The sequence below is a fragment of the Zootoca vivipara genome, chromosome 2 (assembly GCF_963506605.1).
Source record: "Zootoca vivipara chromosome 2, rZooViv1.1, whole genome shotgun sequence".
Lineage (NCBI taxonomy): Eukaryota > Metazoa > Chordata > Lepidosauria > Squamata > Lacertidae > Zootoca > Zootoca vivipara.
Genome location: NC_083277.1, coordinates 45,505,108 through 45,577,196, shown reverse-complemented (window position 1 = coordinate 45,577,196; position 72,089 = coordinate 45,505,108). Strand labels below are relative to the sequence as shown.

The 72,089-nt window shown below is 43.4% G+C and overlaps 1 protein-coding gene across 2 annotated transcripts; it reads left to right on the top strand.

The window, feature by feature from the left end:
• Nucleotides 1–45,565: 45,565 nt before the first annotated feature.
• NINJ1 (ninjurin 1) lies at nucleotides 45,566–70,978 on the top strand. Of its 2 annotated transcripts, none has more exons than XM_035106312.2 (4): nucleotides 45,566–46,028; nucleotides 58,842–59,073; nucleotides 65,565–65,723; nucleotides 69,291–70,978. In XM_035106312.2, the coding sequence occupies exons 1-3, from the start codon at nucleotides 45,954–45,956 to the stop codon at nucleotides 65,708–65,710; spliced, it is 453 nt and encodes a 150-aa protein (XP_034962203.2). In that variant the 5' UTR covers nucleotides 45,566–45,953; the 3' UTR covers nucleotides 65,711–65,723; nucleotides 69,291–70,978. The 2 variants fall into 2 exon arrangements, with proteins under 2 accessions (XP_034962203.2, XP_060127437.1); XM_060271454.1 differs by lacking the exon at nucleotides 45,566–46,028 and adding an exon at nucleotides 46,045–50,322.
• Nucleotides 70,979–72,089: the final 1,111 nt, after the last annotated feature.

The following is a 72,089-nucleotide window of genomic DNA, read 5'->3' as shown; positions in this document are numbered from 1 at the left end:
TTAGGAAAGTGATGGGGAAATGCATTGGAAAGTGTAGAATGAACAAATGCTTAAATGTTGTGGTATATTTATTTATATGCTATGTTTTGCTTTTGGATATGCTTATAATTTCTGTTAAGTTTTGTAATTTTTCTTTATCGGTTTTCTTTTTGTGTTATGATTTTGTAATGCTTTTAAAATTTTGAAATAAAGATCTTTTTAACTTAAAAAGAAAAAAAGAAAGAAATACATAAACACCCCACCAACAAATCCAGATGAATATTCATTGTCATATAATCTTCCTGGTCACATATCAGAAGGAAGGTTCAGAAAAGAATGGATTTAATCTAAGCTCTGCATTGGCTTTGGGACAACAAAATCAGGATGAATGTGCAATATATTGGCTGTCTGGAGAAGCCCTATACCACTCTGTGCATTCTAGCCATAGAAAAGTCAGAGGTTTTTACTCTTGCCACGCACACATCCTCCCCTTTTAGATTGACTTTCCCACCATGATTCCTTATTTATAGCTCTGCTTTGGAGCTTTGATAGGGTTTAACAGTATTGGAGGGTTGTGGTGGCACATGCAATAACTTAGCTGGATACAATCTAGTATATTATTATCGTTGTGGTTATTATTAATGATAGAACTTACATATTATTATTATTATTTATTTTATTTCTTACCTACCCTTCACCCTAAGGTCCCAGGGCAGGTTACAACAATTTACAATCCTAAAACAATTTAGAACACATTACAATCATAGAAATAGGACAGGTCCTGAAAACATGTATTTGATGTGTCAAAGGCCAGGGCTTTTCATGTTCTTTCTTCGTTAAGCTTCCCTTTTCAAGTGGTTTTAAAGACACACAAAAAGAACACACAAAGTGTAGCCATAACCTAAAGATATGCCTCCTGTGTTGTTTGGCAGCTGAATAATATCCATCATGTGGCAATCTGGGAGAGGGCTTGTAGCAGTGCCCTGTCCTTGAAATGCCCTTCCCTCCAACAAACCAGTCGGTAAACCTTTGCTAAGCTAGCCAAAGAAACATCTTTAAACCCAGACTTGTGGTTGAGGCCTGCATTTGATTTGTTTTCTCTGGCCAGTTTTTCTATGCACTGTTGTCTGAACTGTGAATAAGTTCTGTTCGTTTTAATGGACCTTGCTTGCCCTGTTATCGTTTACTTGATGGAGAACAGGTGATAAATCCTTTTTTAATAAATAAGAGGAAACAAATAGCTTGAGCACGGTGCAGAAGTTCACATAGTCCTTTGATCAGCCACTAATACTGTAATGAGAGGGATAATTTAGAAGTTCGCACTAAAGGTATTTGCTACTGGCAAAATGGCATTTGCTGAGGTGGAATGAAGTGGTTCTTTTAAAACACATGATTGCAGTAGGCGAGATGTATTCTCCTTTTTATGGACTATTAAAGTCACTGGCCTATGACACTGAGGGCCTGAGAATTAGGAAACCCTTTGAAAACCAGCATTCCATTCAGTCAAAGTCACCTGACCGTTGAAGAGAGCCACTGTGTGGGACACGGTGACCAGACTGCCGGCCTTGAATGTGAGCGAGCCCAGGCTGAAACCACTGCTTCTCACAGGCACAAACCTCAGTGGGTGGCCTTTGGCTAGAGCAGCCTCCTGCGTTAATTGGGAAGGCAAAATGAGGGAACTCTGTGTACACCAGAGGAGGAAGGGGGGATATAAATGCGATAGATAAAAGAGAAGCCCTCATTCCGCATATAGCTAAAGGCTGCAGTCTAAAAGATCTTATGCACACCATCTGCTACTCCACCAAACACCTCTGTTTAGAGCAGCTGCCTCCCTCAGAACCACCCAAAAGAGGCTCCCTTCTATTTGGACCCATTTCAATAATTTGGATTCATTTCAATAATAAATACACGTCTGTGGCGGCTGCACTAGGCGGCTGCACTAGGGCACTAGGAGAAGGGGACAACAGAGGACGAGATGGTTGGACAGTGTTCTCGAAGCTACGAACATGAGTTTGACCAAACTGCGGGAGACAGTGGAAGACAGGAGTGCCTGGCGTGCTATGGTCCATGGGGTCATGAAGAGTCGGACACGACTAAATGACTAAACAACAACAAGTGGCGGCTGCAAGAGAGATTTTGGGTTGTATATTGCAAAAAAAAATATCGTTCTTTTAAGCATCTGAACTAATAAAAGAACCTCCAGCCCACAATGTGTTTAAAAAAGCAGCTTGGAGATAAAGTGTGAGAGTTGCAAAAAGCCATCTTCGCTTTAAGTTTGGGGGAGTGAAAAACAACAACAACCATTGGGTGTTTGTTCCTGTGAGGCAGATGCGGGGGAAACTTTCAGAAAAAAACAACTCCCATTACTTATGCAGATGGAACATACATGGCTTGCAGCCAACCAAACCAGCTCTGGTAAAAACATAATTCTATATTTAGCTTCAGTTGTAAAGAATTAGATCGGGGATCAAAAGAAATAGCAGTTAAATTTGGTCCCTATTCCTTCCTTCTCAGGCATATGATCTGTGCTTTCCATCATTGGTTACATGGGAATGGGGCATCGTGGGTGACTTTTGAGGCCAAAATGGATACCTCTGGGCTTGCCCCCTCAAATATTTTATGGGGTGTGAGTGTGAAGACCCCTCAGCGCCTACGAGTTGGCTCCTATGTCTGAGCCCTATTTCCCAGGAACCTTTTCCTGCAACCCAGCAATAAACAAGAGAAATAAGCTTTGGATGTTTTGCTTCCCAAACCCAGTGGACACAGAACTTATAAAACCTTGTAAAACATTCCTCCACACATCTCAAGGGATAGCATTAATGACCATGCAGTCAGTACATGGGTAAAGTTTTTAGTGAGAAATCCCAGAAAATTGCCTTTGGAAACCCAAGAAGCGAAATGTCAAAACATAAAGAATTTTATTAGGGGAAAGAAAAGGCAACCATTCCTTTCACACACTTGGGTTTGCAAATAAAATCAGTCTAGCCTAGCTTGCTACATTGTTAGCTGCTTGAGTAGAATCTTGGGTTCCAGAGCATGTGCAGAGTACCTTGCAGAAGAGAGATGCAGAAAGAAAAAGAACATCTTTGGGTCCCTTGTCAGTGTTTGTTTGTTTGTTTGTTTAACAATAGCTAAGGTTGTATCCAGTTCTGCCATACTGCTCATGCAATGGACTTCCCACATGCTCAGCTGCCTCTGCCACTAGTGGAGAAGCAGTGCCAGTGTCCTGTGAGATCTCGCAGAAATCTCACGAGATCTCACCAGAACCCGCTGCTGCCACCGCTTTGCAGATGCTGCCACACAACCCAGGTAAGGTAGGCTTCACAGGGGGCGGGGCAGGGTAGTGGCATTTCCCCATTTTGCCTCAGGTGGCAAAACAGGACACACACACACCCCAACAGATTGTAGCACATCAGGCCTCCTGGATTTTCCCTTCCCCACTGTTTCTCGTTCTCACAAAATACAAGAGCCATGAAGGGAGAGTGGTTTGTGGAATGAGAATTGAGTGAGAAATCCTACCAGCAGTTTCCCCTGGGATGTTAAATGCATGTGAAATATGTGAAATAATTCTGCATACTTTTAAGAATATAACAGAAGACAACGGTACACTGTGTGTATGTGTGTGTGTGTGTGTGTGTGTGTGTGTGAGAGAGAGAGAGAGAGAGAGAGAGAGAGAGAGAGAGAGAGAGAGAGAGAGAGAGAGAGAGAGATTTTGGAGTGGCAAAATGTTGATTGAAGACAAGGCTATGCCCCCCGCCACTCACTTTTTGATTGTCTCCAGTAGGCACAGCCTTTCCCAATCTACATTGGCTGTTTCATTACATGTCCTTAGATGTAATGTATAATACAGACCTTAGGTCTGGTTAAAAAAAAAAAAGCAAAGCTTGCCCCCATTTTCCTTCTCTGAAGCAAAAAACCTGAAATGTTCCTTTTGCTGCCTCAGGGCTGCCATCGCTTCCATCAGCAGCAACATTTGCCAAGTATTGTGTCACAAGCGAATTAAGCTGTGCTAAAGGTTATTGATTTTAAACCGGTTGTCTTTTAAAAAAAAATTAAAAGAAGGACGATGGCAGCGTGTTGGTTTTTAATAAGGCTTCCCCCTTCCCCTTCGCTGCTCAAACCAACGAGGCAAAATTAGTTAAATAAATGGCGAGATGAATTGTTGTCTAGTTCCATTTCATTCCTTGCTATTTAATGAATTATTAATCTTAATAACAGGGGATGCAAAGGACGGTTGGCAGCTTCGCTGGAAGGTGCCGCAGTTCTCAGCTATCCCTAGTCTAATAATTAAATGGTAGCTTCTGGCACTAACTCGTACTTGAAGTAGAAAGTCCCAAGTTCAAAATGTAGCAGTTTTTAAAAAGCAGCGGGTGGGTGGGTGGGTGATGCGCAAAATTGACGGCTTTCATTCAGACTGGTGATTTTCATTCACAGGTATGAGCACGTGAAAATACTCAAGCACACAACCACATAGTCCTGATTCTGGAATTGTAAGTGGGTTTTTAAAACCTCCCATAGGTTACCACTTGTGCTTAAGGCTCATGGATTTCAACTGGATCACAATTAGGGCTCGGCAATGTACTGATCCATCACCCAGGACCGGTTTGAGGGCCAGAGCACAATGGCTCCTTCACTTGATGGTATATTGAGAGTGGGGTTTGCCTGAGCCTGATTCCCTCTGCTGCCAGTGCCCAGTGTGTGGAGGGAAGAACAAGCTGCATTGGAGATATTAGTGGAAGTGAGGGAGATAAAATAGAGGTTGTAGATAATACAATGGTGTGAAATAAGTATTGATAGAAGTTAAGGACAATTTAATTAAGAAGTAAGACCTAGATAGAATATAAAAGGATAAGATATAAAAGATTAAAGAATTAAGGTATAGATAAAGTAACAATTAGTATATATCAGGCATCCCCAAACTGCGGCCCTCCAGATGTTTTGGCCTACAACTCCCATGATCCCTAGCTAACAGGACCAGTGGTTGGGGAAGATGGGAATTGTAGTCCAAAACATCTGGAGGGCCGAAGTTTGGAGATGCCTGGTATATATAAAAGATTTAGAGTTTACTACGGAGGATATGTAAAGAATCGCAGAAGGAGGTGGAATGAGGAAGTCAATAGATTGGAAATAAGGGTTATAGTTAGAATTTTTGTTTTTGCATTTTTGTATCTTTTTTGTATTCTTTTTGTATTCTTGTTTTTTCTTTTTTATGTTTTGTAATTTTCTTTGTGTGTTTTGTATTTTTGTATGTTTTGTTGTTTGAGAAAATCTTTAATAAATACATTTTTTAAAAAACAACAAGCTGCATTTGCCCCGGCCCTGCGAGGCACCAGGTTCAAATTGCCCCCAGTCCCACTGAAGGAGCTATAGTTCGCTATGGGTGCTGAGAGGTGTCAGAAGACCCCTATTCCCTTCCCCCGGTTACAATTTCCAGAGTGGTTTAACAGCCAGTCCCTCTTCACGTGAAACTCTGGGAACTGTAGGTCTGTGAGGAGAATAAGGGTCTCCTAACAAGTCTCAGGACCCATAGCAAACTACAGCTCCCATAATTATTTGGTGGAAGCCAGGACTGTTTAAAGTGGCACCAGGACTGAGGAGAAGCAGGTGGTTCAAAGCTCCATCCATTCACTGCAAAGCTCACAGGGCATGTGACCTTGGATTAATCACTCAAGATTGTTACAAGGCTAGGAAGCGGTGGGTGGAGGACCTTGTGTGCTGCCTTCAGCTCTTCAGAAGAAAGTGGGCAGTAAATAAACAATGAGATTCCTCACCCCACCCCTGACTTTGGGTTGATGCAGTATTTGCCTTTTTACCATGCTGTATTTCCTTGTGCTGTCTTGTCTAAATACTGTACAGCCTAGCTGTCATATGAACCATGTCTGGTATATGAACCGTGATGACGGGGGGTAGGGAGAGTGGGGGTGCATAGGAAAGAGCAAGCTTCTTTTCTCTTCTGTTTGCTGACTTGAACCGCGGCCAGATGAACGGATCTGACCAAACCCCTTCCCTCATTCTTCTTGGTTTATTCAGGAAGCAATAATTTGTCAGCAATAATTTGTCACTGGCGAAATGACATAATTGAGGACCGTGCCAGCAAATTCTCTCCGCTTGTGAAAGCTGCAGACTGTGCTCTCTGTGTTACAGCAGCTTCTCAGGGTTCAGAGCGCTAGCATAAAGGGAGAGTCCATCTTATGAACACATGAGGTTTCCATTTAAGCTCTAATGATCTAACGAAGGATTATCTGGAAGAAAATCCGATTGTCTCGAGCCCTTCAGTGTGGTAGGCGTTGAGCCAATTAATCTAGTTTATGTGTATCCTCTTATTTCTTTCCTTCACAGACTGGCTTCTTTTTTTAGTATTTGTGCAAAAGAGTGTTGGTTTTGACAACACTTGTGGTCTGAAACGCGCTCAGAGTATCGCAAATGCCGCTGCGTCACTCTGCTTGTGCATGAGATAAAATGAAATAATATAACATGAATAGGTACCGGTACTTACTAAACTAAAGCTTTGTCCTCCCTCTGTTCTCTGTGTTAATCCATGTCATGTGGGGATATATATGCAATCCTTTATTATGCTTATTCAGGGAAAAAAAGTATTGCTATGCTCAGTGGAACTTCTCCCTGGGTATGTTATATGTTATTTTTATTTATTTATCTAGGAGCTCAAGGAGGCATACATGGTCCCTCCCCCCATTTAATCCCCACAACAAGCCTGTGATCTAATAATAAGGTGGGAGGCAGTGACTGGCCCAAGGTCAACCAGTGAGCTTCATGGCCAAAGTGGAGATTTGAACCCCAATCTCTCAGGTCCTAGACTAACCCTCTAACCACACTGGCTCACACAAATGTCCATATACCAAAAACAAAACCAGCCTGAGGTTAACAGTGGTACCCCTTGGACATTCTCTGAACCTTATTGGTACCCTGCCCTTGCAATATATACTGTAGCATGCAGAGATAAGCACCAGTGTTTATTATGTGCTGTGATTATTATTTCTTGGTAGATGGTATTTAACACCAATAAAATTAGCCAAAATGTATAGAATGAGTAGTAAATCTTGCTGGAAATGTAAAGATAAAGATGGTTATTTTTATCATATGTAGTGGACATGCGAAAAAGTAAAAAGATTTTGGGAAATGATATATAATGAATTGAAAAAGATGTTTAGGTATACCTTTCCCAAAAAACCTGAAGCTTTTCTATTGGGACTGATGGGTAGAAGAAATAACAAAGGGAGATCAGAGACTATTTATGTATGCTACAACTGCGGCTAGGAGTTTATTAGCCCAAAAATGGAAACTACAAGAGACACTGACGATTGAGGAGTGGCAGACGAAAATGATTGACTATGCAGAGTTAGCAAAGTTGACCTGTGGGATCCAAAACCAGGGAGAGACCAAGTTCCAAAAGGAATGGAGTAAATTCGTGGACTATATGGAGAAGAACTGTAGAAGTTTAAAGACGCTTGCAGGACTGAAATAAATCCTACGAATTGGTTTTAACTAGATGGACTAAAAGGAACCGCGAGATAAGAGTGGGAAAGAAAACCAAATGATGGGAGGGAGGGAAGTCAAAGCTCGGCAGAGCAAAATGAACTGAGATAGGTGAATATAAGATAAAATGTAAATAAAAAAATTTTTTGTTGTTGTTTGGTTTTGTTTATCTGGAAAATTTAATAAAAATTATCTTTAAAAAAAGGATTATTATTTATTGGAAATTTATTTATTTAAAATATTTACTACCTGCTCTTCCTTGCCAAGGCAATCCTACAGACAGGTATGTTAAAATTGTGTCAAAATCCACCCTAAATATAATTCTAGACTCAGGCCTAGCCCAATGCAGTTTGCTGGCTGGCCACATTATTTTGGCACCTAAAACCAACACAACCAACCAACCAACCAAAAAACCCACAAGCACCACACCCTGGCAAGTAATTTACAATACTGTAGTAAGTAACAGACAATCTGCAGCCCTTTCATGACACCCCAGATCAGCTGCTTCACTCTTCCTAGTGGCAGACCTGAACCTGATTTCAGTTTATTTCTTTACAATTCTGGAAGAAGGATGCCAAGTTTGTAAGGCCCTGGGAAAGCTGCCATGTCCAGTCACACACATCCCAAGCTTTCCAAAGGAGAAAGAGAAAGAGTGGTATGTGTTTGTTTGTTTGTGTGTGTGTGTGTGTGTGTGTGTGTGTGCGCGCGCGTGCGTGTGCATGTGTGCCAGACAACAGGATGGATGAGCAGTGATGACTGTGTGGTCTTCTCCCAGCTTGGTGCTGTAAAGAAAAGTAAATGGGCAAGGCACTCACCAGAACCTTTCCTACAGCAGGGATGGTGAACCTGAGGCCCTTCCAAGGCTGCTGGACTCCAGCTCCCAGCATCCCTCCCCCATTGGTCATGCTCGCTGAGGCTGATGGGACCTGGGAGTCCGACAAGATCTGGAGGGCCAGAGGGTTCCCATCTACATTACCCATAATGCCTCTGGAAGCTGACTCCAAAAACCAGCAGGGCCCAAATATATTGGTTATAATGGCAGCTGCATCCACCTGGCCCCTTTATTGTTGTGTTTTTCTAAAAGGAAGTCAGCATTAGCCATGGCAGGTCAGACCCTCTAACACTTCTCCAATGAAAATAGGGTCGTCCTATTTATTATTATTATTATTATTATTATTATTATTATTATTATTATTTATACCCCACCCATCTGGCTGGGTTTCCCCAGCCACTCTGGGCGGCTTCCAACAAAATATTAAAATACAATGGTCTGTTAAACATTAAACGCTTCCATAAACAGGGCTGTCTTCTAAAATTCTGGTAGTTGTTTTTCTCTTTGACATCAGGTGGGAGGGCGTTCCACAGGGCGGGTGCCACTACCAAGAAGGCCCTCTGCCTGGTTCCCTGTAACTCGGCTTCTCACAGTGAGGGAACCGCCAGAAGGCCCTCGGCACTGGACCGCAGTGTCCGGGCAGAACGAAGGGGGTGGAGACGCTCCTTCAGGTATACTGGACTGAGGCCATTTAGGGCTTTAAAGGTCAGCACCAACACTTTGAATTGTGCTCGGAAACGTACTGGGAGCCAACGTAGGTCTTTCAAGACCGATGTTATGTGGTCTCGGCGGCTGCTCCCAGTCACCAGTCTAGCTGCCGCATTCTGGATTAGTTGTAGTTTCCGGGTCACCTTCAAAGGTAGCCCCACAGAGAGCGCATCTGAATGGGTTGCCCCAGCCACTGGGCAGCTTCCAACACTTATAAAAACATAATAAAACATTGAACATTTTTTTAAACTTCCCTATACTGTAACTTCTTCAGATGTTCCAAAGGTTGTATAGTTACTTATCTCCTTGGCTTAGGGGGTCCATACTCTTCAACATCAATCTGATTTCGATGCTGCCCATTTGGTGATATCCATGTGTAGAGTTGTCTCTTGTGTTGTTGGAAGAGAGTGTTTGTGATGACCAGCTTGTTCTCTTGACAGAACTCTATTAGCCTTTGCCCTGCTTCATTTTGAACTCCAAGGCCAAACTTGCCAGTTGTTCCTTTTATCTCTTGATTCCCTACTTTAGCATTCCAATCCCCTGTAATGAGAAGAACATCCTTCTTTGGTGTCATTTCTAGAAGTTGTTGTAGGTCTTCATAGAATTGGTCAATTTCACTTTCTTCAGCACCGGTAGTTGGTGCATAAACTTGGATTACTGTGATGTTAAAAGGTCTGCCTTGGATTCGTATCGAGATCATTCTGTCATTTTTGAGATTGCATCCCATTACAGCTTTTGCCACTCTTTTGTTGACTATGAGGGCCACTCCATTTCTGCTACAGGATTCTTGCCCACAGTAGTAGATATGATAGTCACCCGAACTGAATTCGCCCATTCCCTTCCATTTTAGTTCACTGATGCCCAGGATGTCGATATTTATTCTTGTCATCTCATTTTTGACCACATCCAGCTTACCTCCACTCATGGTTCTTACATTCCAGGTTCCTATGCAATATTTTTCTTTACAGCATCGGACTTTCCTTTCGCTTCCAGGCATATCCGCAACTGAGTGTCCTTTCGGCTTTGGCCCAGCCGCTTCATCAGCTCTGAATCTACTTGTACTTGTCCTCCGCTCTTCCTCAGTAGCATGTTGGACGCCTTCCGACCTGAGGGGCTCATCTTCCAGCGTCATAACTTTTATATGCCTGTTGTCTTTGTCCATGGAGTTTTCTTGGCAGGGATACTGGAGTGGCTTGCCAGTTCCTTCTCCAGGTGGATCACGTTTAGTCAAAACTCTCCACTATGACCTGTCCATCTTGGGTGGCCCTGCATGGCATAGCTCATAGCTTCTCTGAGTTATTCAAGCCCCTTCGCCACGACAAGGCATTGATCCATGAAGGGATCACAGTGGAAGTGAGGAACAGGTTTAAGGATTTAGATTTGGTGGACAGAGTGCCTGAAGAACTATGGATGGAGGCTCGTAACATTATACAGGAGGCAGCAACGAAAACCATCCCAAGGAAAAGGAAATGCAAGAAAGCAAAATGGCTATCCAACGAGGCCTTACAAATAGCGGAGGAGAGGAGGCAAGCAAAATGCAAGGGAGATAGGGAAAGATACAGGAAACTGAATACAGATTTCCAAAAAACAGCAAGGAGAGACAAGAGGGTCTTCTTAAATGAGCAATGCAAAGAAATAGAGGAAAACAATAGAATGGGGAAAACCAGAGATCTGTTCAAGAAAATTGGAGATATGAAAGGAACATTTCGTACAAAGATTACCATAATCAAGGACAAAAGTGGTAAGGACCTAACAGAAGCAGAAGACATCAAGAAGAGGTGGCAAGAATACACAGAGGAATTATACCAGAAAGATATGGAGGTCTCATACACCCCAGGTAGTGTGGTTGCTGACCTTGAGCCAGACATCTTGGAGAGTGAAGTCAAATGGGCCTTAGAAAGCATTGCTAATAACAAGGCCAGTGGAAGTGATGATATTCCAGCTGAACTATTTAAAATTTTAAAAGATGATGCTGTTAAGGTGCTACACCCAATATGCCAGCAAGTTTGGAAAACTCAGCAATGGCCAGAGGATTGGAGAAGATCAGTCTACATCCCAATTCCAAAGAAGGGCAGTGCCAAAGAATGCTCCAACTACCGCACAATTGCGCTCATTTCACACGCTAGCAAGGTTATGCTTAAAATTCTACAAGGCAGGCTTAGGCAGTATGTGGACCGAGAACTCCCAGAAGTGCAAGCTGGATTTCGAAAGGGCAGAGGAACCAGAGACCAAATAGCAAACATGCGCTGGATTATGGAGAAAGCTAGAGAGTTCCAGAAAAACGTCTACTTCTGCTTCATTGACTATGCAAAAGCCTTTGACTGTGTCGACCACAGCAAACTATGGCAAGTTCTTAAAGAAATGCGTGTGCCTGATCACCTCATCTGTCTCCTGAGAAATCTCTATGTGGGACAAGAAGCTACAGTTAGAACTGGATATGGAACAACTGATTGGTTCAAAATTGGGAAAGGAGTACGACAAGGTTGTATATTGTCTCCCTGCTTATTTAACTTATATGCAGAATTCATCATGCGAAAGGCTGGACTAGATGAATCCCAAGCCGGAATTAAGATTGCCGGAAGAAATATCAACAACCTCAGATATGCAGATGACACAACCTTGATGGCAGAAAGCGAGGAGGAATTAAAGAACCTTTTAATGAGGGTGAAAGAGGAGAGCGCAAAATATGGTCTGAAGCTCAACATCAAAAAAACCAAGATCATGGCCACTGGTCCCATCACCTCCTGGCAAATAGAAGGGGAAGAAATGGAGGCAGTGAGAGATTTTACTTTCTTGGGCTCCTTGATCACTGCAGATGGTGACAGCAGTCACGAAATTAAAAGACGCCTGCTTCTTGGGAGAAAAGCAATGACAAACCTAGACAGCATCTTAAAAAGCAGAGACATCACTTTGCCGACAAAGGTCCGTATAGTTAAAGCTATGGTTTTCCCAGTAGTGATGTATGGAAGTGAGAGCTGGACCATAAAGAAGGCTGATCGCCGAAGAATTGATGCTTTTGAATTATGGTGCTGGAGGAGACTCTTGAGAGTCCCATGGACTGCAAGAAGATCAAACCTATCCATTCTTAAGGAAATCAGCCCTGAGTGCTCCCTGGAAGGACAGATCGTGAAGCTGAGGCTCTAATACTTTGGCCACCTCATGAGAAGAGAAGAATCCTTGGAAAAGACCCTGATGTTGGGAAAGATTGAGGGCACTAGGAGAAGGGGACGACAGAGGACGAGATGGTTGGACAGTGTTCTCGAAGCTACGAACATGAGTTTGACCAAACTGCGGGAGGCAGTGCAAGACAGGAGTGCCTGGCGTGCTATGATCCATGGGGTCACGAAGAGTCGGACACGACTAAACGACTAAACAACACTCTTCAACATTTCTCTGATGAAAATAGGGATAGCCTAAGGAAAAGTGGACATTCTAGGATCAAATCAGAAACTGGGGCGGCTTCTGTAAATTCAGGACTGTCTTTGGAAAACAGGGAGATTTGGAGGGTCTGAGGTCTTGACATTTTCCTCTGCAATCTGGATGCTGATGGAAGACCTGTCAGAAACTCTGCAGATTGCTAAAATTCACAGAGAAAGAAAACTGGCCATTTTTCATTTCCATGTTAATATATTTCAATGCGTACAATTTTATACACTGCCCTTCAACTAACATTGAAGCTAATCTAAAAATAAAATGGCTGAGTGACAAAAAAAGAGTGGGGTGGGGGAGGAAACTGGTTTGGCTGGTTAAAAGCCAGACCGACGAGCCTTGCAACATCCCCTTTCATAGCCTTTCTCTGACAATCGACTTGGCCATGATTTCGTTCTAGTGGGGAAAGCCAGTTTTATTATTTGTTTTACAACAAATTAAAATATACACCATGGTTATACAATGAAACAGATTATGCAACAGAAAAATCAGAGAACAGCAGTAAAAAAATTAATACATCCATAAAACTGAGACCAACACAGAGATCTACAGAGCATTCTCTGAGACCAACAGCCAGCCTATAACACAGTCAGAGGATTCACAAAACCTTTGGAAACAAAGAAGCCATTGTCAGGCATCTAAACACCACCGGGGGCGGGGGGGAGACACATCTCTATTAGAGGAGTCTCAGAGTTTTGGTACCACCATTGAAAAGGCCCTGCCTGCAGTAGTCATTCATTTCACTGCTAGACAATTTAGCCAAATGCATAGCATAAAGCTGTTTCATTCCCTCCCCGCTCCCCCCAAAGAAATACAGTCACAGGAGTTGGACATTTTGAGGAGATGGATGTTGCATGTTCCCCACTGGTTACTTACCTTGTAAAATCACCACGTCAGTTTTCCACTCACCATGGTTTCCCATGCCAGACTTCTGAACTAGGCAGGGGAGCTCTCCAGACATGTCAGCAGTCCAAGAGTCTAGTGCTGAGCAAGAGAGGAGCTGTCCAGACAACTACTTGGCTAAGAGCAGGTCTATGAATGCTGTTGTGTTAGCAGCTTCCAGGAAGTAACTGAGGAAACACTGTCCCGTCCTCCCTGGTTCCTCCTCCCAAGCAAGATACTAACAGGGGGATGCCTTATATTGCCATGTGAGTGCTGACTGAGACTCATTGCTGTTGCTGTTCTTCATGATCCACTGATGGCTGTGGAGCATCCAGAGTTGGAGAATGAGCCCCGCTGGGGCGAATAAAGTCCTTCAAATTGTCAGCTTCCCTGTGTGACGTAGGGCAGTGACTTAGAGCAGGGGTAGGCAACCTAAGGGCCGGGGGCCGGATGTGGCCCAATCGCCTTGTCAATCCGGCCCGCGGACGGTCCGGGAATCGGCGTGTTTTTACATGAGTAGAATATATCCTTTTATTTAAAATGCATCTCTGGGTTATTTGTGGGGCATAGGAATTTGTTCATTTCCCCTCAGAAAATATAGTCTGGCTCACCACCACGGTGGACCGGCCAACGGCTGAAAAAGGTTGCTGATCTCTGACTTAGAGGTTACCTTTGAGTCCTTTGCTTTCCCCTGTTCCTGGTTTATGCTAGATAGTAGAAAGTTTTACATACTAGACACCAAGGCTGCAATCCTAAACTCACTGAATAGAGTGGGATGTACTTTTAAAAAAACACATAAAGGTAAAGGGACCCCTGACCATTAGATCCAGTCGTGACCGACTCTGGGGTTGCGCGCTCATCTCGCATTATTGGCCGAGGGAGCCAGCGTATAGCTTCCAGGTCATGTGGCCAGCATGACAAAGTCACTTCTGGCAAACCAGAGCAGCACATGGAAACGCTGTTTACCTTCCCACTGTAGCGGTTCCTATTTATCTACTTGCATTTTGACGTGCTTTCGAACTGCTAGGTTGGCAGGAGCTGGGACCAAGCAACGGGAGCTCACCGCGTCACAGGGATTCGAACCGCCGACCTTCTGATCAGCAAGTCCCTAGGCTCAGTGGTTTAACCACAGTGCCACCTGGGTTAAACACATACAGGGTGGCAAAATAAGGAAACCAAGGAAGTGGTTTGATTTAAAAGAATGGTACGCAGCATAAAAACATTAATTCCAGTAAAACAAGTCATTCAAAGCTTTCTGAAAATTCTGTATCAGCCTAGACAGCTGATCCTCACCCAGTAAGATGTTCCAGAGATGTGTTCAAAAGGATTCATTTGCATTGCCTGAGAACTGTTGTGTGGGATACGCGCTATATTGCCATTTGGGAGACTGTGGCTGTCTGAAGGATAATGGCTTTGCTGAGATCACATAGCTGAGATAGATGAGCAGATAACATCTAGACAAATATATCACAGTCTGTTCAAACATCCCACAGTCAAGAATGGAGGCAGGATTTCTGTTGCGGTGAATTATTCATCAGTTCCCTCTCCTAAGTCCATACCACCTGCCTAGGCACATAGGGCATAAAAAGACAACTGTGACTTGCTTCGTTAGTATTAAAATACCACCACCACAAAGCGGAAACTCTTGGTGAAGGAATATGCCCATTCTTACTTCCCATTTGCCCAGGGCATACACACAGGCTGAATTAATAATCGTGCTAAATATGTTACAGAGAAGGAATTCCCTGCCAATGCTTATGTACTGACTATTCTTCTGTATTGTATTCTTCTGTATTGTTCTGCAGTGAGTGATCACATAACCACAGCTGCACTCATATTCCTACATGTTGAAAGATTTCAAGTAGTCAGTTCATGAAGAATTGTGTTCAGTGTGGCCCTTTGCACAGCCTGTGCCATCACAAATTTCTGAATTTCTTGTTTAAACATCGTCCCCAAGGTTCCTAAACAGATGTTTTATTTCATTTTATTTCAAAAATGCAGATTGGGGGAAAGCCACCCAAAGTAAGACTGACGTGAAATGAGGGCAGCAAGCCTGCAAAATTAGACTTAAGACTCTGAATTGGATGAGAGAGGGAAATGCATATAAGTGCTAAAATGTATACAAGAATAAAATGGAACATTCATCCCACAAAAGGGCTGAACATATAATAAAGATATGGATAAAGTGGCTAAAATACAATACAATAAAATCAATTAAAATGAATAAATGTTACTGCCAAATTAATTTTGTCTTGCATTATAAGTCTGTTTGAAGAGGTATGCTGTTTGTCTGTCTTTGTTCACCCATCAGCCTGTGGTGGGGGTTAGGCTGTTAGGGGTTGGATCCATAATAAGACAATACAGGTCAGCCTTCACTCTTCACGATGTCTAATGAAGTGCATGCCATGCCTGTTCAGCTGCTTTTCATGCTTAAGGATCCAGCTATCTTGGGAGTTTAATACATTGGTACTTCGGTTTAAGTACACAATTGGTTCCAGAAGTCTGTACTTAACCTGAAGCAAACTTTCCCATTGAAAGTAATGGAAAGTGGATTAAATCCGTTCCAGACGGGTCCGCAGAGTACTTAAACTGAAAGTACTCAGACCGAGGCGTACTTAAACCGAGGTATGACTCTACTGGAAAACAGTATGAACCTCGTTGCAGCTTAGCATATTTCTGCATATATTTATCCACACATGTTCCAACAACAGAGACTGGATTTATATGCAAGTAGGAAATGAAAGATCTGTCAATTTCAGTTCTCTCCATTTCCCTGTTTTCTAAACGTAAATTCCATTATCTGCTTTACTGCAGTAATTTGTATTTTTTAACAATGTTATTTTTTTAAATAAAATTCTCATCACCTTTTAGTGCAGATTTCCCCCCTGAAAAACACATTTATGTATGCAGTTTTGACTAATGTACACATTTTTGCAAGCAATTTCACCTAATATAATGCATTTTTCTATTTAATTTTCACGAATATATATTCCTTTTTATACACACTTTCCCCAAATATATTCATTTTTAAAAAATTGGTTGGGGAACTGCCATGCAAAATTCAAATAAGTTCAAATTTTGAAGGATGTCTGCGTTTTGGTTATCATGGTTTTCAGATTGTTTTGGAAAATGTGAATTTGATAGACTGATCATTCCTCCCACCCCACCCACAGCAGCAATACAAGCTTTTTCTACTGTGAAAAAGATCCTCCTGCAATTTAAATGTTTAAAAACATCAGGAAATTTTTAGTGCTGTCATCGATCAGGGTTTTAAATACTGACAGCTGGGTGATAGATAAGCATCTTTAAAGAGGTTCTGATTACAGCTATCTAGACAAGAGATGAATAAAATACAAAGTCAGATTATTGACGGACCATCTTTTCTAGTATGACTGTGTGACTATATTGACTATTGCAGCAGGATTTTGATGGCTTAAGTAAGGCTTAACTGTTGCAGTATTGACAAATACCTCCAAGCTACAAACCTGAACCTTCATGAGGAAATGAGACCCTATCCAGAACTGGTCCTATTTCCAGAACAGAAATTCTATTGTACAGAAATGCTATTTTGAGAGGGATTTTCCTTGCTTTTTGTTGCCATTGCTAGAAAAACAGATCATGATTACCAACCTGATATCTTCTTCAATTCTTTGAACAAATAAATAAAGGGGGGGGGGAGATGCTTTTAAGAACTGCTGTCTTTTTCGCATTCCAATCCCTGTTCTCTTCCTTCTAAGAAAATTATATCATGCCTGCTTTGCCAATGCCAATATTTACTTCTAAAGGCCCAAGAAACTCAAACAGTTTATCCTGACTCTGTTTATTTGGGCAGCATACCCTTTTGCTGCATAATCCACCTCCCTGCAAATTCTTGGAATAAACAGCAGATTTTAATTTTGTCTTCAAAGCCTGCACCTCCTTCAAATCCTTGTTCAATAAAAACAATGTTCTTTGCATTCGTTTCAAAATGAAATGTTGTGTCACCTGGAGCACCTAATCAGTTCCTCTGATGTTAGACCAGGCTTCCTCAACCTCGGCCCTCCAGATGTTTTTGGCCTACAACTCCCATGATCCCTAGCTAACAGGACCAGTGGTCAGGGATGATGGGAATTGTAGTCTCAAAACATCTGGAGGGCCGAGGTCGAGGAAGCCTGGGTTAGACTTTCTGAGAATACATCATGAAAAGACAAAAGCAGCTCCCAAACTATGTAAATTTACCGTTGTTTTTTTAAAAAAACCATTGTTACTTAAAATATCCAGAAGAGAGAGAGAGAGCACACTGTTGTCAGGTATGCACATTTTTCTAGAATGTAGCTTTTCCAGATGTACGGTGACTTCCCCACAAATAATGTAATACCGACTGAAATATGTCAGGCGCAAATGCAGCATTTGTAACAAATGCATTTTGTGAATGTGTGCATTGTACTAGCTGTATGTGCTTTTTCTAGACAAGGGATGCCAACGCCAGATGGTCACAGAAGCCTTCCCTGGCTCCCGCCGAAGTGTCTTCTCTCATCTCCAAAACTAGGCTCAAAGGATGCATTCTATTTGGCCAATAGAATAGGTTGTGGTGTGAACTTGGTTGTGGGGTGCACACAACAGTTTCTCTGACTTCCAAGTGAGCGCCCAAAAGTTTGGCAACCCGTGCTCTAAAGCTGTTGTTGGCATCCATCTGTCTTGAGAGACAGTGGCGTGGGTCTCTGTGGGTGAAGTCAAACTACTGTGTTAGCAACACCGAAATGGTCTCCCTGGGGTGCAAGCCTGGGCAGTGTATATGGAGGTTCTGGGCTGCCCAGATGACAAGTCCCCACTCTCACCCTCGCTGATGTGGTCCAAAGGAAAGCAGAGGAATACATTTGGCACCAGCTTGGCAGCAGGAGTTGACAGAAGGTGGCATACAAGGCACTATTCAACTGTCTTAGGAACCGTCTTAGGGTTTACTCCTTAACCTTTTCTTCTCCTGAAGATTTTCTGCAAGGCAACGGAGGTTTAGGATCAGAGTTTTCCTTCTCCTAGATGGGCTACCGTCCCAGGTTGATGAGCCCCATCTGCCCCATAATTCCCTCTCCAGCACGTGCAGAAACCAACTTCTTGACCGCTGGACCTACTACTGCTTTCATCTGCTCATTCTGCCGTAGCCTGTCTTTGCATGCAAGGGAAGTCCCTAACTTACCAAGGGTTTGAGACCCATCAGCTACCTTCACCCGGTTTAGCCGGCCAACTAAGCCATTCCCACTGTCACATGCTGACAGCTTCGAGGAGCTGCAGGTGAGAGATGAGTGCAGGGTGGGAATCAAAAGCAGACAGACTACCCCAGAAACAGCATGATGTGTCCCCCACCAGAGGTACTACCCCTCCCCAAAGACCCCATACACCTTGATTATTCTTATAGGATTACAAATGTCCCCTGATTATTATGGAAAGAATATGGTGTCATCACCTGACTCCTATTGAAAGCAACAGGTCAACATACTGATAAGCAATTTACGTCCCATTAATTTCAATAGGAAGGGGATGCTACCAAGATTCTGTGGATTGGAGTCACACTCCCCAAAAACCTAATAGGCAATTCAAATATGTGATGGAGCTGTAGGTCTGCTTCTTTGAAAACATACATATGTGAAAATTGCACCCCTCATTAAACCTTTCTCCTCTTGGGAAGAATGCTTTTAGCCAACTGTCGCTGAATCTTTCTGCTGGTTCTAAGCAACTTAACATGAGGAGCCTGTTCATGAAATTGTCCGGAGATGATGCATAGCTGCCAAGTTATCCCTTTTTTTAAGGGATTTTCCCTTATGCTGGATAGGCTTCCTCGCGAGAAAAGGGAAAACTTGGCAGCTATGAGATGATGGCATGCCTGTCATTCCTCCTTTGGTTACATTTTTATTCCTCTTTCAATTCATCTTCAGTGATCCCAATTCAATGCGGCCCTGCAGGCCACTGCAGACATTCTTTTGTATGGAATAAAGGATTAGCCACAAAGCTCATTTCCATCTCCTCATTATCCTATTGTACTAAAGTCAGCTGATACCAGCTATGGATGGAAGTGAATATTTTTTTTTTAGTTTATTAGTAACATGTTTTGGACTACTTAGGAATGAAAAGGGAAAGAAAGCCAAAGAAGCATACAGGTCGCAGTTAAAACACACACACACAAAAGCACCTCTGTAAGCAAAATCTGAACAAGATTAAAAACCGGAAGTGGAGGCAGGAGAAAAGCAACACAAAACTTTTCAGAATAATCCTATGATTTAACCAAAAATGCATGGAATCTTTCTTTGTTTATTATTTCAAATGTGTAACCTGTTTGACCTTCCCAAAGTGGTTCATAATAATAAAATTACATTAAAATAATTAAGAGCAACACTATAATATACTACAGGCAGCAGCTGAAACAAACAGTGTAAAAAAAATGCCACATGCATTAAAAAGACCTTTAGATGTTTCCTGAATGCAGGTGTAGAGCAGAAATTCCTGGTTTTCTTTGGGATGGAGTTCCCATAGCTGGGGTTTGGTCAAATGAGCAGATTGTAATGCCAAAGAACAGGACCAGCCCTACCATTAGCCAAGGTAGTGAGGTGATTGACTTGGCTTAGCAGGTGCTGGGAGTCAGGCCCTGGGTTTTCCTTCTGAGTCTCCCAAACCTTAACTCTCTGTTGCCACTTGGCCTGTACTGAGCCTGGTAAACTGGGGCTAAAAAGTTAAGGAGGCATTTCATTCCTTTTTCATCAGAACAAAAAGTAGTTTCTGATTGAAACATAGATATTGTCAACCCAACTGAAAAATAAGGTATTGTAAATCCTGGAAATAATGGCCATTGTTGGCTGTACAATTGAGTTTCCAACAAGGAACATTGCCTAGATACTTGTTGAACCAAAATGTAACTGTTTTGCAGGAAACTACAGATCTGGAGGTACTCAGAAGTGATCAGTCTTCGTAGCTTTCCATATAATGGTATAATTGGACTAAACTTAGCTCTGAACAGAAATCATTTTTCAGACATTCTTCCTATTTCAGCTCAAACTTTTTGCTCTACTTCTGCTTCAACAAATGTCAGGGCCAGAAAAAACTAGGTCTTTTTTGCTGAAGTGCCCTGTGAGAATAGAATTGCACGGTGATGGCAAACCACTAAGCATGGGTAGGCAAGAGGCCAATACAGTGGTACCTTGGGTTAAGAACTTATTTCGTTCCGGAGGTCCGTTCTTAACCTGAAACTCTTCTTAACCTGAGGAACCTCTTTAGCTAATGGGGTCTTCCCGCTGCTGCCATGCCACCGCCATGCGATTTCTGTTCTCATCCTGAAGCAAAGTACTTAACCCGAGGTACTATTTCTGGGTTAGCAGAGTCTGTAACCTGAAGCGTCTGTAACCTGAGGTACCACTGTAGTAGGCTGCCACTAGAAAAGAATAAAATAGTTTAATAGTTTAAATCAGCAGTTTCCAAACGTTTTGGGGCCACCGTCTGCTTGGTTGCATAAACTCATCCCCAGTACCCCTTCTCTGTGAAAAGCCTTATTCAGAACAGTGGTTTGCATGTCCCACTGAGGAAAATAATAACACAATAACATTCAAAACAGAAACAATTAATTCATAGCTGCCAAGTTTTCCCTTTTCTCGCGAGGAAGCCTATTCAGCATAAGGGAAAATCCCTGAAAAAAAGGGATAACTTGGCAGCTATGAATTAATTGCACATTTATTCCAAATTCCATTAAAAGTATTTCATTTAATCAGCAGAATTGATGAATTTGATCAGTGATACTAGCTCTCTCCCCCCCCCCCCCCCCGGATAATCCTGCCATCCCCCAAAGTGTTGATTTTTTTTTGAAGTTTTAACTAATAGAAGCTTTTTTGCAATATTTTTTTCCCAAAATAATAAAACTTTCAACAACAATAACTGTGTACAAGTCTAGTTATATAATAAAATATTCACAATTGATTTTTCACTAATGTATGCAATTTTATGCATATTTTCCCTTAATACATGCACATTGTTTGGCTGGGAAAAACTGCATCACAACATTCTGAGAAGTGTGAATTAGGTAGTTTCTCATTAAATTGCAAACAAAATCAAATTTATCCTCCATCCTTAGTTACTTACCATATCTGTATTTCTTCTGAAAAGCTCACCATATATCAGATTGTATCCTTTTTATGCTAGCAGGAGCTGGACATTTCCCCCAATTTTTGAAATTCCACACTGAACATAGTACAGTCGTACCTTGGATCCCAAATGCCTTGCGAGTCGAATGTTTTGGCTTCTGAACACTGCAAGCCTGGAAGTGAGTGTTTCAGATTGCGAACGTTCTTTGGAACCCAAATGTCCGACGGGACTTCCACGGCTTCCAATTGGCTGCAGGAGGTTTCTGCAGCCAATCAGAAGCAGTGCTGCTTTGGTTTCCAAATAATAATAATAATAATAATAATAATAATAATAATAATAATAATAATTTATACCCTGCCCATTTGGCTGGATTTCCCCAGCCACTCTGGGCAGCTTCCATCGAATATTAAAAACAATACAGCATCAAACATTAAAAACTTCCCTAAACAGGGCTGCCTTCAGTTGTCTTTTAAAATAGTTGCTTATTGCCTTGACATCTGCTGGGAGGGTGTTCCACAGGGCAGGCGCCACTACCGAGAAGGCCCTCTGCCTGGTTCCCTGTAACTTGGCTTCTCACAGTGAGGGACCGCCAGAAGACCCTCAGTGCTGGACCTCAGGCTGGACGATGGGGGTGGAGACGCTCCTTCAGGTATACAGGACCGAGGTCGTTTAGGGCTTTAAAAGTCAGCACCAACACTTGTGTTGTGCTCGGAAACATACTTCCAAATGTTTTGGAAGTCGAACGGACTTCTGAAATGGATTCCTTTCGACTTCCAAGGTACGACTGTAGTCATAAAGCGGTTGTCTGCATGCTCTACAGTGGCTTCACTGCCCTAATTTAGCTATTCATGTTCCTAATCGCATGTCTTTGGGAAGGTTTTGCAACACTGTGATACCTTTTTGGGTGGGGTGGGGGGAATGGCCTTGTAGTAGTTCTGATGAGCACTTCGCCACCTAAACCTTCAATCTATACTATAAAAGAAAAACTACAATTAGAAGAGAAGGCTAAGGAGTTCCTGCTACGGAATTATGTGCAAACCATGAAATGTATATCCGAACTGATATCATGATCATTCAATGGGCACTTATTACCCCATAAAAACAAAGCAACATCAATGAAATAGCAAATGAGCAAATACTTTTAAAAATCAAGGACAACATCCAGCAAAAACTATCCATTAATCAACCAAAATCCCAATTGCCTCGCTCTATTTGGAAGCCATGCCTACACAAGGAACCCTACACATATGGGGGCAGGATCCTATCTCTCTCCCAACCTTCCATCCAATGTCTGGGTGGGGGTGGGGACAGTGGGAGGGAGATTTGACAATGGGGCTGGCAGGCTCAGCCCGGTAATTAGAACCACATGAGGAGATAATAACCAATTAAGGCTTCATGTTTCCTGGACTCTGTTCTTCCACCCCCCCACCCCCACCCCCACAAAAAGTTAAACTAAAATTCAATGTCAACATTTGCAGTATGTGTTGTTGTTTTTTAAAAAAAGCATTATATCTGCCTTTCTAATGTAAACACACACCTCCTATTTAATTCACAGGCTTTCTTCAGTTCGAATTTACAGAGTCATGCAGGAAACACACCCGTACAGTTAATTTGTGCGTTTGCCTAGCAACCAGTCTTCTTGGTGCTCAATCCTCTGAAGAATGACAGTTTCATTAACAACTAGGTTTACAGTTCCTTTAAAAGGAAAAAAAACCCCACCACTGGTGACAGTAGAGAAAATGGAGTATATGTTCACAGGGAAGGTCATATGAAGTTTATAATGCATTTTAATTGCTGCTGTGTGAACTAAATCACCATGCCGTAACTAATGACCTAATCCTCGGTGACATCACCAATTATTATTTTTAAAAAACCTGTTCCATAGTGCACTGTTTTTTATTGCTCTGCATTAGGTCAGAATGAAAGTCTACAATATCAAGTATCCGTAGAAAGTCGTATTTTAAATGATTTGCATTTAGAAATAATTAGAGGAATTCAGAGTCACGTTCCTCTGATTGTTCTATGAGCTAAAACATTTCAGCTTGCCTGTTGGGATCATACACACCCCTTCACCACCCGTGCGCTGTTCTGCGGGTTCACACATTCCCCCCAGAGTCATTTTTTTTGGGGGGGATAAGGGGAGGAATTCCTGTTGCGCAAGAAGAAGTCCATATTTGTAGCTTGAGGGGTGGCCAACTCCCAAGAGACTGCGATCTACTCACAGAGTTATAAAATGACAGTGATCTACCCCCTTTTTGGGGGGGGGTTAGGTCAAAGTTGTTGAGTTTTTTTTAGGAAGGAGGAAGGCCCATTTGGGGGGGGGTTCGGGTCAAAGTTATTGAGTTTTTTCAGGGAGGAGGTAAAATGTTGAGCTTTTTTTAGGGGGAGTCATAGTTGTTCAGCTTCTTGGGGGGGGGCAATGATCTATCAGTGATCTACAGCAGACGTCCAGTGATCTACCGGTAGATCACGATCTACCTGTTGGACATGCCTGCGGCATAGTCTTTTATTCACATGTTGAGTGTTTCCCACAGTTCCGCAGGCAATATAATTCCAGGCACTTTACTACACCCAAACATAAAACTTTTTGACACCTTCTTCCCCTTTATACGCTGCTCTAATTTTTAAAATATATTTGGGCATGGTTCTGTTTTCTGGGAGGGATAAGGAGACATTCCAACAATTGGGCAAAATTCTTGGCAAGATTAAATTGAAAACAACCAGGATTTTTTAAAAAGAAATAAATAAATCCCTGCATATGCTAAGGAACAGGCAACAAATTACAGCTTCACATATCCAACAGTGTTTTCAAAATGTCTACCTGAAAATACATATCTGTACTTTACTGAAATAAGACTGTAAAAATAGATATTATACCTTTTTGAAGCACATGACCATCATATAACAGCATGCTATTTTTCTAGCAAAGTAGTGCTTCTTTTCATCCTTCCCTCCCGCAGCCATTTACAGAGCAATCCTTCCCATTACACCAGACGGAGACATACTCTGCCACTACGCCAGCACATGCTTCTCTTAATGTAAGAGCATAAAAACATCAGGATAATGTTGCCGGATCAGGCCAGAGGCCCACCTAGCACACAGCATCCTGTTCTCATATGGCCAACCAGATGCCTATGAGAAGCAGGGCCGGCCCTACGGCCAGGCTGGGTGGTGCAGGGCGCCCGCCCGCCAGGGGGGCACTGCACAGCTGCGCCCACCCACCCACTGCGGAGCTGCACCTCCTGCAGCCGCGCTGTGCGCTGCGCCCACCAGCCTGGCTGCGCAGCTCCGCCTGCCCACTGCGCTGGGAAACGGGGCGGGGGCGCCGGAGGGATCCGTCGCACCACGGCGCCAGGGCACCAAATATACTTAAGACGGCCCTGATGAGAAGCCCACAAGCAGGAGATGATTGCAACATTTCCCTCTCAACTTGTGGTTTTGTGGAGGTAGAGCATAGCCATAGCGGCCATTTTAAAGAAATCCAAGTTGATTGCTGTCACTACATCCTGTGGGAGCGAATTCCATAGACACTGTGTGAGGAAGTTCCTACTTCCGAAAGTAGGTTTTCAGGAAGTGATGGTGGGGGATGAGTGCTCAGACCCCTGGGCTCTCACTTGTGGGGTGCCTCAGGGTGCTGTCCTCTCCCCCATGCTTTTTAACATCTACATGCAGCCGCTGGGAGAGATCATCAGGGGGTTTGGGCTGGGTGTTCATCAATATGCGGATGATACCCAGCTCTACCTCTCTTTCAAATCAGAACCAGTGAAGGCGGTGAAGGTCCTGTGTGAGTGCCTGGAGGCGGTTGGAAGTTGGATGGCGGCTAACAGATTGAGATTGAATCCTGACAAGACAGAAGTACTGTTTGTGGGGGACAGGAGGCGGGCAGGTGTGGAGGACTCCCTGGTCCTGAATGGGGTAACTGTGCCCCTGAAAGCCCAGGTGCGCAGCCTGGGAGTCATTTTGGACTCACAGCTGCCCATGGAGGCGCAGGTCAATTCTGTGTCCAGGGCATTTGGTACACAGGCTGAGACCCTATCTGCCCGTGGACTGTCTCGCCAGAGTGGTGCATGCTCTAGTTATCTCTCGCTTGGACTGCTGCAATGTGCTCTATGTGGGACTACCTTTGAAGGTGACCCAGAAACTACAACTAATCCAGAATGCGGCAGCTAGACTGGTGACTGGGAGCGGCTGCCTGAGACCACATAACACCGGTCCTGAAAGACCTACATTGGCTCCCAGTACGTTTCCGAGCACAAATCAAAGTGTTGACCTTTAAAGCCCTAAACGGCCTCGGTCGAGTATACCTGAAGGAGCGTCTCCACCCCCATCGTTCTGCCCGGGCACTGAGGTCCAGCGCCAAGGGCCTTCTGGCGGTTCCCTCGCTACGAGAAGCCAAGTTACAGGGAACCAGGCAGAGGGTCTTCTCGGTAGTGGCACCCACCCTGTGGAATGCCCTCCCACCAGAGGTCAAAGAGAACAACAATTACCAGACCTTTAGAAGGCATCTTAAGGCAGCCCTGTTTAGGGAAGCTTTTAATGTCTGATGGATTTCTGTATTTTAATATTTTGTTGGAAGCTGCCCAGAGGACGTTGCTTGGGTAAGCTCAGCTTGAAGCCAAACTATTGCTGAACAAATATAAATCCTCCACTGACACAGAGTAAAAGCATACAGCAACTTACCAAGTAATAACATTGTGTTCATGTAACCGCTTGATAACCTCATCATTGACAGCTTCCTGTCAAGTGGTGAGGAAAATCTTGCTACTCCCATGATTGCCTGGATAACTGCTGAGATTTCCCTCGCTACTTGGATGGGCAATACAGATGACCAATTTACCGAGCGGCTACATTCTCAGCATGCTAATTTGCCACACGGTAAAGCAAGAGGAAAATGGCTGACCCTCACACTGTCGTTTCAAACATTTCAACTGTCATTTTCTGCTTTCTGCGCTACCTTGATTTCATTGTGGGTCTAAAGTTGTTTTTTTCCTGGCAACATCCCCTCTCCTTAGCAGTTGAGTGACTGGTATGCCCATGTGACATGCTCCTGACCAGTGGTGGAGCTTCATGGGGGGCGGAGAGCAGGCAGGGTGGGGCTAGCGCACATCCCGGGGGTGAGGGGCGGTGCCAGCAGGGGCATGGCATGCTGCCACCAGGGGCAGGGTGCCCAGCGCAGGTGGGCAGGCAGCCGTGATGGCATCCCACTGGGATTGCGCTGCCGGGGGCAATGCACCCCCCCTGTACTCCTCTTCCTCTGCCAGTGCTCCTGACACAGGAAATCTTAAGAGCTGCCTATCATATTGTGCTGGGTCGGAATCTGTGGTTGCTGTTGGATTCTGAATCTCTTCACTCCCCATCAGGAATGATGGGAGTTGTAGTCGCAACAATATCTGGAAGGCCACAGGATTCTGTTTCAAGCCATAAGAAAGCTCTCAAAATTCACTCATGTGAATGCAACCTGGAAAGGTTATATGCCAATATTCATTATAAATTTCTTCCCTGGTTTTAACAGGCTTGATAGGACTTGGTTTTAGGCTTAGGCCCGGAATGTGCTTTTTGTTTTGTTTTTTTGTCAACAGCATTGAGTAGGGATGAAGCCAGGAAAGGGCACTGCAAAAGAAGAGGTGTAAGAAATGGTAAAAGAAAGAGAAGAGAAACAAAAAGGGTGCAGTCTCACAGAGCCATTTCCTTGGGTCGATTGTTCATTGGCATTGTAGCCTTTGCAGGAACTCCTGATAGCACATTATCTTATTGACAAGTTTCCCCTTTTCTCACGAGGAAGCCTATTCAGCATAAGGGAATTTCCCTTAAAAAAGGGAAAAACTTGACAGCTATGGTGTGAAGGCAGGGGGACAGCTCAGTGCAACTGCTGTGAAGGGGATGCTGCTGCTGCTGCTGGGGCCATATCCTGCTGCTGTCTTCACTGGCAGCAGTATAGGATGGAGTTGGAAATGGACTTGCTGTCAAAAAGCAGGTGTGCTTCTCTTTCATCTGAATATGAGAGTTAATGTCACTTCGCTTATGCTCAGCGGTCTCAAAATTATGTACATGTTGGCAGAGGCATTTGCATTCTTTGACTGAGAGAGCTTTGACTCACTTGGTGGCATTCAACTAAGTTTTGCTCCGAGTTAGATCTGTTGAAAGTAATGGGCTTCACTTGGGGCTCATCCACACTTCCGCTTGTCATGTGCCTAGAAAGCACAGGTTCAAACCGTTTTCTGTTTGTCCCACTACTTTCCCTGCGGAAAGCTGCTCATTTGCTACAATTCAGAGTTAAAGAGCGAGTTTTCCCGGGGAAAAGCAGTGAGACAAGTGCCAGTCTGGATAAGGCCCCAGTCATGTTCATTCATTTCAGTGGGTCTAACTCTAAATAAAACGTAGTTGAATGCCATCCTCTTTTAGATATAGATATCAGTGACACAAACAATGTCCTTTTTCATAGCTCATTTGAAAATACAACTATTGATGGTGCCATTATTGATGTTGTTATTAAAAACAATCAGGCTTGTGATGTGCTGTTTGGCATTTTCTTTTTACGGATCTATTGTTTAGGAACTGTGGTGATCCAAAGGCCTACAAAAGCTATCAGTATGAAAAAATGCCCTTTTTTTGCATTTTTATTTACGGGTTATTAACCTTAAAGGGAGGTACATTTGTAAGCAACAGAGGAATCTGTTTTCCTCTATTAACAAAGCACGCACACACACACACACCAAGTTGTGACAAAAACATGTCCACAGACTGCAACGGCATTGTTCACTCTCCACAGATAACACAGCTGCGGAATAAGCTTGAAAGGATTATGGACTTGTTAGCACATTGGAGACAAAAATTGATGGAACAATGGAGCAGCCAAAACAATGATAAGCAGAGGCACATTCACAGGCAGCTAGAAAGAATCAATTCACACACATGATCATATTGCCATAAAAACAGAATAATGAAGCAGAGGATTCGCTTCCCTTCCCCACTTTCCCTAATGCCAAAGGAATCTTGTTTTTGTGTACAGTGAATTAGAGTAGACTTCACTGTTCGGACTGACCGCACTTCCTCAGCAACCTGCTAGAAGGAAGAGGAGGTTTGTACATTTGAGGGGGAAGTTGTTGTTGTTAATATTACATTTATTTGTGTTAGAGCTGGAATGTTAGTCGATTCATTAGTCCAGGGGTTCCCAACAAAATTTTCTCGAGGACCCCTCATCGAGCCGCTATTGTGACAAGGACCCCCATTAATTCCTAATCCTAAAATTAAAAAGTGAGAGCCAAATTAAGAGTCTTTTTATATTTTATATTTATACGTTTTTTACAGTTACAACAGAGTCCTCCATCAGTATACAGTTAGTTTTAATTTTCAGTTCTTAATGAGATGAACCACTTTTTTACCAACGGTCCATTTTTAACTACGCGAACTGTAGCTTCCACGAAAAACGCTTTGTTTACAAACACTACTGTTTTGCAAAGAGGCAGCGCGCGCCAGGGAGGAGGGAGGGGAATGGAGAAGACAGGGTACCTGCGCAGTAGCGCACAAATGAAGCCGACGCGCACAAAGCATCTTGGGGAGGTGAGCGTTAGTAGAATGTGCACGCTGCCTCTTTGCAAAACAGTAGTGTTTGTAAAGCGCCACCTAACGGCATACAGCAGAACTACTGCCTCTATCTAATTCTAGTTTTGCGCTAGACTCTGCTCATGCAGGAAGCGGCCAAAACAAAAAAATCTGTTATCATACGAAATATATTTAATATATTTTTTATTCTAATAGCATCTTGCGGACCCCTCTGGCATAGCTCGCGGACCTCTGGGGGTCCGCGGACCACCTGTTGGGAACCACTGCATTAGTCAATTAATGAATCGGAATAATCAAGCAAAACATTTTGAGTAAAATGGTGCCCCCAACTAATGGATTCAGGACTCTTGAGTTTTTGGTTCCCCTGAAGGAGATATGGATGCAGGCTTCTCGTTTCAGCGCAGCAGAAGTCTCTTCACTAGAGCACTGGTGTCCAAGTGTATCAGATAACCTCTGCCTCAAAGCGGCTCTTTGTGCTTGTTACTACAGTCCGTCTGAAGTCAGCACACAATAGGCCCTGTGGTAAGGCTAGCTCTGTATGACGCCTTGTTTTTTGTTTTGCCTCCTTCAAGGCAGAGTTTCAGGGTTTCGTTTTGGAACTTGATCCTGTAGCACCCGTAGCACTTGTATGAGACACAAGGAAGGCACCTAGAAAATAGTCCCTTAGTCTACAGAAAATTATTGCTCGGGGGCGAGGGATGGGCAAATCTGTCAGTGTTGGTTTCTCTCGGTTTCACATTTTTCCAGTCTTAAATTTGATTCTCTGCATTTCCACAACATTTTGATTTATTTTTTTAAGTCCTCATAAAAATTCATCGCATTGTCGAATGCACTTTCCGCTAATATACACATTTCGTGCAAAGTGTTGTTTTTCCCTTATGTAAAGTGTTTTTGTATGTTATTTCCACTAATATATACATTCACATGAACATTTCACCCTGGCATTTTTGTGTGCATTACTTGGCTGGAGAATTGCATTGCAAAATTTGGAGAAATATGACTCTGGAATGATGGCTGTGTTTCAGTCAGTATACTGTTTCAGAAAGTGCAAATTCACTAAGTTCACCTCTGAGCTAGTTTTTCCACCATCCCTGTTGGGGCACAATCCACCAGCACAGGTCCCATTAAAATACATGTGCAAGAGGACCGCCATGAAGCCTTTGGGGACATAAGCTACTCTTACATTCTGTAGCGCAAGATGCAGTGCAGTAAATGGGACCTGTACAAAAAGTCAGTTCATGGAGCAAGTTTAAGGTTTTGCATGTATTTGCATGTTTATTGAAAAGTATGCACAGTCCGCTTTTCAGTTTAAATACTTTCTTGCAACCAAAGACAAATCCTTAAAATATACTGAAGGCAATAAACTATAACAATACACCAGCCTTCGCCAACCCTGCAGCTGTTGGCTGAGGCTGATGGGAGTTGCAGTCCTAAACATGTGGAAGGCATCAGCTTGGCAAAGGGTACAATACTCAAGAGGAAGAAATGCAAACAATACATGTAAGCTTTCCAGTAGCTTTTATAAAAACCTTTACAAAAACTTCTTCATATATATATATGAGAGAGAGAGAGAGAGAGAGAGAGAGAGAGAGAGAGAGAGAGAGAGAGAGAGAGAGAGATTATAAAGATAAAGTTGTTGGCGGCGGAATCCGTCTGTCTCGAGAGACAATGGAGTGCGCCTCCAAGGGCTAAGCCTGTGTTAGCAGCACTGAAGTGACCTCACTGGAGTGAAAGCAGGTGCATAGCAAGGGAGGGGCATAGGGGGTGGGCCGCCCCTAGCTTCAGTCTGGCGGCCCCTGGTCCCTGGCCCCTAGCCCACCCCTTACCTCCTCCGCCCAAGCAGGAAGCAGAGCTGCGGCAAACCGCAAACCGTGAGGTGCGTCTTGCTTGTGGTTTGCCGGCACCGCCCCCACTCGGCAGCAACCCGCTCCATATGCTTCAGCGCCAACCCGGACGGACTGCGCATCTGTGGACATGCACAGTCCATCCTGGCTGGTCCTGGCGTGTGTGTTGTGACATCCCGACGCATGCATCAGGATGCATGTGCACTGTGCAGCGACGCCCCGCCCCCAGGGGGTGCCACCCCGGGCAGCCGAGCGGCACCGTTTGCCACTGGGTGCAAGCCTGGGCAGTGGGTATGGAGGTCCTGAGCTGCCCAGATAACAAGGCCCCCCTCTTGTCCTCACTGAGATGGTCCAAAGGAAAGCAGACCAAAACGTTTGGCACCAGCTTGGCTGCAGGAGTTACCGGAAGGAGGCGAATAAGGCGCCATCCAACCATCTTAGGGACTCCACTCTGGATCTGTGTGGCATTTATCCCTTAGCCTAAGTACACAGATAAAGAGAGTAAAGAAAATAGAATTATCAGGCGTAAGACCCATACCAGCAATGTAATGAACATTATTCATGGCATTAATCGCATTGTTTGCCCTTGAGTGCAAGATTTTTCTTTCGCAAATAGAGTCCGTTCCAGATCAGGAGCTTGGGGTGAGAAGTATCATCATCATTTTTACTCAGTGTATTTCTCGACTGCCTTTCAGGATCACAGCACAATTTTCAACCTTCATATTACAACAATAAGAGCATACATAAGCTAATAACGAAACCAACTCAACAGTTAAAAACACTTGTATCAAATGCAAAGCAGAAAACAGTGTTTCAGTTTCACTGAGCAGCTCAACTCAACATGCCCCCCAGAGGCCTAAGTGAAAAGGCCATTGCAAAACTATACTAACTAAGGCAGGCATCCCCAAACTTCGGCCCTCCAGATGTTTTGGACTACAATTCCCATCTTCCCCGACCACAGGTCCTGTTAGGTAGGGATCATGGGAGTTTTAGGCCAAAACATCTGGAGGGCCACAGTTTGGGGATGCCTGAACTAAGGTATCCTATGTAGGCTGATGACTCAAGCTGTTGTGGAGAGTAAGTGGAGGATGAAAGGGATACAAGACAAGAACATAATGTGCACATTTTGCAGCTTCGTGGAATAAAAATGCCCTTTATAACTTACCAGAATTGCCCACTTAAGTTTCCATGAGATCAAAGGACCTGGCATGTGAATGGAAGAGGGGACTGTTGTAGAGGGAAGATGAAGAGTGTCTGGTGTGGTGTCTTTGTCTGAGTACTGCCCGGTCCCCTGCACAGGTAATGGTTCACTTGGCTGCAGTCCTCAGTGAGTGAGCGGCCGCTGCCAAATAAAACACCAATGTCCACATGGGAAGAAATCTATTTTCCTGCTGCAGACAGTCTTAGGTGCAGGTTTGCTCCATCTGCCCAGTGCCAGCTTTTCTCAGTCACACTGTACATCAAAGCAATCCATTAATTTTCAGGAATGCACCAGCAGTTCTGTATGGTGAAGCATTTTGGGGTCTGCAATAAGCAGGAGTTGAACTTGCTATTGCAAGTAGAAATGTTTCAACCTTTTGCCCCTCCTGCAGTCCTGGTCCAGATCAGGCCACTCTCACCTGCTGCTTGCATTGGGGAAGGGGGTTGTTCAGGTGAGGGAAGTTCCCAATGGGCACGTGTTTTTCCATGCAAACAGCAGGCATGAGGGATCAGGATCTGGAACAGGATCACAGTGGGTGCAGGGTCTAGTAGAGGTCTCGGTCCATATCAGCAGCCCTGTGCTGGCTGCTTGTAGGAAAGAAAAATATTGCATTCAAAAGCAAGCCGCATAATTAATGTGGCATGGAGTTTGGTCTTGAGTAAGGCTACATCAAAGCTAAGAGTAAGAGAAAGGCTGACAAACCTAGACAGCATCTTAAAAAGCAGAGACATCACCTGGCTGACAAAGGTCTGTATAGTTAAAGCTATGCTTTTCCCAGTATTCATGTATGGTAGTGAGAGCTGGACCATAAAGAAGGCTGATCGCCAAAGAATTGATGCTTTTGAATTATGGTGCTGGAGGAGACTCTTGAGAGTCCCATGGACTGCAAGAAGATCAAACCTATCCATTCTTAAGGAAATCAGCCCTGAGTGCTCCCTGGAAGGACAGGTCGTGAAGCTGAGGCTCCAATACTTTGGCCACCTCATGAGAAGAGAAGACTCCCTGGAAAAGACCCTGATGTTGGGAAAGATTGAGGGCACAAGGAGAAGGGGACAACAAAGGACGAGATGGTTGGATAGTGTTCTCGAAGCTACGAACATGAGTTTGACCAAACTGCGGGAGGCAGTGCAAGACAGGAGTGCCTGGCGTGCTCTGGTCCATGGGGTCACGAAGAGTCGGACACGACTAAACGACTAAACAACAACAAGGCTACATCCACACTACACATTCAAAGCACACTTATGCCTCTTTAACAATCATGGCTTCCTCCAAAGAATCCTGCAGCCAGAGGGGCAGGCTATAAATATTATTATTATTATTATTATTATTATTATTATTATTATTATTGAGCTACAGTTACCAGCACCCTTAACAAATGGCAATTCCCATTATTCTTGGGTCAGGGAAACCATGACTGTTAACCTGATTTATATCAGTGCTTTGGATGTACAGTCGTACCTTGGAAGTCAAATGGAATCCGTTCCAGAAGTCCGTTAGACTTCCAAAACATTCGGAAACCAAAGCGTGGCTTCCGATTGGCTGCAGGAAGCTCCTACAGCCAATCGGAAGCCACAGAAGCCCTGTTGGGCATTCGACTTCCAAAAATAGTTCACAAACCTACAGTCACTTCCGGGTTTGCGGAGTTCGGGAGCCAAAATGTTCAGGAACTAAGCTGCTCGAAAACCAAGGTTCGACTGTACATGATTCAGGACATTCTCTCGGGGGATGCTGTGGCATAGCTTCACCAGTTGCCCACAACTGTGTATACAGGATCTGAAAACTGCCCCAGGCTGCATCCTCAGCAGCACTGGTATGGATGCTGGACTGCCCTTCACACATGTCACATGACTCGCTGGCACCCTTAAACATACTGTCCCCTCCGTGTGGGGTTGCCAAGGTCTGAGGTTTGTGCCCTTTCATTTCCGCTGCCTCACAAAAGCTGCTTTTTAATCCACCAGTTTAATCCACTTTGCCCCCAAGTTATTTATTTTCCTAAAGCTCTCCTGAAGGAAACTGTAGAAACCTTTCTGAACGCCTAATTAAATTACTCACACCAAGTACCTTTCTATCAGCTGATTGGAAATCCTACCAAAAAATGTTAATATACTCAAAGAGCGTGCTATGCTCCCAGTTATGCTACTTTGTCACCCTCCTCTTAGGTTGATTATGCAGCTATTCAAGCCTCGTGTTAATCTCTTCTATATTACACGTTTAATCAATTTCACAAGTGGAGCTAAACAAACCGCCCTGACAAGCAGGAATCTTAACTGTAACCAATGCAAGCACAGGACCCTTAAGCCAGTTTTATGACGCATCATGGTGAGTCTTTGGCAAGCAGGAGAAACTATTTCGGCACCAAAGAAAGTTGTGACTGTATGGATGGAGGCCAGTTCTTTCCATCTTCCCATCAGTGAGAAAATGCCTCATTTTATTTTTATTGATCAGGGATAGATCCATGGGTATGAGCCTCCCCAGCCTTCAATCAAGTGGTGTATAATTTTTATGAAACAAACAAACAAACCTGATGCCCTCCAGATTTTGACTGGGGATAATGTTTTAGATCAAAATATCTGGAGGGCACCAGGTTGGCAATGGCAACCATCCACGGGTGTTTGGTTGACATTACCACTTAGTATGCATCCGGTGCATAAATTCCAAGTGTCCCGATTTTCCAGGGACAGTCCTGGAATTACAAAAAAAAAAAAAAAACACCATCCCAGCTTCTGATTTGATCCTGGAAAGTCTGCTTTTAAGGACTGAACACCAGGTGACTGAACACCAGCCCTGAGCGCTCACTGGAAGGACAATACTATGGCCACCTCATGAGAAGAGAAGACTCCCTGGAAAAGACCCTGATGTTGGGAAAGATTGAGGGCGCAAGGAGAAGAGGATGAGATGGTTGGACAGTGTTCTCGAAGCTACGAACATGAGTTTGACCAAACTGCGGGAGGCAGTGGAAGACAGGAGTGCCTGGCGTGCTATGCTCCATGGGGTCACGAAGAGTTGGACACGACTAAACGACTAAACAACAACAACCAGGTGACATCTAACAGTTATCCTAACATCTTTTCCTTTTGCTAAGAGGTGCTGTGGGGTGTGTATGCGTGCATGTATCTGATCTGGATTGGGGCCATGGTTCTGGGAGAGAAGGAGTCCCATCATTGTCTCCTGATGCAAATTCTCCCTGAAGTTGCTGTTAACTGTGGAGGGGGGAAACATGCAGGCACAGTAGGACTATTTGCATCTGACAGTCCTACTGTCATTCTCTTTCATCGGGGCTATCGTCCTATGCACCATTCATCATTTTATAAGCCTTTATCACATTACTTATTTATTTTCTAAACTGAAAAGACCCTGGTGCTTTGGCCTTTCCCCATGAAAGTAAGGGAAACGTGAGCTGCACCTAAAACATGTGCAGTGTTACACTGACACTGCATAGCATAGGGCAGTCAGGACTACGTATGTGAGGCCTATTGCAAGTGCTGTCTTCCTTGCTGCTGCAAGTTTATTCCATCAGTGCCATCACTGGTGCTGTGAAACGCTTCTGTGGCATTATTTCCGCTCGTTATGTTAATTGCACAGTAGACGAGCCAGAGGGCGCTATGTTCTTTAAGCTTTTTTGCTAGCACTGCAGAAGACCTTTAGAAAACGGGGGAGAGGAAAATAAAATGTTTTAAGAGAAATGAGAAGCATGCTTTTAACTTCCTCATTCTAGGGGGGGGGGCAGCTGCACAGTTGCAGGCTATCTAGTATTCGTCATGAAACACAAAGGCAATAGTCAGCCTAATAGTTTGTCAATAAAAATTGGCAAAGCTCAGTCTTCCAGAGACACAGAAAAGAACAGCCAGCTTTTTCGAAATGGGTTCCCACTCCTCAAACACCTCTAGAATTACATGACTTCTCTAAAAACGTGGGCGATAAACACAAAGTGCTGTTTGGGACTCCAAATATTTAAGCGCCAATTTTAAACCTAATAAATAAAGGTAAAGGGGCCCCTGACCATCAGGTCCAGTCGTGTCCGACTCTGGGGTCCGCTCTATAGGCCAAGGGAGCCGGCGTTTGTCCGCAGACAGCTTCCGGGTCATGTGGCCAGCATGACAAAGCTGCTTCTGGTGAACCAGAAACGCCGTTTACCTTCCCGCCGGAGCGGTCCCTATTTATCTACTTGCACTTTGATGTGCTTTTGAACTGCTAGGTGGGCAGGATCTGGGACCAAGCAACGGGAGCTCACCCCGTCGCAGGGATTCGAACCGCCGACCTTCTGATCAGCAAGCCCTAGACTCTGTGGTTTAACCCACAGCGCCATCTGGGTCCCTTATAAATAGGATTGACCTATTTAATAGGAAACCTTATAAATAGGATTGACTAAAACCCACAGTGAAGGAGATATCTTAGTTGCACACCCTCCAACATTTCTCTGATGGAAATACGGATGTCCCATTCCATAATGACGATTTTACTATTTATACCCCACACATCTTACTGGGTTACCCCAGCCACTCTGGACAGCTTCCAACATTTATAAAAACATAATAAAACATTAAACATATTTTTTTAAAATCCCTATACAGGATTGCCTTCAGAAGGCTCGAGGGTCGGACAACTCCATACCCTCCAACATTTCTCCAATGAAAATAGGGACATCCGACCTAAGGGAAAGTGGGACATTCCAGGATAAAACAGAAACCGGGACAGCTTCTGTAGATTAGGTATGTCCCTGGGAAATAGGAACACTTGGAGGGTCTGTGGTTGTAAGGGGCAGCTAGAATGTCACACAGGAGTGGGAAAGATTTTGAGGTCTCCAGAACTTTTCTTTAACTGAATGTGAAGCCAAACAAGTAGGCAGGGAGAGTGAAAAGCCAGGAGGCCTGAGGAGAAACCTCCACACTTTGCTGTTTTGTAAGAGTCCTAAGATGGTGGGGTGAGAAGTTGAATCCATTTCACGTTTAAGGGAAAATCAAATCTAACACTTTCTGAAATAATAGGGAAACCAAAACACTGCTGCCCTTCAAAATTCATGCTGCTCTGCATTTTTCAATGTGGTTCCCCAGCCAAGTAATGTTGACAAAAATCCATATGGGATAATAACATGTGCATTAAAATGCTTATATTAGTAAAAAAATTACATTCAAATGGGTTAAATTAGGGGAAACTGCCTTGCAAAAAAATGGATGTATTTGGCAAAAATGCATACAAGCCTTCGAAGGCATTTGCTGGTGACTTTTCATGAGGACTATTTAAAAAGCGAAAAGCGAAAACCCAAACTGATGTGAGCACCCCCAAGGCTCTGCTGCGCCCAGTGCAACCAAACCACTCCCACTCCCCTAAATCTGCCTCTGAAACTATGCAGAGATGGGCTGGCTGTCAATAGACTGCAGTTTTGGTCCAGGGTAGGGGATGAGACAAAAAGATGCCCCTGTTCCATGTCACGTAGTGGCTCACATACTCTTACATGCACCCTTTGCGCACACGTCTATGTTGCCGCCATTTGTTCCTAAGTAAAGTACTAAAGTAAAGTAAAGTACTAAGTAAAGGGACCCAGGTGGCGCTGTGGTTAAACCACTGAGCCTAGGGCTTGCTGATCAGAAGGTCGGCGGTTCGAATCCCTGTGACGGGGTGAGCTCCCATTGCCTGGTCCCTGCTCCTGCCCACCTAGCAGTTCGAAAACACGTCAAAGTGCAAGTAGATAAATAGGTACCGCTACAGCGGGAAGGTAAACGGTGTTTCCATGTGCTGCTCTGGTTCTCCAGAAGCGGCTTTGTCATGCTGGCCACATGACCTGGAAGCTGTACGCCGGCTCCCTCGGCCAATAATGCGAGATGAGCGCGCAACCCCAGAGTTGGTCACGACTGGACCTAATGGTCAGGGGTCCCTTTACCTTTACCTTTAAAGTACTGCACTTGAACACAGGGCTGAAACCATGTTGCTGCCCACAATGACATTGACAAGGACCCAGCAGGGTGGGGGTGCATTGCATCACTGTGTGGCGAGTGTTCAGGCCACCCTCAGGGACTCCCCCAAAATATATCTCACTGCACCTCGCCTGCCCCTTACAATGCTGGCTTGTAAACAAAGAGCCTGGCTCGCAGAATACTTTTGCCAGCACTGCACAAACGCCCTTGTTTGCCCCTTGTTTGCCACTGCTCTCTGACCGAGCGTTTTCCAGCCCCACCCCCCTTCCCATTTTGTTGACGTGAAGTGGCTGCTGGCAGGCAGCTGAAAGAGACCTTTTCTTTGAAACTAATGAAGGCTTGGATGAGCAGGCGCTCTTCCCCCTTCTCCTTTCAAAGTGCGACTTGAGTCCAGCTGATGAGTTCTCCCTGAAATCCTCTGTAGCATTGTCAAGTGCCGTCTTTTCACAGGCATCTCTTCATCCTTAAAAACGTGGAGCAGTCAAAAGGCTGCGGTGGACGGGTGGCTATTTATATATCGATATGCACTATCAACATGATGGCCCTCACAGAAACATGCTGCTGATTAAAAGAGAGCAGGCCCAGGGAAAAGAGACCGGCAAGGCAAGCACTAACGTTTGCAGGAATGCAAGTTCATGCAAGGACAACATTCCCGGGGGCAATGGCTGCTTTCTTGCTCGGAGAACAGGCTGCATTATATTGTCCTGTTAAATAAATCAAAAAGGCAGTGTCATGAAGATAAAACCCCTGCATGCGTCAGCTTTGCCACAGATGGGTCTTCTCTATATACAGTACCTGGACAGTTCAATCTGATGGGCTGCTTCTGGTTTATAAAACATGTAGCATGGTTCATTTGCTGCCTGCATGGCTTTTCTGTGTAGATAATGGCATCGACCCAACACAAGCTGAAAGGCTAACGTTGCTGGGTAAGCCATGGGAAAGAGAAGAAGCAGAATTGCGACCCCTGCCTGTGGGTATGTTTCATTTGTATCACCCAGAGGAGGGGAAAGAAAAGACTCAGTCCTCCTGGTTTTTGTTTTTATTTTATAACACAAATGAATGGTTATATAACGAAATATCTGGGTATTGTTGGAATGTAGGAGAGCTGATCCTTTGTCCTTTCAGAGGGCCAGCAGTTTGAAAAATAGACAGGGAAGAATCCATTTTATGAGATCAAAACATTGTCTCCAACATTTAAGCACCACACTCATCCCAGTTTGAAGCTGTAACTTTCGTTTTATGTTCTCAACACAATTTGATGCAGTGATGCTAAACAGAACACGAGAGAGAGGTTGCAGGAACTTGTCCCAGTAGAATCATAGAGTTGGAAGGAGACCACAAGGGCCATCCAGTCCAACCCCCTGCCAAGCAGGAAACACCATCAAAGCATTCTTGACATATGCCTGTCACTCTGCTTAAAAACCTCCAAAGAAGGGGACTCCACCACACTCCTTGGTAGCAAATTCCACTGCCAAACAGCTCTTACTGTCAGGAAGTTCTTCCTAATGTTCAGGTGGAATCTTCTTTCTTGTAGTTTGAATCCATTGCTCCGTGTCCGCTTCAGTAGCAAGTCATAGAAATGAATTTTGTGGATTTGTGTCCTATTTAGTGATCTGATAATTCTGTCCACACCACTTCAATTATATGAATTTTTTTCATTTACTGTTCCAACTGCAAAAAAAAGGAGGAAATAAGATCTGGCTTTACGTTTTAAGCAACAGCAGGAAACCCCAGTCAAGCCGAGAGAAAGGAAGGAAAGGTTTGTTGAGCAACATAGCTTGGCTTTTGCTACGGAGTGTCACAATGCATTTCTATGGAGGAGGAGAAAGAAAGTACTCGCAAAAATCCCAAACCAGGAAAGCACACAGAGGCATGACAGGAAATCCATTAAAGCAATTTGTATTCATACTCTTACAGCCCCAAGGATATATAAACTGAACTGCACAAGTGCAATAAATTTCAAGGAAAAGGTGAAAGCCCTGAAGGAACGGCAACTGTTACTGACATCAAGCGCTTGATTTGTAATCTCTGTTCCCATGTGAATCAAGGGCCCCCTCCAATTTCTTTGTATATCTATTGCTTTGTTTCTGTTGTGCATGAATGGGTGACATCCGTTTTTTCCGAGTGGGAGAGAGAGTACTGCATCACATCAAGTTTGTTTAAACTTGTGCACTTGCTTGGAATCGCCAACTTATGTAACAAGCTTTTATAATGGCCACCTAGGTCAACTTTCAACAATGTTCTTTTCATTTTGGGAATCTCTTTAGACACTTTCTCCAGCTGCAGACGATTACGATTTAAAGAAGATTTTTTAAAATCTGGAACTTGAGTTTTCAAAAGGAATAACTGGAGAACTATTTTTTACTACAGCACCATTTTCTTTCCACTAAATAACCTGTCCTTTCATAAGAGCTGTTTTCTTCGTCGGAACCTCTTCCTCCCCAAACCACTTTCTGTACGAGACAAGCAGGTGTGGAGAGAATAAAAATTATGGTTTTAAACAAAAGTAGATGTTTGAGTAAAGCAGGGGTGCAAGACCCACAAGTCTAAGGAGCCAACTCCTAGGCTTTGGCCCCCACAATAAAATATTTTAAGGAGCTGGGGCCCCCAAAGTTTATGGGCATTCCGATTCAAATAGAGTGTGTGCAGTGCATCATGTGAGCGATTATGGAGGGCAAGGCTTACCTGGGTCCCCACAATGTTTTATTCAAGTTGGCACCCCTGCCCCCAAGGTGTTGGGTTTTTTTTTAAGAAAACAAAGAAACCAGTTTTAACAAGGAGAGCTAGAATAGATGGGTATACGGTAGCATAGAAGAGAACACAACAGAGCCTTTCCAAACTCCCTTCTCGCTGTACTGTACTCAAATCTTGTTTAAAACTGCCCCTTTCCCCCCTCGGTGTCACCCCTGCTTGCTCTATGCAAACCTCTGCAATTCTTTAAAATCACCACTTCCCCCCTGTCAGTATCTCTCCATTCCTGCTTTCCTCAAATCTCTGCTGTTGTTTAAAAATACCATTTTCCTCTCAGTGTCACTCTACCCCTGCTCTCCTCAAACTTATGCCTCTGTTTTAAACAGTTATTTCCCCCCCCCTTTAAGTATTTGTCCCTTCTCGCTGTACTCAGATTTCTCTGTCGTCCATTCCTCAGCTGCCAAATGTGAGGGAGATAATAGATGCAAAGCCCTCAGTATTCCATGGTGCTTTGCTGCTGTTGTTTAAAGGCATCATTTTCCTTTCAGTTCTTTCCATCCCTGCTTTACTCAGATATCTTCCATTGCTTTTAACTACAATTCCTGCCCCCCTCAGGATTTCTCCTTTTTTGGTCCCATGCCATGGCCACTGCTGCTGTGCCTTCACCCTTGCTTCCCTGCCCTGCCCTGATTTCATGCAAATCCAGGATTGTGACATGACACTACATATAGTCCAATGTGGGGTGTTTCACTTTTATTATATATAGAGAAACTCCTCTACTACTTACTAGCCCATTCATAGGTTTTGTTTCATCAAGTTGAGCTTTTGATATGCTTCATGTTTCTAATTAACTGAGCGTGTATATATATATATATATCTTCGGACCCAGGTGGCGCTGTGGGTTAAACCACAGAGTCTAGGGCTTGCTGATCAGAAGGTCAGCGGTTCGAATCTCTGCATCGGGGGGAGCTCCCGTTGCTTGGTCCCAGCTCCTGCCCACCTAGCAGTTCGAAAGCACATCAAAGTGCAAGTAGATAAATAGAGACCACTCCGGCGGGAAGGTAAACGGCGTTTCCATGTGCTGCTCTGGTTCGCCAGAAGCAGCTTAGTCATGCTGGCCACATGACCCGGAAGCTGTCTGCGGACAAACGCTGGCCTCCTCGGCCAATACTGCGAGATGAGCGCCGCAACCCCAGAGTCGGACACGATTGGACCTGATGGTCAGGGGGCCCTTTACCTTTACCTTTATATATATATTCAGCATTTCAAATGCTATGTTAGGAAAAGATTTCATATGCGCTTTTTCTAATTTATCAACTTCAGTTTGTAGCACTTAACAGTCACCATACCCCCTTTAAAAGGATCAAAAAGTAATTGGATGTCCCTTGATAAATGTTTTGCTAGTATCTGAAACTACACCTTTTGATACCTCATGAGAATCATTTATAAGAATGAGTACATTATAAATGGTTTCATTCATAAGAATAACTTCTGGGTTCATTAATTAAAAATATTCAGTTTCCACTGGCAATCCCCTCCTTCTCCATATAATTCCATTGCTACAAGGTTATGATCGGCATGTCCACCTGTTTCAATACTGATCAGTAATACTGCTGGTGTAACCCAGATCAGATCAGCTCTTGAATACAAATCATGTAATATTGAGTGTAATGTACAATCTCTCTCTTCTGTGTTAAAGTATCTCCAAGAATCTATTAGCAATCAATCTTTCATGTTTATACATGCTTTTTCTTTTTCTTTTTGCAGGATCCTAGCTTGTTTATGTTTCCTTACAGACTTTCTCTGGCTCTGTGATCTGTCTATTTTAGGATTTAAAATGCCATTCATATCTCCTGCTAATAGGTTTTCATGTAATGCAAACTTTTAAATTTTAGTTTGATCATTATTCAGAGCACAAATTCTACCCAGTGATCCAGAGTTAATACTCACATGTGGACCAGAAAGATAAATGTTTGGTTTTAGCAATAGTTGTAAAGTGGAAACTATATTTAACCCTATTTTCAAGCAGCCCCGTCTCTACGTAACCAAAATCCTAGCACATTCACCTCCAAGAAAACTTGAGAAGAATCCACTTGCAAGGTGCAAAGAATAGCTGTTTATTTGTTTATGTGTGTGCTTTGGGAAATATTTGTCTGATCTTAATGATGTCAGAGTGTTAAATGTCAAGGTTGGAGACCTTCTGCTGTTACCATGTTGTAACCTAGGTAGCTGCTTAATGACAGGTTCTGAAAGGTACTCTCTTTTAGTATAGTAATAAGAGCGGAAGCAACCCCCATCGGCCACTAGGTGGTGCTGTTCTATATTCCTACTGCTTAGCTAAGGTTCTATGCCTTCTTGTTCTAGCTGGTGTGTTTCTTAGAAATGCTTCCATAAGGATCAGTGCTGTGCTACCGTAGAAGTCTGTGCTGTCAGTTTATCCGCCAGATATGTAATAAAGTGTTTTGTTCAAAGCCAGTATTACAGTATTTATAGATGTGGCCTAGGATTTAAGTGGACTCATTGTTATTGGTCTGGGAAACAACAGATTCTGGCTGGCTGGAGGTTCTGCTACATCAGGGGTGGCCAACTCTGAAGAGACTGCGATCTACTCACAGAGTTAAAAATTGGCAGTGATCTACCCCCCTTGGGGTGTTCAGGTCAAAGTTGTTAAGCTTTTTTAAGGGAGGAGGTAAGCCTCGTTTTTTAGGGGTTCAGGTCAGAGTTGTTGAGCTTTTCTGAAGCGGGAAAGCCCTGGGTTTTTTTTTGAGGGGGGGGGTGAAGGGCTAAAATGTTGAGCATTTTTTAGGGGAGCCAAAGTTGTTGAGCTTCTTTGAGGGGAGCCAGTGTTCTACCAGTGATCTACCACAGACATCCAGTGATCTACCGGTAGATCACGATCTACCTGTTGGACGTGCCTGTGCTACATGAACAAAGAACAGTAAACTCAGCTGAAGCTGAACTCCAGATATGAACCATTTACCCGAACCCTACACCATCCTAAAATGAAGGATGAGTTCCCTAAAGTTCGGCATCCCTTTATTAAATACATTTAAGCAAAGGAATGTGATTGGCAGCCGCCCTGTTCTCATGGATTCCTTTGGGAAAATATTTGTGCTTGTGAAGGAAAACTTTCTGGAACGATAATGCTACTTTGGGAATACTACCACTCCCTCCTTTCTCGCATCCTTCCTTTCTTGCTTTGATCTTTATTGTTGTTATTATGTTTTGTTTTTTGTTTTAGAAAATGAAAACAATTACAGAAAGAAAGAACAGCAAATGGAGGTTAAAAAAACATGTTGAAGATGGAGGTGTGAAATAAAGACCAGGGAAGTGAAGGTGGGCAGCTAAGTTTAGGGTCACCATTTGGCCATCATAAACTGTGTCTGGATGGAAATAGCTGAAATGTCCGCTCTTGGAGGCAGCTGTGAGACAACAATGACGATGACGGCGTGGACTTGGATGTATGGCAACCCATGTCTGTAGCGTATTTTTCAGTGGATTTGCTTAAAAATAGCTCAAAAACTTCATTATAGATTTTTGAGATTTCACAAAAAAGCGCAAAAACTTTGGAAAAATTCCCAAAGAAAGTTTTTTGTCCTGATTTTTGCCTTTGGAAATGTGGGAACCCTATTTAAGCTATTCCTTCCCGGTGTAATAATCATACTTTGTTGCTGGTGATCAGAAGGGGTAGATGTGTTAGGCTAAGAGGCTTTCTTACCAGAAAAGTGTGCAAGCAGGTTTTTAAATGCAGGTAAACTGTTAGGCCTTTCCCTTCCTGCCATTTGCCCACTCAAAATCACCTTGCACAAGCTACCTTTCTCCCTGCAAAGACAAATATATTGAGATCCCATATTTCTGGGATGCTGCCTCACATTTCTGATATGCTAAGCGAGCTGTAATCCAATAGACTCCCATCACTTCATGTGTTTAGGAAAGCACAGAAGACCTGCTGATCTCTCCCTTCTGCTGATGGTTTTCATTATTGCTTACTGTAGTTTGGTAACTTTCGGGGGTACAGGATGTTTGTGGTTTATTTTAACTAGCTTTTCGTGTTTCTGTTGTTGTGGAATTGCATTGTATTTTAATTGTACGCCACCTTGGAAGTGTTTTTTTCCTCTTTAACAATGTCATTTTAAAAGTTCAACTAACAATTAAAATAAACAAATAAATACATTTCTCCCCATGCCAAGCAAGCAAATTGTAGGTACTTTTGACTGGACAAAGGGCAAGAAGGGGTTCGGCTAAGATCATCCCACTGCTATTTCATCTGCTCCCTTATCAACCTCCGAGGCTGCTTCTCAAGTAAAATAAAAGGTGGGAGAAACTGGGTGTCAATGTGTAGCTAGGCACTACGAAGAAATATCCAGACAAAAATAACCAACATGTTAGGGTGTGTGTGTGGATTTCTTCTCGAAGATCTAGTCCAGGGGTCAGCAAACTTTTTCAGCAGGGGGCCGGTCCACCAGAATATACTTTGTTCTACTGTCAGGGTGTCTTCCATTTCGCCATGTGTGTAGGAACGTTTATAATATACTTTAGTTTAGTGCCAGAGTCGAACGTTTCCTTACACATGAATCTGTGTTATAATAAAACAAACTAGTTTACTGTCAGATTCATACAGGTTATAAAATAAACTATATGTTACATATTAGTGAGTCTTAACAACTCCTTCATAGCATCTATCAGCAGTAGCAGCCTAACTGTTCCACGGTCCTAACAAAACCGACACATAGATGACAGTTGGTCCTACATCCCACAATGAGGACTGCAGCATTGTTAAAGAGCGCGCAAAATCCACTAGGATGATTAGGGAGCCAGCTGCCGTCTCCCGCCTTTGTTGAAGGGCTTAGCCGTCCTCCTCTGGCAAGGAGGGCGGGCGCTTTCCTGGAAAATACCGAGGTATCATTCCCTGAAGTCATTCCCTGGCAAGGAGAGCCCGACACGCGCCAGGCCCAGGTTGCACCAACAGCAGCAGCAGAAGAAGAAGAAACTGCCCTTTGCAAACAGGACGGCGCCGCCCCAGCAGGCGAAAGGGAAGTACCGCGGACCGCTCACCATCTGCAGCAGCGCCCAGCCCTCGGAGGCGGGACGGGGCTCCCCCCCCCCCCGCAAGGCTGCCAGGCGGGAAGGAAACCCGGCGCTCCGCTTTCTCGCTCCCTCCCTCCTCGCGCTCTCCAAAGTGCCCGTAGCCCTCAGCGCGAGCGGAGCTCCCGGGCGTAGCAAGGCGGAGGCGACGTCCTGGATTTGCGGCTCCCATTCCCGGCTGGCCAGGAAGGAAGGCAGGCGGAGAGGGCAGCTGCAGCGGCGGCGGCGGCGACATGGGATCCCCCACAGACACCCACGAGATGAATGGGCTAACCGCGGAGAACGGCGACGCGATGCCGCTCGAGCAAGTAAGGAACGCCCCGGGGGGAAGGGAGAGTGCGCGCGCGCGCGCGGAACGGCTTTGCAGTCGCCGCGGGCTATTGAGCGCTCTTGCCGCGAGTCCGGCGTCAGCAGGAGCCGGGGAGGAGCTGGCGTTTCAGCACGCCGGCCGCCGGCCGAGGCTTCCTATTAGGACGCCGTGCACCTTAGGGGGCCTTGTTTGTTTCCAGGGCGACAAAACGGGCAAAAGTCTGGGCTCTGGGAGGCAGCTGAGCGCGGGGGGGGGGGGCTTGGACCTGTCTTACCTCGCTGAAAAGCCTTTAGGAAAGCGGTGAGGTCAGTGCCAGCCTGGCTGCTGGGATTTCCCGCAAATCTCAGCCGGCCTCCCACAAATCTCGGCCTTCGGGGAAGGGCATGGAGTAAACAGCGAGGGCGGCTTCTGGGCGACGGAGGTGGGAGGGAGCCTCTGGGCCCAGGCTGGCAATAGATTTGTGTTCCCTAGTTCTGCCTGCGCTCAAAGCTGCTTTTGCCCAGTGATGACCCAGAGGGCCTGGGGCAACCCAGCCAGATGGGTGGGTTACAAATAATTAATAATAAGAGTAAGAATTGCCCATGACTGTCACAGTGAAGAGTGTTGGAAATGAAAATAGCCCGCGAGATGAGGAGCCAGTGGATAGCTTTCTTCTACTGATCTACAAAATAATGTAAACAAGTGATCAGGTGACATGTAGACTTCAGAATGAGCAGGGAACTGCATCAGGCCCAGGAGGAATTCATGTCCTGAGGGCTTGCCAACTGGAGTTTACTAGTGTCTCCCCCATGACCCACCTAGTTACCACCTTAGAGACAAAGGAGGTGTAGAGCGGTATCTGTGGCAACAGAACCTGATTTCACTGAAAGTCTGTTTTGAAGCACTGGCCCATCTACCTAGATGTTCTTCTTAAAGCAACCCTGTGGCAAAGACTAGTTCCTAAGGTTTGATTTGGTTTGATCATCTAAGAAATGGATGTTCTGTCTTTTACTGACTTGAAAAAGAGAGCACGTCCAAATTCCTTGAAATTGCATAGATGAAAATTGTTCAAGGAAGTGCCACAGTTTGCAGTGCTCGCATTTCATAGAATCATAGAAACTTAGATTTGGAAGGGATCCCAAGGGTCATCTAGTCCAACCCCTGCAATGCAGGAATCTCAGCTAAAGCATCCATGACAGGTGGCCACCCAACCTCTGCTTAAAAACAATCAAGGAAGGAGAGTCCACCACATCTTGTGGGAGTCTGTTCCACTGCCAAACAGCTCTTACTGTCAGAAAGTTTTTCCCAAACGTTTAGTCAGAATCTCCTTTCTTGTAACTTGAAGCCACTGGTTCGAGTCCTACCCTCCAGAGCAGGAGAAAACAAGCATGCTCCCTCCTCCATGTGACAGCTCTTAAGATATTTGAAGATGTCTATCATATCTCCTCTCAGTTTCCTCTTTTCCAGGCTAAACATACCCAGCTCCTTCAAGTGCTCCTCATAAGGCTTAACTTAGGTAGTTTCCAGACCCTTGATCATCTTGGTTGCCCTCCTCTGCAAACGTTCCAGCTTGTCAACAAATTTTATTATAATGCATTGGTACTGTTTGCCCTGCCCTGCCCTGCCCATTTTGTTTTGATTTTCATACAAAAGCTTACCCTGCCTCTTGTCAGATTTCCTTAGATCCAATTTCAGTTCCCTTTTCCTTTGGATGTGAGATACTGCTGAATGGGGAGCTGGCATCCAAGACTTGCTCCTTGGAGCTGTTTGTCCTGTCTGAAAAGAGCAGGAGGTCTTTTGTGCTAGGGTGCACCAGGGCTCAGCCCTGGCATTTATTTTCAGCGCCACAGCTCAAAACAACACACAACAAAGGTGGAAAAGATTCAAAACCATAGATTCAAAGGCCAAAGCTTTGGGTTACTAGTCAGCTCCTGTTTTCATCCCCTCACCCAGTTCCTCTGGCAAGTGCAGAAGACTTGGGAGAGGGAGGTGAGGATTTCTCTCATTTGTTTTGGATGTTCTCTTGTCCAAACTTTAGAAATAAACCCCTGTTTCTCTCCCAAGTCACCTGCTTTTGCCCTAGTTTGGAAGAGATTTTTTTTTGGGGGGGGGAGAGGGGTGTTCTTGTGTTGTTAGATTGGGTAAGAATACTCCCAGGAGGGGATATGTGCTGCTGGGTTCTCCTCTTCGGAAGATTTGGTGATTTGTTGAATAGATTTGTGGACACTTGAAAATGCCTCTAAGACACAGAATGCATTTCATTTACTACTGACCAACTACTGAATTCCCCCCCCCCCCATATCGTAGATTCAAGAGAAGGGCCTTCAGTTCATAAGCGTGGTGTTTCAAGACAGTCTCCTCTTTGTCTAAGAAAATTTAAGCATAAGGCTGATATCATCAGAGTGGGAGTTCTCATCATAACCGCCTTGAAAATGGATTATTGGCTGGTGGCAAATCCTCAAATTTTTGATTGGTTTCTTAGTTCACCTTTTCTTGGGAAACATGATTGAACTTGTAGTTTATTTTGCAACTCTAAGCAACTTTGGGTGGTAGACATTTTTTTGATACGCTTTAGTCCGGTTTCTGGTTTGGCCCTTAGACTGAGATTGCTTTATTTGCCGTGGGGAATGAGCGGTGACTGGAGGCTGAGAAGTAGTAAAATATTTTTGATTTTACTGGACCTGTCAACAGCTTTTGATCTAGAAGACCATGGCATTCCACTTGAGTACCTGATCGACCTGCCAAGAATTAGGGGACTGCTTTTAAGTGGTTCCACTTCTCTGACGGGACGGTTTCTGAGATAGCCACCGGCAGACTGTTATTTTTAGTTCTCTGCAACTATCTGCACTTAAATGGTTTTATCCCAGCCATTTTTAACATCTGTATGAAACTGTTTGTAGAGAGAGCCTGAAGTTTTGGAGTGCAATGTTAGCAGCATTCTGTTGACACTCAGATCTATATTCTTCACATCCAGGAACGCCAATCTTTGAGCATAAAATGAGATTTGGTGGTCATGGAAAATTGAATGAAAGCAAATAAGCTGACACTGAATTATTGCAAAGGAGAACTAGAAGTAGTGATGGTTTGAGACTTCTAGAATCTGTGGAGATCCACTGGTGATCACTAGAGTCGTAGCCCTAGTAGTGATCAAGTACAAATCAAGAGTATCATACTGCAGGTCATATTGCCCTAGGATAGAGTAGTACCTGTTCAGCATTCCTGAACAACTTGTGAGGTCCGTGGTACTTTAGGAATCACCTGAACCCTTATATCCAACTCTGTTGCTGAGATCATTGTTGGGGAGGCTCATCTGATGTTGACAGAAGGCACCTTCTGCATTAACTTTTAAATGTCTGCTGAAAACTTTGTTATGCTGCCAGGCTTATGCAGACAATTAGGAACATTTTTTTTTTGAAATAGCTAGCTAGTAATTTGTGATTTTAATTTGTGAGGGGATTATGTGGTTTTATTTACAACAGTCTGTACAACAGTTGAAAACTGCTTTTTAAAATTAAATTGTGGCATGTAAGTATTATTTTTTATAAACAAACTAATTAAAAGGCAAGGGTCAAACTGGCAAGTGGTAGCCCACATACCTCCAAGCACCCTTTTCACACCCTCAAGCTCATTTTTCTTCCCATGTCCAACAAGAGTGTTTGGTGTGAAAGTAAAGAATGGACAGAGTGAGTTAAATAAATGAAGGAAGGAAGGAAGGTTTAGTTTTGCATCCCACCTGCTTCCCCCCCTGCCCCACCTAATACAATGTGTTCTGAAGGCCAGTGGTAATATTAGTTGGGCCAGAACATAATTAAACAATTAGACTTACTAGCTAACCATTTTTATTTTATATACATTTTCATAAGGGAGCTGCACACAGTTCAGTGGTTCTCCTTTGTATGAAAGCAATTACTAGCAGCACAGAACTGCTAGTCTGGTCGAATTTGACTTTCAGCAAATTACTCCATGCATGAAGGCATTAGAAAATGCCTGTGTGTCATAACATTAATCCTATGACTCAGATCCCTGTTTATATTCTCATCCTATCCAAATGTAGGTCCATGTGCAGGCACGAATACTTCCGCAACATAATAGTATGCCTACAAGCCACAGCAAGATTCTGCTGGATATGATTTTTTTGGAACATCTTCCAAGAGAATATTCCTGAGTAAATTAAGACCTTGATATATAGACAGGATATAAAACGTAAAGGCCATATTTTGAGAAACTGCCATTCATCTCAGGAAGTCTGACCCACAGATGGGAATGTTTTCACATGTGGATCTACTGTAATGCAAGGACACAACTGCACTGCTGTGAGTGTGAAATGCAGCAATTTCCCTGCAAACCTTTCCCTATTTCTTAGTACAAGAGCTTCAGGAGTACTGTTTCTGGAGTTTGCATAATCAGGATCCAAATGTCTGAATGCTTTTTTTAAAATGTTGTGTTTGCTTGAAATTCATTTCGAAAAAGGAGATTTTTAAATATATACTTGTAACTGAATGGCGCAAGTCCTCGCTATATTGAATCAAATGTTTGTTATAACAGGGTGGGGTTATTCATTGATAACCATTGAACTTTGCATTTGAAGGCCAGGTGCAGCCTTGGCATAAGCAAGTCTGTAGCTTACACTTTCTCCCATGAGGTCACAGGTGCAGGATTTGGGGGTGAGACTGTCTACATGTTACATCCTATATAATAAAGTCCCTGTGTCTCTGCATCCAGATTCCCTGTGTCCCTGTGTCCGCGCTACTGAGCATGTGCCCCACGGACACAGGGATTGGACGCAGAGACTGGACGCACACAGAGCCGGGGGGCGGAATGCGGTTCTCTCTCCCTCAACGGCTTTCCCTCCAAACTGCCGTTCCGCGCCTCGCCTCCCGATTAATGGCGCGAGGGGAAGAGGGGAAGGGACCGTGAGGGATTGAGACGCGAGCGCGCGTTCCCCGCCGCCGCCGGGGCGTTCGTGTCCCCACCGCCACCGTTCCCCACCGCCACCCCATCGCCGCATCCCAACCCCTCCCCCCCCGGCGTGTGGTGGGCTCAGCTCTGGGTGGGTTGGGAAAGGCGAGGAGAAGGAGGCTGCTTTCCCCCTTTTTTCTCTCCTACGCTCCCCCCCCCGACGACCAGCAGCAAGCTGGTGTCACGCACACGCGCTCTCTCTCCCCCCCCACCCCTCTGCCTACCGTTTTCCTCGCGGTGCAGGGTCATAGGCAGACAGAAGCGGGGACAGCGCATGGGGGGGGAGGAAGAGCAGCCCGGGGGGGGGGAGGAGATGTTTGACAGGGAGCAGGGAAGGAGGGGCGGGTGGCAGCCGCCCGCCGCCCGCCCCTCTTTCCCTGCTCCGTGAAGCATCTCCTCTGCTACCCCGTGCCTCCGCTGCGTTCAGCAAGAAGCCGGTGGCAGCGGAGGGATGCTGCTCATTCTTCCCCGCTAACCCTTCGCAAAAGCAGGGTCGAGCCCGGGGGAGGGCAGGAAGGAAAGAGGGCCCTGGCCGCCCCTACCTTCCCCCCTCCCCTGCCTAGGCATGGACCGCAGCAGCGGAGGAGGAGGAGGTGGAGCAGCGACAGAGGAGCAGCGCCAGTGGCAGCCCAGGAGAGTATCGGCACGTGTGGGTGGAGAAAAGAAGGGAGGGGGAGAGGGGGGAATGGGGGGGTGGATTGCATGTTCTAGCACCCGTTAATTTAACGGGCTTCAAGATACTAGTTCCTTATAAAACAGAAGCTGGAAATGATCTCCATGTGATGGAAGTCTTCATGTACTGTGTGCAATCATCCATCGTATAATTATTCTGTGCAGAGTTCCTGTCTCGGCACCAGCCATAATAATGTGCTGCTAGCATAAAAACACTCTGTGTAATGTGAAAGAATCAAAAGATAATTAGGTACTGTACTGGTGTGAATGGTCCATTGTGTCAAGACTGCTTCTATGTATCTTCTTTGTGATGAAGCTATTTTGTAGACATGTACTCTAGAGTGGTTCTGTACAGTTTTAAGGGCCTGACTATCTGTTACTTTAAATCTATGGTTTGGCACAGCATCAGCGTTACAACCATTAAATGTGGAAGTCTCCAGGTCACATGGGGACCATGTAGAGAAGCAGGGAAGTGGAGTATGGTCCACATTTCTTTTAGATTCTAGTCAAATATTTTAACAGGCTTTATTTATACAGTAAATGAAAATCTTCTCATTGTAGTATTTAAATCATACTTTGTTGTCGTTTAGTCGTGTCTGACTCTTTGTGACCCCATGGACCAGAGCACGCCAGGCACTCCTGTCTTCCACTGCCTCCTGTAGTTTGGTCAGACTCATGTTGGTAGCTTCAAGAACACTGTCCAACCATCTCGTCCTCTGTCGTCCCCTTCTCCTAGTGCCCTCCATCTTTCCCAACATCAAGGTCTTTTCCAGGGAGTCTTCTCTTCTTATGAGGTGGCCAAAGTATTGGAGCCTCAGCTTCAGGATCTGTCCTTCCAGTGAGCACTCAGGGCTGATTTCCTTCAGAATGGATAGGTTTGATCTGCTTGCAGTCCATGGGACTCTCAAGAGTCTCCTCCAGCACCATAATTCAAAAGCATCAATCCTTCAGCGATCAGCCTTCTTTATGGTCCAGCTCTCACTTCCATACATCACAACTGGGAAAACCATAGCTTTCACTATATGGACCTTTGTCGGCAAGGTGATGTCTCTGCTTTTTAAGATGCTGTCTAGGTTTGTCATTGCTTTTCTCCCAAGAAGCAGGTGTCTTTTAAATTTGTGACTGCTGTCACCATCTGCAGTGATCATGGAACCCAAGAAAGTAAAATCTCTCACTGCCTCCATTTCTATTTGCCAGGAGGTGATGGGACCAGTGGCCATGATCTTAGTTTTTTTGATGTTGAGCTTCAGTTAGAACTGGGTTATGGAATAACTGATTGGTTCAAAATTGGGAAAGGAGTACGACACGGCTGTATATTGTCTCCCTGGTTAATTAACTTATATGCATAATTTATCATGCAAAAGGCTGGACTGGATGAATCCCAAGCTGGAATTAAGATTGACGGAGGAAATATCAACAACCTCAGATATGCTGATGACACAACCTTGATGACAGAAAGTGAGGAGGAATTAAAGAACCTTTTAATGAGGCTGAAAGAGGAGAGCGCAAAATATGGTCTGAAGCTCAACATTAAATCATACTTTACCACAGGCCTAATAGCTTCCCTAATGCAAATTCCTATCAAGAGTCTTAAGCATTACTGAAGAATACAAAAAGATCTAAATAGAATGTGGATGTTATAAGACTTTTATTCGGAGAAGCAGTTTATTGTGTTAATTATATGTTTGAGATTTCCAATTTAATTCTAATTCTAATAAATTTGTCATATTTTCTTTTGTCATTTGCTACAAGTGAATTGTTTCTTTATGTTCCTGTTTCTTTATGTTGATCTGTACTATGTTTTTCAGACATGCTTTTGGAAAAGGTCACTGATTTCTGAAGAGGCAAAGAAACACATAGCTACGGTAGAGTTTAACTGGACATCTTAAAAGCAGTTCAGCTCTTGATTCTGTTTAAGCCAGGGCTCAACTTATAGATGACAAATATTACACAATACTTACTTAGGGCCATGCTACCTTGAGGAGCCATGTCACATCACAATAATGTAGCCCTGCCTTAGCTCTTAAATGTTCAAAGTTGGGGGAGTGAATAAGAGGCAGATGAACATGATAGTAAGAAATAGCTGCATTCCTATTTGTCTTCCAGTGTGGAATGGCAGTATTAAAGAGGGAGTCCCCTTCCCCCTTTTGCTTCTTTACCTATATTTAAATTTCTTGGTAGAGTCATCAACCAAAGACTGTGTGGAATTTTGAAAATACTGGAAAGTAGTGGAACAAGGGGGAGGAAGGTAGGAAAATTTCTCCTTGCCCCCTCTCCATTCCCCCCTTCCAATCCAATGCATGCCTCTTATATTTTTTTTAAATGGGAAAGGTATTTTCAACTCGAGGAATGATTAAGATTTTTATCGTAGAAATGATCTTGTGAATTTTTCCTGTGAGTGGTTCAAATGAACGCATTTCATTTAGGTTTTTGAAGGATCAGGTGTTAATTTTATTGGATTAAATGTTTTTAATTCTACCCTCTTAGAAAACATATGCTTGATGGGAACAGAGCGTAAGAACAATACCCAGAACAATACCCACCCACATGCCAAGATTAAAACACCACTTTTAAATGCTTAACAGATGCAAAGCTTCTAGAAGAAAAAGCAAGTTAAAAAGAGAACAAGGAAGAACCAAACAACACAGATCACAGTTTCAAAACTAATAAAATAATTCTGTACATCTCATGGTTCCAAAAACATTATAAGTAAACATGATGTCTAATCCTCCAGAAAAAAGTTAGTATTGAAATGTATGTTAGCTAATCATAGGCTTGTAATTGTGAAGACCAACATACAGCCCCAAAATAAGGAGTGAGAAATTATTTTCTTTCAGGTTGAAGTGGGCTGCTGCATTGGAGCTGCAGGGAGGCAGCTCCTCCCTGTAATATCTCCCTCAAACAAAAGTCTCGTTTCTTTTTCCCCACTACCCCACTGTTTCAGCAGTTTTGCTGCAAGCAATCAGTAATGAAAACATTTTCCTCTTCTGGGAATTAGGCAGGAGGGAGATGCCCAGCTCTGCCTCACTTCCTTAAAAAAGAGAGAGAGTACAGTATCTCAGTGCTCGACTGTGTTGCTTGTGGCATTTAATTTTATTTCACTTCTTGTCCAACAGTTAATATTTGTGTGTTTTCTTCATGTATGCACTTGTTTATCCCCAAAAGACGTCAGAAATGTATATTCCTGATAGAAAGCTGGGTAAATACTATGAAGGGTAATTTACAAATCTCTTAAAAATGCAGGGCACATTGTGTTCATGGGCCCAGAGGGGGCAGGGGGGAAAGTCAGTGTGGTGCAGTGGTTAGAGAGTTAGACTAGGGAGACCCAAATTCAAATGAGACCTACTTTGCCATGTAGCTTAATGGGTGACCTCGGATGGCCTAAGCCATCTCACAGACTGTTATCAGGATAAAGTGGATGGTGTATGCTGTCTTGAGCTGCTTGGATAATGTATAAATATACTGACAAATCAAGACCCCTGATCTCACTTTAACAAGGAGTATGCCCCACCCTACACCATCCTGAATGCACAGATGTGCAAAAAGATGGTATTCAGAATTAGGGGAATAAAAAGTGGGCGTATTTGCACAAAAACCAATGTAACTTGAAAAAAAAGTTCTAATAATGGGGTGGGTGGGATGGGGCAGTAGCAGGGAGGTGTGGAAACAAATGCATTTACTTTATATCAGGGGTCAGCAAACTTTTTCAGCAGGGGGCTGGTCCACTGTCCCTCAGACCTTGGGGGGGCGGCGGACTATATTTTGGAAAAAAATATATGAACAAATTCCTATGCCCCACAAATAACCCAGAGATGCATTTTAAATAAAAGGGCACATTCTGTTCGTGTAAAAACACACTGATTCCCAGACCATCCACAGTCCGGATTTAGAAGGCGATTGGGCCGGATCCGGCCCCCAGGCCTTAGTTTACCTACCCATGGTTTATATTAACAAGAAGACTTGTACCTCTTTAGTGAGGCAAGAAAGCAAAAATGAAGTGGAATGCTAATGGCTTGAAAAAGACAATATATTTATTTTCCAGATGGCATCATAGAAGTTTTGTTGTCTCCTGTGTTGTGTCACCCTCATCCACTGCTGTCTCTGTTCACAGATTTTTAATGTTTCTGTAATGCTTCAAAACTCTGCAAAATCTGTTTCACCAGAGTCAATAAGAGAATTTCTGCATCCTGTTCCTATGAAACAAGATAACATCTGATTTTGTCCAGCTCCTAAAACTCAACCATAAAACAATATTCTTTTCCCCCACAAGTTCTTCATAGGCTTGAAATGTTTAATGAGATTTTGCTGATCCAGGGCCAGTGTTTACCAGATGACAGTAGGATGAAAGTACACACCGCACATGTGTGCATCTTGGAAATATATGTGAAAGTTTTCTGGGTCCGGATATTGGGGTCCCCTCTTAGCCTTAGATATTTTGATTGCAGGCAAGGTCTGCCCAAGTGCGTATATTCTGCAAAAAGGTCAGAAACCTGTTTATTAAGTAAATGTTGGGAAATGCTTACCAAAATATTGCACATTGAAGTTCCACTTCCCCCACAACTCAGAGCTTCCTTGCTGGAGTAGGACCAAAAGTTCACATGGCACAGCATCATGTTCCTAGCAGTGACCAGTCTCTGCTTCAGAGAAGCCCACAAAGTTCACTACCCCAGCTCTGTTCCTTTGGCATTTAGCTCTCCCATTCCTTCTTTTTGCAGAGCCAATGCAGCTTTTGCGTCCTGCTCTTATAACTGCTTCTAATCATTTCCCGTCTCCTCTCCTAGGCCTGTCTCACCCCATCCTATTCCATTCTGCCCATCAGGAGATGTGTGCAAAGGAAGAAGTGCAAAAAAGCGAGTTCTAATGAAGAGAAAGCTCTTGCTTCTTTTCCACCTAGTGGGTCAGGGGAGGTATACCACTCCTGTTTTCCTGGTAGCCCTTAGACTAAATGCATGTGGCATTAAAGCCTCTGCCTGCCCAGGGAAAGATGCACTATCTGTGCATGCCTTTAAGAATGTGTGGGATGTTGCTGTCCTCATTCATGGAGGTCCCTGTGGAACTGACCCTGGTTTAATGGCAAAAAGATCCACTGGCAGCAGATAGGCTCCCCTCAGGACAACTTGGCTCCCATGGTCCCCTCTCCTCTCACACTCAAATGCCAAAGTTGTTCCCTCTTTGGGCAGCTGCGCATGTGCACAAGAGTGCCAGCCTGATGACAGTCATACATTTTTATGTATATAGGAAGATACTCTGAAATTAGGGCAAATTTACCCTATTAAATCATCTTTTTTCCATTAGTATGAAACACTGACTTTTATGTTTTGTAACTAGTCATATAACTTCTTTCTGCACAGAAAGTATGTTCTTGTAAACTGAAAAGCATGAGTCATACTGGGAAATTTCCACAAAAAACCCCCACACTGCACATTACATTACATTGCAGCAATACTGAAGTGTCACGCTTCTCAATGAGAGTTCCTTACCCCCAATTTAGAACTCAAATAAAAGTGACAAGAAAGGAGAAGGGCATATTAGAAGTCAGCAGGAGAAAAAACCCATCAAACTGATTTATGGTGTTAGGAAAAATCTCCAACTACATTTTACTGCAAATCTATACATGATCTGTGGTGACACAATTAACAAGCTACCGGATGCTTAATTGCACACCTTGTTAACTTTTTGCTTGGTAAACTGAAATTTACTGGCTCATGACGGAAAAGTCAATGTTCCATTTGCAATGAGCACCTGCCTTGCTACAGTGAGGGAAACAGCACTTGCCTCAAGCAGGTTGCTGATGTGCTGGTGAGGCCCACAATATCCTTTGATATCCAGATATTCAATAGGGGTAGGGGAGCAATGATTTGTGAGCAGAAGCTTCTGATCAGCCATTGTCATTTGACAGGAAGGTCTCTCTTTCAACCTGATTTTAATTCCACCCTGTGCCAGGAATTAATTTACCATGTTAATTATTAGAACAGAAATGAGATCCAAACTGCAGTTTCTTCCAAAGAAATGTCAAGACATTGGGATAGGGAAAGGATGCCTTCATGGCTGGTTATAGGAAACAGCAAGCTGGCATAGCTGCTGGGGCACAGAAGCACGTGAGAGACAGAGGGGCTGGTGGGGGGCACACTTCCCTTTGGAAAAGGCAAAGTGTGGGGACCATAGCTGCCAAGTTCTCCCTTTTTTTAAGGGAAATTCCCTTATGCTGAATAGGCTTCCTCGTGAGAAAAGGGAAAACTTGGCAGCTATGGTGGGGACAGCGAAGGAAGGGCCATCAGTCTTGGCAGGCAGGATGGGACTAGCTGACAAAGGCAAAAGTGAAACCAGTGGACATATGTGGGGGTGGTTGGGCTCACCACAGATTGGCTAGCAGGCTGAAGGCATCAGTGGCACAATGTTTGACTCTTTAGAAACCTAAGGTCTGATATAACTTACAGAAGATTTCATCAAATATCAGAAAGGACAAAGCTCACCACTACTAGGGTTGCTATACATCCTATTTGGAATACTGCAGTGTCTGGGCCGAAATCAGCAAAAATGTCCAGGAAAATCCAGCCATATGGCAGCCCATTAAAATTGCTAAATAAGCGGTTTGTGATTTTGCCAGAAAAGCTTGACAACTTTGCAAAAAAAAAAAAAGCGCACCACAACTTTTCTGTCCGGGTTTTCACTGTTTGGAATATGGCAACCCTAACTGAACTTGTTAGTGTAAAGCAAATCGTGGTAATAAACTTCATTCTGCTATTTTGATGGGGCATGTTTGGTGATTTAAAAAATAGCTACAGGCAGCAGAGTATAAAACTTATCTTTGCCAAACAGTGCAACTTTCTCCAAGTAGTTCTGAAGCTCTTCCTTCCTACAGTTAAACCAGAACTTTACATGAATGTCCATCTTACTCACTTTTTCCTAGAACATAACTTTTCGAACGGCGAAGGAGATCTGCCTGAGACAACCATGACCAGTTGGTCTTCTGTATTTATGCCACACTGTCCTGCCAGAGAACACAGAAGGGCTTATGTGGGGTTTCCCATCTCAGCACTGCTCAAAGCCAGGCCCTCTTTGTTTGCTTAGTTGAAATGTATTCTGTGCAACTTGCTTCCCATACAATGTACTTTTAAACACAGCTGTAGCTGATAGGAAACCATGACCATGCTTCTAATGCTTCCTGAATCATTACTCTTTGAAATATTGTGCCTTTCAGCCTCGAACACAATGGCTGCAGGGAAACAGACAAATTAACATCAACCATTATGCCAATAAGAAGAGTGCTGCAGAAAGTATGTTGGACATTGCCTTGCTTATGGCGAATGCATCCCAGCTCAAAGCAGTTGTGGACCAAGGACCTACCTTTTCAACCTATGTCCCACTTGTTGTCCTCATTGGCATCTCGCTCTCACTTCAGATCATAGTAGGCGTGCTTCTAATATTCCTTGGTATGTATAGTCACATGAATTTATTCTGATTTTGTGCTATTTATAGTATTCACTTCTCTGTTTAAAAAGAGGTGTGTTCATATTTTGCAAAAATGATTGTTATAATCTTGGTGTTCATTTTTCTATTTTAAGATGGGCATGTAAAAAAAAAAAACCTTTAAAAATAGCTATATCCTTCTCTTATAACAAAGTTCCTTTAAATAGTTCCATATAAGTGGATGGGTATATTATTATATTTTAGGATTATTATGTTCTTATCAGATTCTGTACACTGCATGAGAGACACAATCAATATATTTAATACATGAATAAATACAATAATATAGGACCAGTTCTCTTTGAAGAAGAATATGATTGATTAGCCCCTTTCAGATAGTCCCCTCTATGTTATTGCAATTGTGTCAATGGGGAAGGTGGAGCCATACCTGCTAGCCTAATCCATGGGTCCCTCACAGGTCGTACCCCCACACTTTGTGAGGGACATCAAGAAAGGAAAGCCGACTGCCTGCCCTGTGTGATCGGGGTTCCAATACATGAAGAAAATAGGCTTCCATCAGATTACGAACATGTGCAGGTTAGGAAATATATGTGTAAACTAGTGTATTTCAGCCCGTTCAATAATGGGCGCTAGAACATCCTGGGGTTCGGAGAAGCGCTTGCGCAGCGCTTCTCCGAACCCTGGGACCTGTCCTTGCTGTCGGCGGCACGGGGACAGGAACGGAGGAGGAGAAAGCGCTGCTTTCTCCTCCTTCCTTCCTCTCCCCCAGCCGCTGACAGGAAGGACGCGGGACACAAACGCCTACCTCGCCACCGCTGCTTCGCGGCCTCCCGCCGCTCCTCTCATGGGCCAGGGAGGGTTGTGAGGAGGCCTCCGCCGGCCTCCACCCTCGCTTCCCTGATGTGCCCTGCAGTGAGGCGGTGGAGCGGCGGTTGGAGGAGGCAGGGGAGGGGAGAGTGCGCGCGTGCAGTGTCTGCTGTCCAATCCCTGTGTCCCTGGGGCACATGCGCAGTAACCCAGGGACACACGGGACAACTGGACGCAGAGACACTTGCACTTTATTATATAGGATGCTACAGTAACTTTTGTTGGGTTATTTTGCAAGGCTGCCATGGAATTACTTACATGAAATATTTACTGAAATAAGATACTAAATATATTATACTAAATATATTCTTTTCTGAAAGCGTTCCTGAAATTTTACCATTCATGTTGTGGAAAGAAGTATCAAAAGGCTACAGTTATGACATTTGTTTCTGAGGAGTAATTTTTAGCTCAGGAAGTATATAGGAACTGTCCTTCCAAACCCTGAATTTATGTAGCCTGGACTATACTTTTCTTCCATCTGAACTATACTCTTCTTCCATGCTGAGGAAGTCATAGTCAGTATTTTAACTACTCTGTTATTTTCTCAGATCTATAAATAGTTTAATTTTGGCTTATAGCATTACAACACTATAGTCTCATTAGGAAATAAAAGTAATTGCTTCAAAAGCAAGCCTTCCAAGGTGTTGAAAAGGAAAGTAGTAAATATGGCTTGGAAGCCAAGGACTTGCGACTGGTAACGCCAAAGCTTGCATAGCCTTTCACCACAATGGGTTTATTATATAGGGTTCCCTTGGGCATCTTATCAACATCAAAATAGTTTTCTATTACAGAATGTTCCAAGGTACTTACTGCAACAGGAGATAATCAGTCACTGACCACATTTTGCTTTTACTTTTTAATAATATTTATAAACCACCAGCTCATAATAAATATCATGGTGGTATACAATTAAATACAATTATCAAACCATAAAATGCACAAGAAGTGACCAACACTGAATAAAATTCATTCTCTAATGAGGAAAACGAAAATGTTTTAAGCAGGCAACAAACTCTCAGGATTGTAGATGCTTATCTGATTGCAATAGGAACATTGTTCCAAATTACTGGTGCTACTATGCTTGGTTCACGGAGAAATGAAACAAATGTTCATCTATTTAGAATAGATAGTGTAAGATGCTGTTCCCCTCCATGTCAGCTGGTCAGGAAGGGGATAACGTTTCTGAGACACCTTGTGGAACATTGAGTTAGATCCAAATTTGCTCAGAGCAGACGTCTCTGAACCAGAATGCTCCCAAGAGCAAAAGCAGAAAGGCAGTTTTTGCCAGTTTCTCTTTCTCCATACAGCCACCTATCCTCCCTAATCGCCCCCTGCCAAAAATCCACTTTTCGCATAAGAGTGAGTCTATACCCAACCAGAGGTTTTCCTCAAATGCTGTGATTTTATATTTTGTTTGTATGAAATGAAAGCACATTATGAGGGCTTGGCTTTAAAAGGCACTTTTATGCTTTTTAAATATTATCTTAAATACATAACAAATAATGTTGGTAGAGCATGAGATTCTTAACCTCGGTGTCGTGGGTTGAAGCCCCACATTGGGCAAAAAGATTCCTGTGCACCCATCCAGTACAAAGGGCAGGGATGAAAACATTAGTTTATTGGCAGCCTCAGTTTCACCTTGAAGTTTAGCTTCAGGAATCGTTTTTCTTGATTCAGTGTGGAACAGGTTCAAATGTTGGGCTACTTTCCCCCCTACCCACACAGTGATATTGAGAGGCTTATAGGAGCAGCTCACTTTGCTTGTTATCGGGCCTGTGGTTTGTTAGTAGGCCTGTTCATTTTAGCACAGAAAGGGAAGGGAGGAAGGAAGTGGTTAGATCCGTAGCCAGAGAGATGTTTTGTACCAAATGTGGCCTGGCAGCTTCTCTTGCCAGATTCCAAGCCTATATTTTAGCAGTAGGACTCTTCCCCCTCCCCCTTTATCTGTCTTTTAAATTGCCAGAGCCCAGAGAAGTTGAAATCCTTCACCCCCATGCCCTGTATTGCCATGCTGCAAATGAGAGCATAAATTTACTTTCCTTGCTCCAAGTTGAATTGGGATTTGAGCTAAAGCGAACTATTAACCTGTTTTAAAATGCCAAGATTACCTGCCCAGATCACACTTTAAAAGAAAGAGAAAGCACACGCTCTGTATGTGGAATGTCTCCTAAAGTTCAAATTTATTCATAAGGCAACCAAATACAGACATTCATCCCATAGATTCTGTAGTACTGAAAACCCTGTAATAATTGTAAGACCTTTTTCATTTCTTGGCAGGGGGGTGAAATAGATTAGGCTACATGAAATGACAGTGGGATTGGATTACTATAATAAAATGCTTAACAATACCTGTACTTAAGAACGGTTTCAAGTTTAGCTGTATTGTGTAGTACTACAATAATGAAATAAGATTACTGCAATTCCCTCTGAAAGCTCTGAGCCTGGCCTTTACATCCCCAGTGCTGGTGAATCATCTGAAACTGGGTGATGTCTGAATGCATAAACCAGAGAGTCACACCCTGAGCTCATTGGTTTCTTTCCTGCCAGCAGCCCACCTCATTGATTAGATAGCAGGCATGGCCAAACTTGGCCCTCCAGATGTTTTGGGACTACAATTCTCATCATCCCTGACCATTGGTCCTGTTAGCTAGGGATGATGGGAGTTGTAGTCCCAAAACATCTAGAGGGCCGAGTTTGGCCATGCCTGGATTAGAGCATTACAGTATTTTATTTTTTTCTAATAGCTATGTCACAATGTTAGAAAATCATGTTGTGTAATAGTGGTCACTCTATACTGCTTGCATTTCTTGGAATCATATTATATTGTGATTTTAGAAGAAAGAGGATAGCATCCACATGATTGAGTCTGTACACCAAAGTTAATTTTAGGGCACATATTCCCACAGAGAGCAGCTCTTCCCATCATACAAGATACTGCTTTTGAAATTTTGGGGAGTTTCCAAAGCTGATAGTGATGTAATATGGGAAGTCTTCTGGTCAAATAAAGAAAAAGCTATTTCGCTGAACCTGCACATGCTTCAATCTGGCATTTCTCAACAGGTTCTTTGAATCATGGTTGATATCAGCTGCAAACTTTATTTTGAAAAGTCTTAATTTAAAATTAAGCATTTTTTTTATCATCTCCAGTCAGTTCATGGTGCTTTTCTCTGTCTCAATATGAGGCTAAGTTACCCATCCTGCTTAATGCTTTTGAAAAAAGTATATTTCTCTTCGTTGATTGAACTTTGTTACTAATATTTTTTTTTCATGGTACTTTGCTCTGTAATAGATTGATTGTGCTGTATCAACAGCTTATCACATTTGAATCCTGAAATAACTGAGCCTAGTTTCTTCCTTATTACTCCTAATTCCTCATAGAATGTGGTGTTCTGGCATTTAGGAGAGCCTGGTCTGTTGCATTGTTAGGATTTTGCTTGTGGAGAAACGTGGCTGGGTTTAATTTTGGAAGAACAGGAGGTTCACATCATATAGCACCCATGACTCACTGATTCTTTAGATTCTGCCTCATGTCTGTGCAAACATTATTTTTAAAACTCTGAATTAAATATTAAGCAATTTTACATTATTTCTAGACAAGTGAGAGCATTTTGAAAAGCAATATTTATAAAACATGAAGAATCTGTGTAGCTGGAACTTTTACTGTGCTGCTTGTTTTGTACAAGCCACTTTAAACAATTCAAAATAAGAGGAGACTTTGGTGCTCAGTCTTTGCTAATGCCAATTTCTCCCATCCATATTCTCACAATAGTTTCTGTCTCACACATTTTCATGGTAGGAAAAACAAGACAAAACCATCACTGCTCAAGTTCCCCTAGTCATCTCCTGCCTTATGGAAAATCTGCTCATGGAAGGTCATCTGAGGAGAGCCTTCACTCTCTCCGAATGTGGAGCAGTTCCTTCAGACTTCATGCAATTCTGTGCAAGAGCATGCATATTTAATACGGCCCATTTATACATTTTTCAAAACCTGGAAGTAAAAATAACACGATGCAAATTCCATCTCTCTTTTCATCCTGCTCTCTTTCCACCTCAGCCACTCAGGCAAAGAGAAAATGGAAGAAAACAGTAGGGAATGGTGTTTCACACAACTGAAGCCCGTCGCTTGCAAGTCCATGACATTTAGTTGAGCAGGTGGAAATGTTTTCTTTAGTAAAAAATAAAGCAGTAGGAAGTGAGCAGTGAGCTCATTTAGAATTCAAAGGCTGGAGAGACCAGGAAGAAACCTGTGGTAGAGGCTTTTAAATAATTGTAAGCAGCACTGCCTCTGGTAACAAGGTAGCAAGAAATGGATAAAGCAAAGCAAATGACAAAATGTCACATAAAATTAGGGAAACGCTGGAAACATTCTAGCTTGGGGTTGAAGACTTCAGGCCTGGTGCAATGAGGTTGAGAGAACGTTCTTTCACATGTGGTGGCCCTGTAAAAGGGTAAAAGAGTATTGGGAAATAATCCATAATGAATTGAAAATTTTAAAGTACTTTTCCCCCCAAAAAAATGTCAGACGAAAATCCCCAGGTGTCAAAAAAGGTCATTTATGTATGCCACTGCTGCGGCCTGGGTTTTGTTAGCCCCAAAAGGGCAAATGAGCTAGTTCCCAACTAAAGAAGAGTGGCAACTTAAACTCATGGAATATGCCCAGCTTGCAGGCCTAACATACGGAATAGAATGAGAGGACAAGAAGAACACACATTTAAAGAAGATTGGAAAAGGTTTGTTGAATATATGGGGAGGAATTGTGTACACTTGAAATCGTTGGCAGCATTAAGACAAATTCAACAGTGTAAACAAGTTTTGATGGATGTAATAATGGAATACTGAATGGTTTAGTTCAATGTAAAATATGCAGGGATTTATGATATGTAAAATGAACCATGGAAAGAGAAGGGAAGTCACTGATATTTTACGGTTGTTTAAATGAATATTTTAAATGGTAAAACATATGGTGTTCTCTTCAGACCCTGTCTTATCAAGCCATACCCCCTCACCAGGCCTCCTCCAAGCCACCCTCAAGAGCTTGAAGGTGTCCTTGAACTGTGGCAATGCTTGCCTGGATGGAGAAAAGGGACAGGTGCATGCGTGCGAGTGTGTATGTGTAGAAATCTGGCTTTTGTGGCTGGAATGTAACCCACTTATGCAAAGAAAAGTGCTCCAGCAATTGCTCCACCCACTTTTCCTCTGACTTGTGGCCTCCAAAGATTGCCAACAAAAAATATGTCCCTCAGGCTGAAAAAGGTTCCCTGGCTGTTATAGTTGATAAAGCCTAGTTTGTATGGATGATTAAAGTAACCATTTCCTTAAAAAAAAAAAAAAACATTTCATTTCACCTACTACTTCAAATATTGGCCTGTGATTGCAAATTCTTTGTCAAGACAGCCACTGAAAAGCATCCAAGAATAATGTAATGTTTTGTTTTGCTTTTTTATTATTCAAATAGTTGGCACACATATCTCTCTTGAGATCTTCTGGCACACAAATTTTGTTACCTTGCCTTGCTGATATCTCCCCCCCCCAACAGAATTCAAATAATAATAACAACAAATCTTTCATATTTGTGCATGTTTCTCATTGGTAATATTTCTTTTATTATTCACCCCCCCCCTTGCAGTCAAATATGACCTTAATAATCCTGCAAAACATGGCAAGCTGGATGTCCTCAATAATCTGACAACTGGACTGGTGTTTATTATAGTTGTTGTGAATATCTTCATTACGGCCTTTGGAGTTCAGAAGCCGATGGACTCCAAAGTATAGGTCAAAGAAAAAGGTGAGTTCCTACTCATAATGTAGTTTCCATATTATTTTTCATCTGTGATGTGGGCCTCTGTGTCTGAGGAACATGGAAGACTCCCCAGAGCTGAGGCACTGAGGGAGTCCCTCCCTTGAATGGAGCAGCCCGTATTTCTTCCTCCTTTGGATTTTCCTCACGATAGTGTGAGTCGCCACATTTGGAGGTTGTGGCAGGCATGTAGTTTAGCATTCCATGCACAAACCTGAGTCTTCTGGGCTTTCTTTTCCCACGGTGGCTTTCCCTTCCATTTTCAGCTACCCTTGGTTTGTTATTAGGGCAAAACCCTAACAACAGAATTGTGATTATCCTAATTGTGGTGTAGGGAAACAAGACAGGCAAAAGCTTCTGAACTCTTCACAGTCCCACCAAGTTATAAGTCTGAGGCTTGTTTCTGTAATGTTAAGCTATGGTTTAGCATTGTGTTCGAAAGCAGCCACTGAATCAGGATGGGGATAAAGATTTAGAATCCAAAAAGGAAGAATAACTAGTTGTCTTTTAGCCCCTCTTTTCCCTCCCCTTGTGATAAGTGACATTCTCTCAGAAGCAGAAATGTTTTCTGTTCACTGTTGCCCATGAGTGAAAGCACATTAAAATTAATGTCCTCTATTAATATTATAATAAATAACATTTTAATGCAGTTACAAATTTGCATTAAACAACATCTGTAAGCATTAAATATGCTAAATGGAAGACTAATTCTGACGTAATGCAGTTTTAGACTGGACAGTGTTTCCCCCTGCTCAATACACTTCACCTCGTCTCTACAGGAAACCCAGCCTAGGAAATTCTGAACCACAGTTTGAACCACATATTTGTGGAAACTTAGAACTGTTTGGGATTTTTCCTCACTAGATCACTTTAAGAAAACCAATATGCCTCAAAGCACCACCCTGATTCCCTCCCCCCTCCCCCTGCTTGTAAAGGGTCAAAGTCAGCGCCTAGTTAATATAAGAAATCATTATGGAAATTCACACCTTACACAAATACTCATTTGCTACCAGTGCTGCACATTTAGCCCTTCCAAAGGCAGCAGAAAGGCAGAAGTGCAGAGCAGGCAGCGAGCTGATCAAGTATGAGAACGCTAAAGGATTGGAGTCAGCAAAGTGCTAGAAAAGCAGAACCCGGCACTGTACCACTGTGAAGGAGGAAGTGGGACAAGAGGGTGGCAAGGATCTAGACAGACAGACACTCAGAGAGACAGGGCAGCTGTGACAGGGAGACAGGCCAACCACGGGAAATGGGTGGCTCCTTGCTTACACAGTCTTCTCATTTACAGGGAGCTGGTACAATTTGGGCTCCTCCCTTGAGGGACTGTGAAAGGTGTCTCCGCACCCCTCACCCTTGTTGACACAAACGCCAACAAGTTCAGGTCATTTTGGACCAAGATGGAATTTCTAGGCCCTCTGACAGTACAGCTACTCTAAAATGTCACATTGCCTTGTCAAAATACTAGCACCAATATTTGCTGATACCATCTATCAAAGTGAAAGGAGGAGAAACCGTATTTCAGGCCGCTGAGACCACATAACACCGGTCCTGAAAGACCTACATTGGCTCCCAGTACGTTTCTGAGCACAATTCAAAGTGTTGGTGCTGACCTTTAAAGCCCTAAACGGCCTCGGTCCAGTATACCTGAAGGAGCGTCTCCACCCCATTGTTCTGCCCGGACACTGAGGTCCAGCACCGAGGGCCTTCTGGTGGTTCCCTCGCTACGAGAAGCCAAGTTACAGGGAACCAGGCAGAGGTCCTTCTCAGTAGTAGCACCCACCCTGTGGAATGCCCTCCCACCAGAGGTCAAAGAGAACAACAATTACCAGAACTTTAGAAGGCATCTCAAGGCAGCCCTGTTTAGGGAAGCTTTTAATGTTTGATGGATTTCTGTATTTTAATATTTTGTTGGAAGCTGCCCAGAGTGGCTGGGGGAACCCAGCCAGATGGGTGAGGTATAAATAATACATTATTATTATTATTATTATTATTATTATTATTATTATTATTTAGGAGGTGTTAGCTTATAAATATATTAATATATTTAATATATATTAGTATGGAAGGAGCTACTGGAGCAAATGAGTTTGGAAGGAGCTACTGGGGCACTTTGAGAGCTCTGCATTCTGGAGTGTGCCAGAAAGGGTGTGGCAAGGCTGTGGCATGCAGGAGAAAGAAAGGCATGCCGTTACCAGCAAACCTTCACAAAGTTTTATTCAGGATAACTTCCAGTGAGCATCAACATCAGGACAAGGCCCTGTTTTGATGATTCTTCATCAGCGAGGTTTCTCAGGTCTAAGTGTACCAAGTATGTTTGCTTAGACCTGAGAAACCTCTTAGACCTTTTAGACCTGAGAAACCTCGCTGATGAAGAATCATCGAAACAGGGCCTTGTCCTGATGTTGATGCTCACTGGAAGTTATCCTGAATAAAACTTTGTGAAGAATTTTTGAAATTATCCTTTCTGGCCCGAGTTCTTGTAATTTTTTGTTTACTTCTGAACTTACCAAGAACTCCAATTTCTACTGTTACCAGCAAACCTGGCAACTGCCTGAGGCAAAAAAAACCCTAGATACAGAAGCCTGGTCATGAGATGGTATCCTCATCTGAGGCAGCAGACTAATTTAGAGGGATAGGCCATCTGCATGCCCAGTATTAGAACATAAGAGGAGCCTGTTGGATCAGGCCAGTGACCCATCTAGTCCAGCATCCTGTCCTCCCTGTGGCCAACGGATGCTTGTGGGAAGCATGAAAGCAGGACCTGAGCTCAACAACACTCTGTCCACCTGCGGTATTCAGACTTCCTCCGACAGTGATGGAACATCACGGCCAGTAGCCATTGACAGCCTTATCCTCCGTGAATTTGTCTAATCTCCTTTTAAATCCACCTGGGTTGGTGGCCATCGCTGCTTCCTGTGGGAGCGAGTTGCATAGTTCCATTACATGGAGAAGTTACATGGAGAAGTAATGTCTTTTATCCCGTCTTGAATTGTCAAACATTCAGTGGCATTTGGATGTCCATGAGGTCTAGTGTAATGAGATGGAGAATAACATAGGGGAGTTGTTCCATCCCCCTGATCATTTTCATTAGTTGACAAAAAAAGACGAATGGCTGGGGAGGAACAGCTGGAGGCTGTTGCCATTACTCCCAACATCTGTTGCCTGGGTTGGTTGCTTACTCTGTCTAATGGCAGGCCCAGGCCCAACAATTCAGATTGGAAGCTCTTCATGTAGAGACCTGTTCTCTTATACTTTGTAAAATGGCATGCCCATTTCTAGTTTAAGGAAAGGGGTGGCGTCGCTGGTGCAATCTACTGGGGGGCACAGCGTGACCCAGTTGTGGGTCATGACTCACCAACTGAAGGTCAATAGTTTTATATACTTATCCTCATATTTAGCATACTCCATAGAACAGTAGGAATCAAAAAGGACTGGGAGGTCATATGGGAATTCTGGGGTGAAATGGTGAAGTAACTTCAAAAGGGAGTGTCTGTTTTACAAAATAGTCACCATTCTGCTTGCATCCTTTTAACTACTTTTCTTTTCTTTTTACAGAGACCCAAGATCTTAAATAAATGTTGGAGATGAATGTTATGAACTTGAGCCAGTATCTCTTAAATGGAAAACATGAAGAACCTGAAGCAATTCAAAAAAGCATTATTCTCTTTCAATTGAACTGTTTCTCCAGGAACTGTTATCCCATGCCTCCACTGGCAGCTCAGAATTCCTTGCTCTCTGTGCCTTACATGTTGAACAGAGAAAGAGGTGATTTCTACACTTGAAAGTATGGGCTTCACAGGAGTAGAAAGACAGCTGAAAATTCTGCACTAAAGGAAGGCAGGTTCATCTTGCAAAACTCAACTTTCTGATCCCAATATTTAACACAAATGAACTATTTTTTTGTATTTTTTTTCTTTACATAATTCTAGCTGCAAAATGTCTCATATTTGGAGCTTTTTCTCTTCTGCAAAGGCCATTATACCTCATGCTCCTTCAGAATCCAAGTGTTTCAGAGAAAAAAGGCTTCAGCCCCAGAGTTCTTTTTAGAATTAATTTGTTGTACTTCTTTCTGAGTTTTCTGAGTCCTTACAGAATTGTTGGTGTAAAACTCTACTGCTTTGAGAGCAGTATCTTAAAATGCAGTCCATAGCATACACTTCTCAGCGCAATCCCAGTTTATGATCAGTCATTTAACAGTGTTGATAGTTAATAGTAGCATGATACTTAGCTGATCACAACTCTAAAGAGATATCCCCAGCCATCCTCCAGATTTGCTCTAAGGACTGCACACATCACATTTATAAAGACATGTATGAGGGGAAATGTGTGCCCTAGCGCTCTGTTGGATGTGAAGATGGCACATGGTTGTAGACTCATGCTCACTATGGACAGGGCTTTGTGGGTTTTTTACAGCAATGTGGGGGGATATTTATTTGGATGTATAGTTTATCAGACATGAGGGCTCAGGTGGCCACTAGTTTCAGTTCTGTAAAAGAATGACAATAAAAAGAAATGATATAAGGAGATCCAGGAGAGAAAATTAAAAAGGGGGCGAACACAATATTCCCAAACCCTCTCTAAATATATACAAATAGCTTTTGTGAAATAACCCTAATTGGGGAGGAGAAAAGGCTAAAGAGTAAAGCCTACACAAATCCAAAATGGTCCCAAAGGCAGTTGGACAGTGTCTTGTATTCCCCCTTCTGGCAACTCCTGCAGCCAAGCTGGTGCCAAATGTATTGCTTTGCTTTGGACCACATCAGCAAGGCCAAGAGGAGGGTCTTGTTGTCTGGGCAGCCCAGGCCCTCCATGCAAACAGCCCGGACTTGCACCCCAGAGAGGTTTCCTTTCAGTTCTTTATTATAATAACCAAAAAGTTTCTGATTCAGACTGTGATTCTAACAATGTCGACTTACTGAAGACTTATTGAATTCAATGGGGCTTGCTCCCAGGTAAGTGGAGTTAGGATTGCAGCATTAGTCAACATTAACTCTCCACTGAAAGGCCCTCTGTCTTTTGATAGCACTTCTCGTATGATCCTTGTTGTACAACGATTTTCGCAGAGGACTTTTTAGGGGAAAGTCTTAAAGCTTTCCTCATTTTTAGTGCTTCAGGGGGGGAAAGGCCAGAGACTTTTCATTCCCAGACTCTGCATTAAAAAGGCTCTGTTCAGACCTCTCTGATTCTGCAGTGATGTACTTGAGACATCTACTTTTACTTGAGTTAACTCTCAAGTTAACTCTCAGGTTCACTCTACAAAAGCCATGGTGCATTTATTCCAGACTTTCAAAGGTAACTCTCAAATTGTAAGCAAAGGTCATCTTCAGTAGGAAAGAGTGTTATGCATTCTTACGCATCAAAATGGGCTTTAGGGCTTCTAACTCTCTGCTGGACTATCACCAGTCTCCCCCCCCCCAATGTGATTTCTTATTTTCAGTGCTTTCTTGGGTAATTCTGCATGATCACAATAAACAAAACTGTTCTTGAATATATAGGCTACTGTTGCTGGCAATTGTATGCATCACACATACTTTCTATAAGAAAATATACTCAATATTTTTCTTAATGTATTGTATGTTAGAACCTGCTCCTAAGATATAGCTATGTAATTATTGTATTCCATTATTGTTTTCATTTATTATATGTATAAATATTTAAATGTACATAGAACTTAGGGTAATTATTCAGAAAGTGTGGCATTTTCATTTATCATTTCAGTTGCTATTTCCCCCCACTGATTGTAAGAATAGCAGATCATTAGGGACAAATTTTTGGAGTGATATTCAGTGGTAGGCATCCTCAGAGTAGACCCACTGAAATTTGTATACTTGCTTAAGGTTATCGATTTCACTGTGTCTACTTTGAGGATAACTGAAGTTGGCTAACACCAAAATAATATTTATTTTTCTGTTTTGCCAGTAGGAAAATAGAGAATAAGAAGAGGTGGTTCTATTTCAGTGAAAATGGCTGGATTTTTTCCCAAAACTGTATGTTAGTGAGAAGAAGAATGTGTCGTAAGACATGCAATGTACAGTTTATTCTTGTTAGAATATAAATGTTACTTAAAGGGCTGCCGAATCAAGGACTGGTTTGGCTAACATGCATTGTGCTTTCTCAACCAATTCAGCTGCTTAAATAATGCAGCACAATATTCAACCCTTTGGCACAGTGAATGGTGTAATAAAATAAGATTTCTCATTTATAGAAGAAGTGCAATGCTTTTTTATGATCTAGGGGTAGTGCTGGTTTTTGGTGAACTTTTTCAAGTACAGAACATATAGCACTGATTTTACATATTTTTAAAGAAAGCTTTAGAAATATAGTTACTTAAACTTTTATGGCATTATGGATGCA

Coding starts and splice junctions, on each gene's coding strand:
- NINJ1 (XM_035106312.2), top strand. CDS start 45,954: ATGGGATCCCCCACAGACACCCACGAGATGAATGGGCTAACCGCGGAG. Junction 46,029..58,841: donor ACGCGATGCCGCTCGAGCAA/GTAAGGAACGCC, acceptor TGTGCCTTTCAG/CCTCGAACACAATGGCTGCA. Junction 59,074..65,564: donor CGTGCTTCTAATATTCCTTG/GTATGTATAGTC, acceptor CCCCCCTTGCAG/TCAAATATGACCTTAATAAT.